The sequence below is a fragment of the Maniola hyperantus genome, chromosome 27 (assembly GCF_902806685.2).
Source record: "Maniola hyperantus chromosome 27, iAphHyp1.2, whole genome shotgun sequence".
NCBI lineage: Eukaryota > Metazoa > Arthropoda > Insecta > Lepidoptera > Nymphalidae > Maniola > Maniola hyperantus.
The window spans coordinates 2,207,591-2,259,946 of NC_048562.1; the positions used below are offsets into that span (position 1 = coordinate 2,207,591).

The 52,356-nt window shown below is 36.2% G+C and overlaps 5 protein-coding genes and 2 long non-coding RNA genes across 8 annotated transcripts; 3 read left to right on the forward strand and 4 right to left on the reverse strand.

The window, feature by feature from the left end:
- Window positions 1-241: 241 nt before the first annotated feature.
- LOC117994639 (uncharacterized) lies at window positions 242-1,828 on the reverse strand. Its single transcript, XR_011238309.1, has 2 exons — window positions 1,607-1,828; window positions 242-721 (listed from the first exon to the last, which is right to left on the reverse strand). It is a non-coding gene; the product is annotated as an uncharacterized lncRNA (long non-coding RNA).
- A 94-nt stretch (window positions 1,829-1,922) lies between these two features.
- On the forward strand, window positions 1,923-7,866 carry LOC117994736 (uncharacterized). The gene is made up of 2 exons (XM_069507867.1): window positions 1,923-2,464; window positions 3,557-7,866. Exons 1-2 carry the CDS (start codon window positions 2,417-2,419, stop codon window positions 7,133-7,135), a joined length of 3,627 nt encoding a protein of 1,208 aa, XP_069363968.1. The 5' UTR covers window positions 1,923-2,416; the 3' UTR covers window positions 7,136-7,866.
- Window positions 7,851-11,603, reverse strand: LOC117994580 (probable serine/threonine-protein kinase clkA). Its single transcript, XM_034982514.2, has 2 exons — window positions 11,459-11,603; window positions 7,851-10,162 (listed from the first exon to the last, which is right to left on the reverse strand). The coding sequence occupies exons 1-2, from the start codon at window positions 11,501-11,503 to the stop codon at window positions 7,991-7,993; spliced, it is 2,217 nt and encodes a 738-aa protein (XP_034838405.2). The 5' UTR covers window positions 11,504-11,603; the 3' UTR covers window positions 7,851-7,990.
- Window positions 11,604-13,847: 2,244 nt separating this feature from the next.
- LOC117994581 (uncharacterized) lies at window positions 13,848-17,830 on the reverse strand. Its single transcript, XM_069508067.1, has 3 exons — window positions 17,676-17,830; window positions 16,830-17,053; window positions 13,848-16,092 (listed from the first exon to the last, which is right to left on the reverse strand). The coding sequence occupies exons 1-3, from the start codon at window positions 17,727-17,729 to the stop codon at window positions 15,888-15,890; spliced, it is 483 nt and encodes a 160-aa protein (XP_069364168.1). The 5' UTR covers window positions 17,730-17,830; the 3' UTR covers window positions 13,848-15,887.
- An 835-nt stretch (window positions 17,831-18,665) lies between these two features.
- Window positions 18,666-20,354, forward strand: LOC117994637 (uncharacterized). The gene is made up of 2 exons (XM_034982594.2): window positions 18,666-18,823; window positions 19,842-20,354. Exons 1-2 carry the CDS (start codon window positions 18,782-18,784, stop codon window positions 20,292-20,294), a joined length of 495 nt encoding a protein of 164 aa, XP_034838485.1. The 5' UTR covers window positions 18,666-18,781; the 3' UTR covers window positions 20,295-20,354.
- A 3,066-nt stretch (window positions 20,355-23,420) lies between these two features.
- spab (space blanket) lies at window positions 23,421-41,686 on the forward strand. Of its 2 annotated transcripts, XM_034982673.2 has the most exons (6): window positions 23,421-23,541; window positions 26,704-26,851; window positions 28,887-29,022; window positions 34,858-34,965; window positions 36,440-36,576; window positions 39,368-41,686. In XM_034982673.2, the coding sequence occupies exons 1-6, from the start codon at window positions 23,462-23,464 to the stop codon at window positions 39,485-39,487; spliced, it is 729 nt and encodes a 242-aa protein (XP_034838564.2). In that variant the 5' UTR covers window positions 23,421-23,461; the 3' UTR covers window positions 39,488-41,686. The 2 variants fall into 2 exon arrangements, with proteins under 2 accessions (XP_034838564.2, XP_069364098.1); XM_069507997.1 differs by lacking the exons at window positions 23,421-23,541; window positions 26,704-26,851 and adding an exon at window positions 27,011-27,157.
- Window positions 41,368-43,186, reverse strand: LOC138404314 (uncharacterized). The gene is made up of 2 exons (XR_011238315.1): window positions 43,054-43,186; window positions 41,368-42,447 (listed from the first exon to the last, which is right to left on the reverse strand). It is a non-coding gene; the product is annotated as an uncharacterized lncRNA (long non-coding RNA).
- Between the last annotated feature and the right edge of the window lie 9,170 nt (window positions 43,187-52,356).

Genomic DNA, 52,356 nt, shown 5'->3' on the forward strand with positions numbered 1-52,356 from the left:
ACGCTACTATCTTGGATAATAATTTATCTTGGGTGACCCAATTTACCATAGGCGCAGAGAAATTTTACATTGCTGAGACGGTGCCTAGACATAACATTATAAAATGATTGTAAGGATTTTTAGTCGTTACTATATGTAATACGCTTTCTTAATGTAGTACTTATTCAATATAGAAATTAAAATAATATGTCCTTTAGTTTCAAAATGATGTAAAAGGTGGAAGTAAGTCAAAAATAGCAACTTTCGACTGTAAATTACACTTTTTTAATTAGAAACGATAACAAACAGTAAACAAAGTAAAAAACAACAATATTTTGTCAATAAATATCACAAGTCACTAACAAAAGGCATTTCAGTAGATATAGTTATATGAAGGCATTCCCATAATCTCGTACGGGTAAACAGGCATCTCGCACGGGAGGGGCGGGAGGGTAGAACTCAACAAATTACTAACTACTAGCAACTGTAAGGCATTAGCCAAACTGTCCGCTACGCTACTATCTTGGATAATTGTTGGGTACCCTAATTCTGATATCACTGGCCCGATAGGCCCAGAGATTATTGGGTTCTGACAAAGGGGGGGCAGGATTTGTCCTGCACATGGGGAAGGGAGGATTGGTAAACCAGGTTCTCTGTAGAGGACTTGGTTCGGAAGGATGGTTTCCAAGACATTTGGTCCGATGTTTGGTACAACTCGGTTGATGCATTGGCTGTAGACACTCTGTGGGAAAGAAAATAAGTTGTAAGTATAGAAAAATAATAATTAGAGCAGATTAAACTGACCTTAACTCTGAATTGGGCATTTGACTCCAATTTTTATATTACTTTATTATAAACTAGGATAAAAATAATGACGTAAACTAAAAAAACTAATTAAATCGATCAAATAATAAAAAAGTTATATTTCTGATTAGACAGAGATAGCAATATAGAATTATGACGTCATTTTGACAAATGCCATAGTAGCAAAACAGTAGCTTCGTGCGGTTCCATACAAATTTTCGTTTTGCGAGAAAGGGATAGAAGACCCTCCCACTCCAAAATTAAAATGTAACTGTAACTTTGTAAATCTTTGTTGGATTTTAAATACAAAATAACATCTTTGCACCCTTGCATAACAAATAACTATTGTTGGATTTTAATATTTTTTTCAGCGTAGTACTACTAGGTACGTCATTATTTTCATCCTAGTTTATAATAAAGTAATAATATTTATCAAATTCAAAAGTAGTAAAATACCCAATTCTGGCCATTTCTAATAGTCCATAGTCTAATCCATATCCATACTTATAAACTTATTACTTACTAGATGATGCCCGCAACTTCGTTCACATGGATTTAGGATTTTTAAAATCCCGTGGGATCTTTTTAATTTTCCGGGATCAAAAGTAGCCCATGTCCTTTCTCGGGATGCGAGCTATCCCTGTACCGAATTTCATTTAAATCGGTTAAACGGGTGGGACGTGAAAAGCTAGCACACACTATTAAACTTTGACACAGAAAGTTACTAAACTTTGAATTTCTAAAAAGCTCTCTAGAACTTCGTCAAGCCAGGTAGAAAGTATTTACTTATCCATTGGTTTTAAAGTGAGAACTTTTTCATTACCTGGAGAAGAATTCCTTGGATGGCGATAAATGCGATTATTCTGGACGCCATTTTGAATTTTGTTTTTTAAACCAAACAGAAGACCTAAAAGTATAAATTGAATGAATTTTTACTGTAATTAACAGTATTTATAATTAAATTTTATCACAATATTGCAAAATAGATTTTTTATGTAACATTTTTTCAATGGAACTTTTTTGAAATGTTGAAAGTTTTTTTATCAAGTTTATTCCTTATCTAGGTAGGTACTTATTATAAAATTGATAGATTATAACTATTATAATATTATATTACATAACTTTACATAAATATAATATTGAAAGATAAGATTTAACTAAGTATTTTGTAACCATTCATAAAATAACTATCGAAGTTCCCATAGTTGATCTATCAACTTTACCTACAACTAACATCAATTTCGATAATTATTACTTTATTTTGAAAATTTATTAAAGTTTAGGGGTGTCTAGCAAGGTGTTGCCACGACATTAACACTGGAATTCATAGTCAACATAGGGGCTCCTTTAGGGGACCATTCATATGACACGTCACAAAGGACATGTCATCCTTTTCACATGTCCTTTCCAAAACATCTTGACTATGAATTCCAGTGTAAGTGTTTGGAAATGCATGACGGATTTCTAAAACCGAGACCCTATTAGAGTAACGTAGATACCTATTGCAAATAGGCAATAGAGTAGTTGCGTATCTAATAATAATCATGATAACTATTTTTTTAAATAGATATGTTATACTTTATATAAATTAGTTATGTCAAAATAGAAATCAGTCGCGCGAAACTCGTCAGTTATGGGGCTGGGTTTTATGATTGATATTTTGCTGCTTTTTCTGTGTCAGGTGAGAAAATAATGTTTGCTTTCCTTTCCGCGAAAATCCGTAACAGTAAGGGAGCCAAAGATGCTAAATAGGGATTTACTCGAGCGTCGTGGAGGCCTATTGGATTGTGAAGATTAGGTGCTAAAAAGAAAAAAAGGTTATATGATGTAACCCCTTTCACTGGTGGGGAGAGCACGTACAGGTTTTCAAAAATGTAAAAAAAATATAGTCACAAAGAAATACTCGAGCACTTTAGATAATAATAATGTATAGTGTTTTTTTTATTGCAAAAATATTTATCTGCCGGTTTGCATGGTGGGAGTGGTCGTACGAAGGGGTAGAAGGGCTCCATGTTAGGCTGCATCATCACTCCCCACCAGGGTTGAATTGCAGCCAAGCACGAGTCCATGAATAAAAAAAGAGAAAATAGAACCAAAAATATTTATCGTGCGCGTCAGATATTGAGAAGGGATGTTAAGTGAACACTCAACTAGCTGCTATTCAAAAAAACTGACAATTTGGACGCAACCAAAAGACATGGCTGATTTTAAAATTTTGTGACTCTCCCATTTCCTTGTCACGCTCAAATTGTCAGATCAATGAAATGCACACTTTTCTGCATCTAATTAACTTGTCTTATCTTTAATCTGACGCGCTCGAGTAAATCCCAAAATCCCCTCTTGGGCTCCCCAACCATAAGCAATATTCGTCGAAGGAGACTTGTTATAGTTTTATTAATTTCATATTATATCATTTTAATTTTGCCTTTTCTACGCAGCAATCCGAAAAAAAAACTTGTTGTTGAACGTTATTTATAATATCAAGAACAAAATATTATCACTATTCATACCTATTATAAAATGCGAAAGTGTGTTTGTTTGTTGGTATGTAGGTTTATCCTTCAATCAATTCACCCGCAACGGAGCAACGGATCGATGTCATTTTTTGCTTGGATAACTACCTGGAGAGTGACATAGGCGAAATCAAAGTTTCCGCGGGATTTAAAAATGAAATGCATCCAGACGAAGTCGCGGGCATCAGCCAGTCTTGAATAGTAAAGTTTACCAGCTCATTTTATCATCATAGTTTAATTAAATCTGTATTTTTTTTTAGGTCAGCATTATTCAATCAGCAACAGCACCTATATCTTGCTGGAATTCTAAATCATCCCACTCAGAATCCGAATTGATATCATCATTACTAAAAAACGAAAATCCAGAGTTATTGTCATCGATCAAAACAAAAAAAGACGTCAATAAATTTGAAATTGATAATATACGAAAAAGAATACAAGGAAATGATGTTGTACAAGAACCTCCAAAAATTAAAGATCCAGATCAGTCGCCATTCACTAGAAGAAATCTAGATATCGATATAATCAAATCACCTGATATTACGAGGAGTTCTACTCTAGGAAATAATATTAACCTAGATCTACTCAAACATGAAAATTTTAATGTTCCTAAAGCTTTAACAGAGGAACCTGACCTTATGGAAAGACTACTGAGATATGACAACTATAAGGTATCACCAACTAAAACTGAAAATGAAATCAGTCCGATCGAATTTGGTGATAGTGTTACAAATTTTAAGCAAGAAAATACTAATTTACGTAAGCTACTATCAACCACAACCAAAGTTGATGAAAATCTGAAACAATTTGATGATATTAAAACTATTTTAAATAATCCTGGACAAAAAGTATCAAATCGAGTGCAAACAACTGGAGTAAGACCCCCTTTAAACGTAGTGAAAACATCTCCAACTTCAAATACGGGTTTTCTTACTCAGCCTAATTTACAAGCTGGTCAATCTTTTATAAAACAGGCGCCAAAACTCAATGATAAGCCTTTGCAAGAATCACTGTTGCCGATAACGAAAGGATTTGATTTTGAAACCAATACTAAACACACACACATACACAGATCCAGTCCTCCTGGGTTACAAATAGAAAATTTAAATAATTTTTCTGCTTCATCAACTGATTACAGCCATGGTTCGTCTAAAACTCCTGAAACTACACCAGCAATCAAATCACCATTCCTCATTAATGAAGGTGGCTTTCCTATAAATAATGAGATCAATTCCATTATTCCTGTAGACAAGTATGGTAACTCTATATTAATTGAACCTACCATAACACCATGTATGCCAACCTTACCAACTAGAATGTTTGCAGCAAAAAATAATATAGAAGATAACAGTATATTAGATCCAATTTGTAACCGAAAAGTTGAAGTCTGTGCACCAACTATTTCGCCAACAATATTAGAAGACAAGCAAATATTAGAACCAACTGTTTCTCTAAAGTCTCTTCCAAAATGGGAATCTTCACAGAAAGTAAACGATGCATATAAAGCTAATATGGAAGTTATAACTTCATTAATGTCTCGTGCAAATATTGTAAAGGATAACTCCACAAGTACTCTACCAACAACTGAAGTTAATGCTAGGGAGATAGCTACACCACTTGCAGCTTCATCGAATACCGTTACAGAACAAAACGCAAACAACAACGTTATGCTGCCAAAACCAATAACAAGTATTCCTAACATTGTGATACCTAGTAATCCAATGGGTAACCCATTTGATGGTACTAGCATCCAAATGTCACCACCCAATAATATGGGCCCAAGCATTGCTATAACTCCTCAATCAAAAAATCCATTTTCGATGTCAGTAGATCATAATATCGTTAACATTCAACCTCCAGCAATACCGAATTTTTCACCTAACGTTCCATGTAAATCGGGAAATTCAAATGATTTTTCTGCTTTACCAACTGATTACAGTGTTTTAAACCATGGTTCGTCAAAAGCTCCTGAAATTACACCAGTAATCAAGTCACCATTCCTCATTAATGAAAGTGGCTTTCCTATAAATAATGATAATAATCCCATTATTCCTGTGAACAAGTATGGTAACTCTTTATTAATGGAACCTACCATAACACCACGTGTGCCAAGCTTACCAACTAGAATGCTTGCAGCAAAAAATAATGTAGAACATAACAGTATATTTGATCCAATTTGTAACCGAAAAATTGAAGTCTGTGCACCTACTATTTCGCCAACAATATTAGAAGACAAGGAAATATTAGAACCAACTATTCCTCTAAAATCCCTTCCAAAATGGGAATCTTCACAGAAAGTAAATGATGCATATGAAGCTAATATGGAAGTTATAACTTCATTAATGTCTCGTGCAAATGTTATAAAGGATAACTCGGCAAGTACTCTACCAACAACTGAAGTTAAGGCTAGGGAGAGAACTACACCACTTGCAGCTTCATTAAATACAGTGACAGAACAAAATACAAAGAACAACGCTATTATGCTACCAAAACCAATAACAAGTATTCCTGACATCGTAATACCTAGTTATCCATTGGGTAACCCTTTTGATGGTACTAGCATCCAAACGTCACAACCCAATAATATGGGCCCAAACATGGCAGTAACTCCTCAATCTAATAATCCATTTCCGATGGCAGTAGATCATAATATCGCTAACATCCAACCTCTAGGATTACCGAATTTTTCACCTAACGTTCCATGTGAATCAATTTCACCTCGAGTTCTAAATCAACAAAAATTACCTACCTCTAAACCTATAAATAGTTTACCTCAATCAAATAATTCACCCATGAGTGCCAATTCTTTAAATGAACTTTCAATGCATGCAATGCCGACTCCAAATATAGTGATTCCTGAAAATCAAATGACCAATGCAATTGATAGTGGTAGATTGATTCCAGTAGCAAATAGGCCTATTAACACAGCCATAACTCCTCAACCTAGTATGTGCTTTAAATACAAGAAATCTGAAGACAGGATAGAACCTCTAGAAATACCCAATTCTCTAGATAACGGTCCATGTTCATTAGTTTTATCTGAAACAAGTGCAGTTAATAGTGATTCCTTAATTACAGAAGGAAATAAGGGTAGCATAGCTATAACAGCTCAACAAAGTAAGCGTTTTAACGCGGGGGGATCTGTCGATATTAAACAACCTCTAGCAATACCTAATTCTCTACCTCACCATGTTCACCAATGTTCATTAGTTACATCTGAAACTCCAGCTCAGCAGAGAGGAGTGAACCAAGTTTTTCCTCAATCAAGTAATGCACCCATAAGTACCAATAATTTAAATGAATATTCAGCGTATACTAGACCAATAATCGCACCATCAAATTCTGTATTGAAATCTATCAATGAATATTACACGGACTACTTAAGCAATTCTTTAAATAAATTAGTACCAGAACTAACTTCAAATATTATTGCAGCTCTTCTAGCAAATTCCCAGAAGAAACCAACTAATTCAGTTCCGCCTTCATTAATAAGTGCATCCGCAAAAACAGTGACGGGTTACTCTCCAACACCTCAGAAATCATTAGATTATTTTACTTATCCTATAATAAATCCAAGGAGCACATCATCAACTGCTCATTCTGAAAGAATAGTGAATCTTAGCAATACTGCTTATTATGAAACACCTATTATGTCGTCTATACCTTTATATTCACCAACTCCTTCCGTAGAAACTCTATCACATTTACATGATCCAAGATTTACAGAGACAGCACCAAATATGTCAGACAAAAGTTCATCAGTGCCATACATAGCATCGATTACTATTAATGTAATGCCACCAAAGGAGCCGAAAAATAATATTGTAATAGTAATTTGAAAAGGGAATGGATACACTGGCACTGGCCGGAGCGGCCGTGGCGGCTACTAAGGCGGAACGGGCCAAGAGGCGCAAATATAAAAAATAGTTTCATATTTGTGCCTTATGGTGGAGACTGGAGACCATAGGATCGTGGGGCGAGGATGCTAGATCCTTTTTTGAGGACCTGCCATTCCGTCTTGCGGAATGTACAGGGGACTGGAGGGCTCGGTCAGCATAATATTAGTCTGCCCATTCAACGAGGTAACGCAGCCAGTGTTCTGGGCGTCCTGCATCGTTACGGTGGTTTAGATAATATTTGTAATTTCGTTAATTGTATTGATTTGCAATCTTCATATTTAATTTTTATATACTATGGAATAAAAGAGAGTTGTAATAACTATTTATTGAACTGAAAACTTCTTTAGGTGTGTTAGGCTGTTATGGGATGGCTAATTTCAAGGTTGCGTCACCAACATGCTTATGTTAATAGTGCTCGGAGTGCCAATAGATGTGACAACTAAACAAATGTTTATGAAATTCTAATTTTTGGTACGTCAATTAATTAAAAAAAAACACTGTTCATAATTTTAAGTTTTCACTTGTTGACAGTTCGCACTGACAGCCATTTTTTTCTCAAAAAGTGTTCGTAAAATAAATGTTTTCTTTGTTAACTTATAAATTTGTTATTTAGTATTTAAGGTATCGTTGTTAAGTATTGAAAATAAAACAAAACTTATTTCAACAATCAAGACGTTTTCTTTTATTATTGAGATGCATGCTTCTCAAACACCTGTATTTTTTAAATAAATAAGTAAAATAAATTTTACAAATATTACATTAGCTACTGATAAATATTATTATTTAGTTAAATTTTTATATTGGATAAGGTAAGGATTTAGCTATTACAATAGTAGTTTTCTCAGCATTAGGATGATGGAAATTATTTTCTTCATCGCCATAATTGGAAGCATTAATAACATCCATACATAAGTCTCCATTGTTCGTTGGTGCACCATATATGACTACTTTAGAATGTCCAAAAACTGTTTCAACTTCATTTTGATCGACTACTTTGTTACTTTTCTCATTCGATGCGGCTTTTTTCGTATCAGAATACGAAGACATTTTACTATTTTCATATTTATTGATTGCTTCATTATTTGGCTGGTAATTTATTTCAATTTTCGGAATAACATTTTCTTTGTTGATCATTTCTGTTTTGAAATCCGGAAAGTCTAGTGCAGGTGGTGTTTTGAATTGTATTTCTTCACTTGATGTTTTCAGTTTTATGTCATCATTTTCTTCTTTGCTGTTTACTTTTGTTTCAAATGGTTCATTTTCATTATTTTCGTTATCTTCGTAATTAATGTAAATAAAAGGGTTTATATCATTAGGCTTACTAATATTATCTTGTTGAGTTATTGGTCCATCGTCTGTGCTGTCGTACTTCTTCCTTTCTTTGTCTTGCTCAATAATATCGCTAGATGTATAATAATGTCTGTCATTAAAGTTATTCCAGTCAAATTCTTCTTCACTTGTGTAACCATTATCTGAATGGAACACTGGATAGTAATCATTATAAACAGGTGAATGATCTTCATGATCCCAATCAAAACAATCGTGTGGAGCAATTTCTTTCAAATATTCATGATTATTTAATAGTATGTCTATTTCTTCTCTGTTTGTATCCGGGACATCCTGATAAGTTTTTTCAATTATTATTTCATCAATGTTCACTGTTTTTGTTGAATCACATTCATGATCTGTTGCAACGTCTGTTGGTTGGTTGGGGTTGGACTCTAAATTTTTTTCACAAATACCATTTTGTTTATTTCGATCGCAGTTCTTATTTCCTTTCTTCTGTTTTTTTCTTCTACCCGTTCGTCTATTGATTTTTGGTTTTTTCTGTGATGGAATTAAATTTTCATTTGCAAATTGCTGCATATTGTATAAGTAGTCAAAATTATAGGGAAAATATCCATTTGTATTAAATGATTGCTGATTAAACATCATATTATAAGGTGACATATTACTATAAAAATCACTGGGTAGGTAATATTGTTGCTGATATTTTTGAAAAATGTCTTCTCTGTTATTACGAGTGCAACGGTTATCAAGTTCAGTACAATCTTCGTTTATATTAAAATAATCATCTAGTTCTCGTATTCTATCAAAATCATAAGAATCATCATTTTTAACTTTTCTACAGTTATTAGATTTATTTTTTACTCTTTTACTTATTTCCTGTGTATCATCTTCACTATTGATTGATTTTGAGGCTTTCTCAATTGTATTTAAATTTTTCTTAGCACAATATTGATCATTTCCTGATTTTAAATTTGAGTTCTCATTTTTTCTCTGTTTTTCATGTTCTTCAGATCTGGTTTTTTCTCCCTTTGTATCTGATTTTTGAGATTTATTTCTAGATTTGTTTTTTCTACACACTTTCGTATCTCGATTTTTAGACTGCTTATTAATCTCACTATCTTTCTCACGGCCGTTCCTTTTTTTATCGAGTGAACATTTTTCTATGTTCTCATGACCTTTTTCAGTTGTAGTTTTACCTGTATTCTTTCTTTTTCTGCATTTCCTACTCTTTTTTTGGTCATGGTTTTTCTTATTTTCATTTATGGTAGATGATATTCCATCAACTCTAGTCTTAGTTCTTGGTCTTCTATGACAATCTTTAGTACTATTTTTAGGATTAGTTTCAACTGGTACTATAATATAATTGTTAATAACATTAGGTTCAAGAATAGTAGGGTTTACATACCGTCGAATTTGATCACCATTTTGAACGCAATTTGCATTAACACCTGATCTTATGCCATTTTGAAGAATACTATTCAAATATATTTGTTGAACATAGTCGTTATTTGAAATAGGAATATTCTGGTATGGTGTTAATTGATTTTGAATCAAATGTAGTTGTGGATAAGCGTTAAAATCGCTTGGCTGTACGAGGATTGGTAGCTGATTCCTGTAATCTCCCTGGTATTGGATTACGGGGTATGAAGGAAGTCCTTGTAAAGGATTAGACTTTACCTGAAATGAGAAATGTGTATTTGAGTCATTTATTTGAATATCAAAACGTAATCTACACTAATATTACAAAGAAGTAAAATTTGAAAGTTTTTGGGTTTGTTTGTAGGAAGTAATCTCTGGAACTACCGAACCGATTTTGAAAATTCTTTCATCAGTAGAAAGCTCCATTATTCTAGAGTGACAGAGGCTATATTTCATTTTCAAAAAAATTAGAGTTCCCTACGAAAATTGTAATAAGCTACCCATGTATATTAATTATCACCACTACATCATTATATTACACATTCAAAAAATATGACAAATAGGTGACTAACTGACTGACTGACTGACTGATCTATCAACGCACATCTCAAACTACTGGGTGGATCGGGCTGAAATTTGGCATGCAAATAGCTATTATGACGTAGGCATCCGCTAAGAAAGGATTTTTGAAAATTCAACCCCTAAAGGGGTGAAATAAAGATTTGAAATTTATGTAGTCCACGCGGATGAAGTCGCGAGCATAAGCTAGTCAAAAAATATACAATAAGAGCCATTATAAATGATTTGACTTTGACTTTGATATGCGAAGCCGGGGCGGGTTACTAGTATCTTTATAAAGGCCGTGATAGCTTAGTAGCTAAGACGTCGATATCGGGGCTACAGGGTTCGATTCCGGGCACGCATCTCTAACTTTTCAGAGCTATGTGCATTAAATTTAACGGTGAAGGAAAACATGGTGAGGAAACCCGCATATCTGAGAGTTCTTCAAAATGTTTTTAAAGGTGTGTGAAGTCTGCCAATCCGTTCTTGGCTAACGTGACAGACTATGGCCTTAACCCTTCCCATAGTGAGAGGAGACCCGGTAGTCTATTAACTTCTGAATATATAAAAGAAAATGCTGACTGACTGACTAATCTATCAATGCACAGCTCAAACTACTGGACGGATCGGGCTGAAATTTGGCATGCAAATAGATATAGCTATTATGACGTATCATCGTGAGGAAACCTGCATGCCTGAGAGTTCTCCATAATGTTCTCAAAGGTGTGTGAAGTCTACCAATTCGCACATGGCCAGCGTGGTAGACTATGGCCAAAACCCTTCTCACTCTGAGATGAGACCCGTCCTCTGTATTGAGCCGGTGATGGGTTGATCATGATGATGATGATGATGATTATGACGTAGACATCCGCTAACGAAGGAGTTTTGAAAATTCAAGCCCTAGTGTGGTAAAAAGTAGGAGTTTGAAATTTGTGGAGTCTACGTGGACAAAGTCGCGAGCATAAGCTAGTTTGAATATTAAAAAAGTCTTACCAAAATAAAAATAAAGCTATGAACTATTAATATAGTTTTAAACATTATTATAAAACATTCTTAAATGAAATTTAAAAAAAAAATGAGATGAATTAAAATGAGATGAATTAAAATCAGAATCTGTGTTATAAATACGTGATTATACATATTCTAATGTCTTTTATAAACGTTCACGTTCAGATTGATTACATGATATTATATTATTAGATAATATCAGCAGATGATTAGGTAGGTACATTTGTTAAAGATTGGGCACGGATGTTGGAATCATTGCATAATGCACTTGCTATCAGAAAAAAACCAACCATGTGCGAGTCAGGCTGGCGCACCGAGGGTTCCGTACCACAGTCGACATTTTTTCGACATTTTGGACGATAATTCCGCATGTAACCACAAATTAAGAGTTTTCGGATCATTAACTTATACATATTATATTACTTCGTATGGACAGGGTCATTGAACAAACAAAATGGCACCGACTCTTTGGTGCTTTAGCACCAATGCAACCTCAGTGACGTCTGGATTTCAAACGGGTCGTTCATTAGTATCTAAGAGGTGGCGCTGATTTATTTGGTTCCTAAACCGTAAAAAATTTTGTTCGCTTGACCATATCTTGTCATTTATATCGATGTTTCGGATTTATTCCTTTGCTTGTACTATAAGACCTACATATTATCTAGAAAATTTCATGATTCTAGGTCAACGGGAAGTACCTACCCTATAGATTTTCTTGACAGGCACGACGGACAGACGGGCACACTTACTATAGTTGGGTCTATGCAACCTAAAAATTTGCTTGTAGGTTCTTCATAAAATGAAAATCGATAATTCGCGTGCGCTTTTCTGTTTTAATTTTGTAATTTTTTTAACATTTGTTTATATTTTTTTTCTTGTATTGTCTTTTGACGACCTCCCTGGCACAGTCGTGAGCGCTGTGGTCTTATTAGTGGGAGGTCCCGGGTTCGATTCCTGGCAGGGGTTTGGAATTTTATAATTTCTAAATTTCTGGTCTGGTCTGGTGGGAGGCTTCGGCCGTGGCTAGTTACCACCCTACCGGCAAAGCCGTGCCGCCAAGCGATTTAGCGTTCCGGTACGATGCCGTGTAGAAACCAAAGGGGTACGGGTTTAATAAAAACTGGCATACCCCTTTCAGGTTGGCCCGCTATCATCTTAGACTGCATCATCACTTACCATCAGGTGAGATTGCAGTCAAGGGCTAACTTGTATCTGAATAAAAAAAAAAGATTTGAATAGACTTTCATTTATTTATTTATTTTTCCGTCAACTATTTTTCGCTTTATGTGTGCATTGCCTTAGTTGCAAAACTCTGAAGTAGCTGTATTGAGGAAGTTGTAAAACTGTGTTTATTTTATATGTTCCGACATAAAACTGCTAGGGAACTAAAAACACTCGTTTTGAAGCGTATTTAAAGTTAACAGCAAAAGTTTTCAGTACTGTTGGTGCAGAGCTAACTTTGTTTATCCCCAGAGACATTGTTTTTATAATAAAAATAGCGAGAAAACGAGCAGACGGGTCACCTGATGTTAAGTGATTACCGCCGCCCATGTACATTACGTGATTTTTGCATGAAATGTAGATAAAGACCTGGAGAGTGACAAAGGCTACTTTTTATCCCGGAAAATCAAAGAATTCCCCCGGGTTTTTTAAAAACAACGCGTACGAAGTACTCCTTCGCCAACTGAATACAGTGAAGTTAATATAGTTATAAGCTGTGATAGCCTAGTGGTTTGGACGTCCGCCTTCTAATCGGAGGTCGGGGGTTCGATCCCGGGATGTAATTAAATATCAATTGCTTTAACGGTGAAGGAAAACATCGTGAGGAAACCTGCATGCCTGAGAGTTTTCCATAATGTTCTCATAGGTGTGTAAAGTCTACCAATCCGCACATGGCCAGCGTGGTAGACTATGGCCAAAACCCTTCTCTCTGAGAGGAGACCTGTGCTCTTTAGTGAGCCGGTGATGGGTTGATCATGATTATGATGAGTTATAAATAATAATAGTTAATCAACTATAAGCGCAAACTCGCCGCTAAACTGATGCGCAGTTTGGCGAGATAGAAATTGTTAAATTACATATGCATTATCCATACTATACTTAATATTATAAATGCGAAAGTGTGTCTGTCTGTCTGTCTGCTAGCTTTTCACGGCCCAACCGTTCAACCGACTTGGATGAAATTTGGTGCAGAGTTAGCTTATATCCCGGGGAAGGACATCGGCTACTTTTTATCCCGGAAAATTTAAGAGTTCCCACTGGATTTTTAAGAACCTATATCCACGCGTACGAAGTCGCGGGCATCAGCTAGTATTAAATAAAAATAAATAAAAAAGTCGCGGGCATCAGCTAGTAAATTATAAAAAAACCAATGTAACAATAAAACGATAATTTTATTAAATAAAACATTCAACTTACTTATAACATATTATTGTATCAAACATCTGTGACAAACAAATGACAAGTATCAATAGAACTGCAGTAAAGGGCTACTGAGATGGTCAAGCATAGAGAAAGTAATGTACATCGGCGTTCAGAAGGAGATAGCAGATTTGTAGAGCGTTGTCTCTGTCGTTGAGACCGACAAAACGTCATATAGGTAGGTATGAGTGACAGAGACAATCGCTCCAGCAATGCACGGGGCTGCAATGGCTTGTATAGTATGGTATAATAACATTATAAATTGAAAAATTAAAAAGAGCAACCGCCGAGTTTCTTGCTGGTTCTTCTCGGTAGGAACAGCATTCCGAACCAGTGGTAAATTAAAACTACCTGACGATTCAAAAGCACTTGTAAAAAGTTTACATGATTAAAACAAATTCTATTCTATTCTAATTTATATTCAACAAAGCCGCAATGTTACATTACTTTCTGCCGCTTACTGTAGCTTTGTTTTGCTTAATCAAGCAGCTTGATGCGAGCCCGTCAAGCAGTTTGATCAAGCCATCGGCACTTTTCTCATATCATCTTCGCGTACGAAACGCTTTGCGTCATCATTCCTTATACACATGGCTATAGGGTCTGGAATACTCTTCCGAGATCAGCGTTTCCTGCGAATTATAATCCGGGTATCTTTAAAACAAGAGTGAATAGGCACCTTCTAGGCAAACGCGTCCCATCTTAGGCCACATCATCACTTCCCATCAGGTGTGATCGTGGTCAAGCGTGCGCCTATAACGAATTTAAAAAAAAATCGAACACTATCCGAACGTCTAAAAATATAAAAGCGCATCAATCACCGTATATCTATATGCCCAAATTTAAATTCAAGCTAATTAAATCACTTGATGCCTCAGTAGAATAATTATTATGTCAGGCCCTAGTTGTTAGGATATTGTATATCTTCTTCTTTCTAAATATATAAAAGAGAAATATCACTCACTCACTCACTGACTGACTGACTAATCATGAAATCTCAGGAACTATAAAGCATACAAACTTGAAATTTGGAAGGTAGGTTCTTTCTAGGACGTAGGTGTCAGCTAAGAAACGGTTTTGAAAAATTCCCCCCTAAGGGTGCGAAAGGGGGGGTCGAAGGTTGTATGAAAGTCCTATGTTTTTGGAGTTAGAGACGTGAAAATCGACATTTAAGTTATTAGCCTTAAATAATCAAAATTTGTATTTGTAATTCAATTTGGGAAATTACCCCCTAAGGGTGGTAAAATAGGGGGGCAATGTTTTTATAGAAAAATTTTAACAATTGTTATTTTTACTTCAAATTTGAAATGTAGGCTATTTCTAGGTGGTAGGTATCAGATAAGAAAGGATCTAACTAAATTCCCCCCCTAAGGGAGTAAAATGGGGGTGGAAGGGTTATATGAAAATCCTACGTTTTTGAAGTTAGAGATATGAAAATTGGCATTTAGGTATTCTGGGTTCCGTGTCTTAAGGTGAGACTGAGTGAGTAGGTAAGTGAGGCCTTTTGCAGCGGGAAAATTTCAGATCTCATGTGAAACCAGAACGCGGACGAAGTCGCGGGCATCTGCTAGTAATATTATATAATTTAACTTAGTACCTATTGATTTAATTATAATATTCATTTTGTATTTTATAACTTAGGTATTTTATTCATGTTTAGGTTAGGTTATTTTAATGTACGACTTGTTTTATTTAATGCTCGTTGTAACGGCCCGTAATTAGAGTTACACGGGGCCTGTAAAAGTCGATAACATTTTGTATAATTTTGAGTGTGTAATTCTGTGGGCTGTTCTTGGACGAATAAAATAAAAAAAATAAAAAAATGACGTTTTGTCGGTCTCAACGACAGAGACAATGCTCTACAAATCCGCTATCTAAAGGTCGATGTACATTATTTTCTGCCGCGTACTGAAATGCTTGACTCAAGCATCAAGCAATCTTTCTAAACGGTCAAAATGCTTAGCTCAAGCAAAAATCTACGTGCTTGGTGTCAAGCTCAAATGAGCAAGTTGAGCAGCGCTTGCACAACACAAAGGACCAGTTTCAGTAGAGCAGGTAGAAGACCACCACCGATGCCAATGAGAAGGTCCTCGGCCAGCTCTGTGATGGCTGTGACCAGGGAACTCAGCAGACCCTGGAGACTGGAGACGCTGGTGCATGATGACTTGGGGTTCGCACCTATTTCATATTCTGGCAGGGACCTTGAAAATAAAAATGAATCATTAAATAGCTAATTATTCTCGCGACTCGTCCGCGTGAACTACACAAATTACAACCCCCTATTTCACCCCATTAGGGGTAGAATTTTCAAAAACACTTTCTAAGCGGATGTCTTCGTTATAATAGCTAACTGCATGTTAAATTTCAGCCCGATCTGTCCAGTAGTTTGAGCTGTGCGTTGATAGATCAGTCAATCAGTCAGTCACCTTTTCCTTTTATATATTTAGATAAAATGATGGCTAACTATGGGCCTCATAAGAAAGCTCATAGTCAGCGGGCGATGGAGAGAGCTATGCTTGGAGTTTCTTTACGTGATCAAATCAGAAATGAGGAGATCCGTAGGAGAACTAGAGTAACCGACATAGATCTACGGGTTGCGAAGCTGTAGTGGCAATGGGTAGGGCACATAGTTTGACGTTGATAGATTATAGACGTTGGGGTCCCAAGGTGTTAGAATGGTGACCTCGCACCGGAAAGCGCAGCGTTTTAGGCAGTTTTTTAATAAACCCATGCCCTTTAGGTATCTACACGGCATCGTACCGGAACGCTAAATCGCTTGGCGGCACGGCTTTGCCGGTAGGGTGGTAACTAGCCACGGCATTCACCAGACCAGACCAGAAATTTAGAAACCATAAAATTCCAAATCCCTGCCAGGAATCGAACCACTTACCACTGCCTCAGGAAGGTCGTCAGAGAGTGTTCCTACAAAACAACTTACCTTAGGAAGTTGACGATGGCTAAAGCTTGAGAGTACAGCTTCAATAAGGATGTCTCCAGAGCCCCCAAGTCAACTGGTATCACAGAACTGATGGCGGGAGGCAAGGTGTCGAATATTGATAGAAGAGAGAGAAGGAGGTTGTATACGTTGTTCAGAAGTGGGAGTAAGATGTTCACTAGTGGGTAGACCGCTGGGAGCTGGACGCCGGTGGCTGATACTGGATTCTGGAAACATTTAAATAGGGTAACGGTTCTTTGTTTAACCAGCACGATATGGTGAAAAAAACCGGCCGACTGCGAGTCAGACTTGCGCACCGCGTATTTTTTTCGACATTTTCGACGACAAAAACTATTTATGCATAAAAATGAATGTTTTGCAATGTATAAGTAAAAGCCCTTTCATAATATGATACCCCACTTGGTATAGTAATCTTTCTTTAAAAGTTGAAAACACATATTTTTTTCGTGATGTGACCACATATTCACGGTTCTCAGATTTTTTCCCTAATGTCAGCTATAAGACCTACCTACCTGCCAAGTTTCATGATTCTAGGTCAACGGAAAGTACCTACCCTGTAAGTTTCTTGACAGACAGACAGACATACAACAGAGTGATCCTATAAGGGTTCCGTACCTCAAAAGGAAAAACGGCCCATTGCCACTTCAGCTTCGCAACCCGTTGAGCTATGTCGATTACTCTAGTTCTCCTACGGATCTCCTCATTTCCTCATTGATCACGTAGAGAAACTCCGCAGTCCGCACATAGCTCTCTCCATCGCCCGCTGAGTGACTCTGAGGCCCATAGTTAGCGACCATTTTGAACGGACTATACGAACTATTCACTCACCGTAAATGTAACAACTGCTACTAAAACTAACGCAAATGAGATCTTTTTTGACATTTTTGAAAATAAAGTTTACGCTAAACGCGTATTTTTGTGTAAAATTTAAAAGTTTATCTGAAATATAAATAACTTTTCACGTTATATATTAAAAAACATTGCGTTATTTATAGCTAACAGTTAGTTTTGTTTAGATAAGTAATTATCAAAAGTTATGGTTACCTAATTATTAGTTACAATTTTATAATCGATTATTATCAGTTACTTACATACATATATAGCCTCGCAATATATTTATAATAACATAATTTTTATAAGACAAAATATTCTTAGTTACAAGAAAATTGGTGATCTACACAATAGGCTAACTAGAAACAGAGACAAACTTGCAGCTCCTACCTTCCGCCTCAGGAAAGTCCAAAAGTCATTTGTGGGTATAGGTATAACCTAGTATTACAAAATCCCGCAAACTATTTTGGACTTGCCTTTACACAAGTTTAAAAAATATATTAAAAGTATGCTCCTAAAAAAGCAAAATATTACACAATAATGAAGATTATCTAAATGATAAAAGAGCGTGAAAGAACGGCATTCCGAACCAGTGGTAAATTAAACCTGACTATTCATAAGCACTTTTAAAAAGTTTACATGAATAAAAAAACATTCTATTCTATTCTATTCTATTCTATTCTATTCGTGGATTTGACCTGCAGCTCGTTCAAGCAACGCGCAGGACTGCAAATACTTTTTTTATACATGGCATAATATTGTATATTATCAAATCTTTGAAAAGAGCAACTCTTTTCTTCGTTTCTTCTTTACATAAAGTATATTTTAGCAATAGAAATTATTTTCCTATCTTATCTATTTAAAATAAAATACTTGGTAAAATCTTATACATTGTATAGATAAAAACAAAATGTTAACAAAAAAATTCACTTGTGTAACAAACATTTTCATAATTCTTGATAATAAATAATGTAGGTACTTACCTGTTAGTGTATATATAAGTTACATATTTATTTTTTGTACACATCGTACTGTAAAGTTTAATTAGGGACTGTGTTTTTCAATTTTATTTTAATAATTAATTTAGTTTATTTTTCGATAAAATGCATAAAATTGTGTTATCGTGTTTTGCAGTATTATGTTTGGTTAGTATAATTAAATTAAAATTATATTCAGTCGGTGATCATCTCATCATCATGATCAACCCATCGCTGGCTCATTACAGAGCACGGGTCTCCTCTCAGAGTGAGAAGGGTTTTGGCCATAGTCTACCACGCTAGCCATGTGCGGATTGGTAGACTTCACACACCTTTGAGAACATTATGGAGAACTCTCAGGCAGGTTTCCTCACGATGTTTTCCTTCAATATGGGTTTGAAATTTATGTAGTCCACACGGACAAAGTCGCTAGCATAAGCTAGTATTCTATAAGCCGTAAGTTTCGAATATACACTCCTCTAATGACATTAACGGAGACTAAATAGCGTTAATAAAGGGTCTAAAAAGCTTTTAGTGCCATAAATGTAACATTAAGGCTCTATAAAGGTAAAGAAAACGTGACATCTTAGTTAAGTGAACAAAAGTAGGTACAGAAGGCGGCAGTACACTGTGTAATGCTTGTGCTACAAGTAGGTACCTACAACAATAGCACACGAGTAGATATATAGACCAGAGGGGAAGCTTCATACTAGCGGCTGGCTGTAGGTTCACTCACTCTAGCGCAGCTCACGCACACCACGACGTGTCACGGACGCTCCGTTTGCCGCCAAACTGGGCGCACGGAGCGTCCGTGGCACGTAGTGGTGTGCGTGAGCTAGTGTGAAGCTTCCCCTCTGGTCCATAATATCTATTCGTGTGACAATAGTACGGATAAATGGGTCAAATTTGATCTGCCAACCTTTCGGAATTCAGCCCGCCTCTTTACTCGTTGAGCTATTGAAGCACTAACTTTTTAAGCTAGCTATGTACAGTGCGACAAGACTATCTTGGCGCGTGGCGAAAATCAGAACTAACGTTGCCGTCAAGTGTCCCCTTTGTTCTTGTTTGAATATTCTAAGCCTTAGTTCTCCAACAGCGCCCCCCTGTTAATGTCATTCAAGTGCCAAGAGAGCCTTGTCGCAGTGTATAAATAGTGATTTATTGAAATATCTTTTTTTTTTTTCAGGTAAAAAGCAGTCAAGCAATGATCCCAGCTTACTCAGTTTCAGCGCTACGTTGTGCATTTGACCAAATCGCTGAGGTGTTACCCGTCGCCAATCAGCTAGCTTGTCTTCTTATACCATTCCTTATAAACCTTATAAACAACCTCAACAACCTATCTAATATTGTTCAGAACCTTACGCCAGCCTTATTGCCATATTTCGGCTGTACATTACCTTTACTATATGCAACTTTGACTGATTTAGCATCAGTTCTGTTTCTTTATATAAGTGTACTGATATCTTTGTTTAGGTCAAATGTGTTAGCAGCTCCAGGTCTTTTAATAGGTCTAGTTTTACAAGTTTTGAAACTAGTTCTAGGTGTTTTAACTGGTTTGACTGATGGTGGTGGTTTATTGACTGCGTTGATTAAATTAATCAAGAATATACTAATTGAATTAGAGAAATTGTTGCTTTAAGTTGATTTTATTTACATGTATAATTGTTGTTTACTTATAAAATAAATGCTTTTATGTTCAGTTGTGTTAATCTTTCTATATTTATTTACCTGGTTAGTATCTTCCTGTAACTTATTAATTTCCTTGCCTATAGAATAGTTTCCTTATAAACCTTATATAAACAACCTCAACAACCTATCTAATATTGTTCAGAACCTTACGCCAGCCTTATTGCCATATTTCGGCTGTACATTACCTTTACTATATGCAACTTTGACTGATTTAGCATCAGTTCTGTTTCTTTATATAAGTGTACTGATATCTTTGTTTAGGTCAAATGTGTTAGCAGCTCCAGGTCTTTTAATAGGTCTAGTTTTACAAGTTTTGAAACTAGTAATTCTAGGTGTTTTAACTGGTTTGACTGATGGTGGTGGTTTATTGACTGCGTTGATTAAATTAATCAAGAATATACTGATTGAATTAGAGAAATTGTTGCTTTAAGTCTATTTTATTTACATGTGTAATTGGTGTTTACTTATAAAATATATGGTTTTATGTTCAGTTGTGTTAGTCTTTTATTTATTCATTAACTCATTATTTATTCACGAAGTTTTCGTTAGCTCTGTAGATAATTTAGGGTCTGAACCTACAACTTAATCAGAACTTTATACCGCTGATCTAATAAGGCTTCAAAACTAAATGCTAGAGAATCTATTTCCTGGAATAACTGTACAGTTTATACCGGTATTAAATATTGTAACTCCAGGAAATTGTTAGACGTGTTTCTATAGATAGGGGGTGGGTAAAGGCGCGCTTAGAGTGGGGTTGAGTTTGTAAAGACTTTTTGTAGCATTTTTAAGCATAATATTCATCATGGTTAACCCACCGCCATGCTCAATCGGAATACAACTTAGGGTGCCTGTCCACTGAAGCGGAGCGGAGCGGAGATGTGTATACTTGACCAATCAGAGTTTTATCAGATGGTGGAATCAAAATATATCACGTTATTTATTTGGTCTCAACACATCTCCGCTCCGCTTCAGTGGACAGGCACCCTTATTCTAGGACATAGATTCTCTAGCTTTAAGTTTTGAAGCTTTATTAGCTCAGCGATATTGAGTTCCGATTAAGGGTGCCTGTGCACTGAAGCGGAGCGTAGATGGGTTGAGCAGACTAACAATCGATAAATAACGTGATATATTTTGATTCCGCCATCTAATAAAACTCTGTTTGGTCAAGTATACACATCTCCGCTCCGCTCCGCTTCAGTGGACAGGCACCCTAACTTTACAGTTTACACTGATATTAAATATTATAACTCCAGGAAATTGTTTCCTACGTGTTTGTATAGAGGGTGGGTAAAGGCGCGTTTAGAGTGGGGTTGAGTTTGTAAAGACTTTTTGTAGCATTTTTAAACACTGCACTTCCGTCATCAGAGTTCTATCCGTCAGAATTCCTGCGATTATCTACGACATATTATGTCATATTATGTCATATTATGTACAAAACAATAAGTGCGTAATCGCCGATATTTGGCGAAAACGTGTGCAATTTCAGTAGGGTAGCATTTATGTCACTTCAAATTCAACTTAGGGCGAAAAGCTTAATCAAGTATGACAGCTACCTACGACAAAATGACGAGCTTAAAATCGCAAGCCCACGCGATATACGAATGACGTCACTAGGCACCCCCTGGCTGCCAATATAAACACTACCTAGCACCGACTAGAGGTGGACCACTGCGCAGGTAGCATGTGAAAAATCATATGATAAGCTTTTTCATACTATATGCTACTTTACTTAAAGTAGCCTGTGAAAAATCACTAATCTCTTATATTTCTCTCTATTATTACTTATATTATAATTATTATCTTTATGTTTTTTATAATTTTTTATAGTGTTTCACCTACACTTGAAGGAAATTTTCTAAATAATTTTAAATACACATCAAAAATTGCGAACCGGCAGGAATCGAACCCGCGTCTCCTGGGATAAAATTATTTAGAAAATATCTTTATGTTCCCTAACAACTTACGTACACCTTAAACCCAGTTTCACTAGCCTTTAAATCCTCTTCAACCTAGTTGCCTGGTAGAGATCGCTTCACGGCGACAAGGCCGCTAATTGTATGTTCTTCTTTTACATGTTTCTTTTTGTGTCTTTTCTTTTTGGTGTACAATAAAGAATATTAAACTTAAAAAAATCTCTTATTACATTTATTTCGCATCATTTTTAAAATTCGCGTGCGCATGGTCTTCACTCAATCTAAGACGCTATAGAGTGTGCGAGCGAGAACAATTGCACCACTGCATACTTCATCATCATCACGATCAACCCATCGCCAGTCCACAGTACTGAGCACGGGTTCTCAATTTTAGGGCGAAAAGCTAAATCAAGTATGACAGCTATGAGCTACCTGCGACAAAATGACGAGCTGAAAATCGCAAGCCCACGCGATGTACGAATGACGTCACTAGGCACCCCTCTGGCTGCCAATATAAAGACTACCTAGCACCTACTACAGGTGGAATATTGCGCAGGTTGCATGTGAAAAATCATATGATAAGCTTTTTCATAGTATAATATGCTACCTTAGATACTTTAAGTAGCCTGTGAAAAATCACGGAGCAAAATATGAAAATTATTACATTAATTAAATACCACTTTATTTTTATTTTCACACGCGCATGATAATCTGCCTAAGTCTAACGCTAAAGAGCGTGTGAGCGTGAACACTCTTCACATCAATTTCAATTTAAGGGCGAAAAGCCAACGAAAAGCTTAATTAAGTATAACAGCTACCTACGACAAAATGACGACGACGAATGACGGGGGGGGGGGGGGGGGGGGGACTGCGCAGGTAACATGTAAAAACTCACTTGAATTTTTTTTTTTTTTAAACTATGTGCTACTGCTATAATTCCTTTACCTACCAAATTTCATGATTCTATGTCAACGGGAAGTACCCTTAAGTTTTCTTGACAGACACGCCGGACAGACGGACAGACAGACAGATAGACAACAAATTGATCCTATATAAGGGTTCCTTTTTCTTTTGAGGTACCTTTTGAGGTTTTCGCCTGCGAAACCACTGTGAAGAAAAATTCATTGAAATGAAAATGTTTTAAAAGTAGCAATGACGCCCATCTCCAAACATCTCTTGCAATATAAACACTACCTACCCACCCATGCGCAATGGATATCCTGGTTATAGATCTGATGAGAGCCAGTCGAACCCCGGCCGTCCAGGAGACCAGACGTGTAACAGGTAAGGAATAGTTCATGTTTATTCTATTTTTAATCCACTCCAGCTATTTTTTTAACTAGACATCTCGCCCCGGTTTTGCTCGTGTGCATTTCTGAACATTCTTTCTTAGGTCGGTTAAAGAGGGAATATAATAAGCAAATTTTTGACTTTTTGGACTTAAGTTTTCACTATAAGTACGTTGATTTATCAATCAGCTCCTTTTAAATAATACTTATTGAGATTTTTAAGTGAATACAGACCGCCTTCACATATTCATTTTCTAACATTTATGTTTATGATCTTATCAATTTCTATTTCATAGAATACAAAGCTTGTTTTTTGCTTTTCACTTACGCACCAGTTTTTTTTTAATCTTTATTTTTGCCGGGGCTTTATCGCAAAAGTGGACGGGTACAGGTGTACGGGTTTGAAATTTGTGTAATCCACGCGGACTATTGTAATAATTTAAAAAAAATCGTGATATTTATTTATTTTTAAAATAATTAGATAATTTTTTTTATTTTATTATTACAATAAAACTTAAAGCTAGCCTTATCTAATTACTATATAAATCATGACCGCGTGGAATGGTGCCAAGAATACTGGCTGCATTTCCGCGCTGGACAGCCAGGCTGATCCGTTGCGCAAAAAATGAGCCAGCCCTTCTGTCACCAGATGATTATTAACGTCACGCTGTACCAAAAGCGATTAATGACGTCACAAGGCGTAAACGACAAATATTTTTCAAATTTTAGGGTTCCGTACCTCAAAAGGAAGAATTCTTATAGGATCACTTTGTTGTCTGTCTGTCTGTCTGTCGGTCTGTCAAGAAACCTACAGGGTACTTCCCGTTGACCTAGAATCATGAAATTTTGCAGGTAGGTAGGTCTCAAAGCAGATATTCGGGGAAAAATCTGAAAACCGTGAATTTTTTGTTACATCAGACAAAAAAATTAAATTGTTGGCATAAACGAATAATTAGTATTTTCAATTTTTTGAAGTAAGATAACAATATCAAGTGGGGTATCATATGAAAGGTTTTCACCTGTGCATTCTAAAACAGGTTTTTATTTATTTTTATGTCGAAAAAATACGACTGTAGTACGGAACCCTCGTTGCACGAGCCTGACTCGCACTTGGCCGGTTTTTATAATAAAAGAAAACAGATCCAATTTTCATACACAAACACAATAGGTATTCGATTATAAAAGAAACATTTAGCATAAAAATTAAGTGTGTCGGATTGAAACACGCAACCCGTGCCTAAAAAATACAATTTTCATTTCGAAAATTGCTTCAAATAACTTAATTGCTTTTTGAGAGCTTTCATTTATGTAGGCTTGGCTACCCAATTAATCTGTTGGAGTGAACCTTTTTTAATATTTTGTATGAAGTTCTGAAACAGTGATTAAATTTTTGATTGAAAACAATTTTTCCATCCTTTACCTAACTAAAAGTTAGGTAGGTCAGCGCAAAAAAAAAATTAACAAAAAATATTTTTAAGTTTTTGCCAAAAAAGAAAATAAATTCAGAATCTGGCCAAATTGGAGTTGGACTCACACACAAAGGGTTCCGTACCATCGTACAAGAAATAACACTTTTTTTTAATTTGTGGCATCCATTACTATTAATTTATATTATCAACACTCTACCTAACATGATTCACGAGATACAGCCCGCTGACAGACAGACGGACGGACGGATGGACGGACGGACGTCGGACAGCGGAGGCTTAGGATGGTACGCCTACGGAACCCAAAAATTCCACTATATTAGGGTTACCCTTTCCTTAAGTGAAGCCCTGTCGATGGAATCAAATCATAATCGGAGTCCCTGATAAAGAAATTTTCATGAATTTTTCACAACCCTTAGAAATATGTTTCATTTCAGCGTATTTAAACTTTTCGAGCGCCTAAAGTTTTTCGTGAGCAAAAATGATTAATTACACTTTTCCTGGAAAATTTACTCAGTAGGTACCTAACTTAACTTTTGTAAAACATAAATTGAACGCGATAAATTAAATTTTAAATAGCTTGTAAAAAAATATTAAAGTTGTTAACAATTTTCGAATTTTCATCATAAAATCTTATATGCTTGTAGTTAAAGTTTGAAAGATTATACTAAATATAGGTAATTTATTAAAATCTTTTCAATACAAAATTTTATATAATTATGTTGCCTAAAAATAAAATAAATACTCATCTATATTTCAGTTATGTTATACTTCGATTCGTTACCTATGTGAATAAGGGTTTCGATTTTTCATCTGAACATACGGAACCCTAACAAACTTTAAACAAAAAGTTCTGGCAAATTACCTAAAAAGATTAATTTGGCTTCACAATTAGTTTTTCTGAACTTTTGTTTCTCTGATTAATTTCGTCTTTTTGACAGAATTCAAGACGAAATCTGTTGGTTTCTTCTAATGACTATACTTTTGCCATCAGAACTTTATCATGTAAACATTAAGTTTTTCTGTAATTACTTATCTGTTTTCAAGAAAAGCTAAAATTCAAAGAGAATTATTAGGAAAGGAATTATTATTTTTATTATGTTTAGGGTTCCGTACCTCAAAAGGAAAAACGGAACCCTTATAGGATCACTTCGTTGTCTGTCTATCTGTCCGTATGTCCGTCTGTCTGTCGTGTCTGTCAAGAAAACCTATAGGGTACTTCCCGTTGACCTAGAATCATGAAATTTGGCAGGTAGATAGGACTTATAGCAGACATTCAGGGAAAAATGTGAAAACCGTGAATTTGTTATTACATTAAATAAAAAAAATTAAATTGTTGTCATGAACTAATAATTAGTATTTCCAATTCTCAAAGTAAAATAACTATATCAAGTGGGGTATCATATAATAGGGCTTCACCTGTGGATTCTAAAACAGATTTCTACTTATTTTTATGAATCATAGTTTTTGATTTATCGTGCAAAATGTCGAAAAAAATTCCCGAGTAAGGAACCCTCGGCGCACCAGTCTGAGCCGCTAGATGGCGCAGCGCCACAACGTCGCGTCGCGTGTGGACTGTGGAAATCCCTACAAGAAACCTGTCCAGCTGTCGGTTGATAATGATGATGATAGTCTAGTAGATACCTGTAAAAATTATGTAGCTACTACCCTGAATTCTTTTCAAATATCTTTTTTTTTTCGCATATATTAAAAGTGATATATTTCCCCAGCACCACCATGGCCGCCAGCGCATTACTGTTCATCGTGTGCCTGGGGTCCGCCCACGCGTGGGGCGGGCTGTTCAACCGCTTCAGCTCCGACATGCTCGCCAACATGGGCTACGGGCGATCCCCTTATCGCCACTACGCCTATGGACAGGTAAGATACCACCATGGCTGCCAGCGCATTACTGTTCATCGTGTGCCCAGTCCGCCCACGCGTGGGGCGGGCTGTTCAACCGCTTCAGCTCCGACATGCTCGCCAACATGGGCTACGGGCGATCCCCTTATCGCCACTACGCTTATGGACAGGTAAGATACCACCATGGCCGCCAGCGCATTACTGTTCATCGTGTGCCTGGGGTCCGCCCACGCGTGGGGCGGGCTGTTCAACCGCTTCAGCTCCGACATGCTCGCCAACATGGGCTATGGGCGATCCCCTTATCGCCACTACGCCTATGGACAGGTAAGATGGCTACTTGACCTAGTTTCCTACTCTCCGTTTTATTACCGGACCACGGGGAATCGTAAAAATCTGCACACTTTATCATCATCAACTGATATACGTTTACTGTTGGACAATGGACATACATAGGGGTCTCTTGTAGGGATTTATTTGACCCCTTTGTTTATTTGACTCCCCAGGGTCTTGCAACAAGCGATGGGGTGACCATGACGATCCTTTTTGTATTTTACTTCGTCCGTGTGGATTTAGGTTTTTTAAAATCCCGGGAATTTATTTTCCGGGATAAAAAGTAGCCCATATATCCGTAATTTCAACTATCTCTATGCCAAAAATCAAGTCGATTGGTTGATTAGTTAGGGCGTGAAGGAAGAACAAACATACAAACACACTTTCGCGTTAATATAATTAGTATAATTGAGTATAGATTTTCCGGCAATTGTCAGTCCTTTTTGAAACAAAAACAAATATTATTTTAGGGCCGCTCGATCGTTTGACGTCAAAGGTCGACGTTTAACGTTGGTAGGTCTACATAACGGCCCCTGTGGCGTGCAGATCATAGAAGCATAAAAGCACTGCTTACCCTAATTGAAGTATTGCAATAAACATTCTTCAACATGACTTGTGTGCATATCATACATGCACCATAGCACTGTTTACCCTAGGTGAAATAGCAAATATGTAAAAGGAACAGTTGTCTTACTGAGTGATTGACTGACTGAATGACTAACTGACGGATCTATAACGCACAGCTCAAAGTACTGGACGGATAGGTGAAATAGCAAATATGTAAAAGGAACAGTTGTCTTACTGAGTGATTGACTGACTGAATGACTAACTGACGGATCTATAACGCACAGCTCAAAGTACTGGACGGATAGGTGAAATAGCAAATATGTAAAAGGAAAAGTTGTCTGACTGATTGATTGACTGACTGAATGACTAACTGACGGATCTATAACGCACAGCTCAAAGTACTGGACGGATAGGGCTGAAATTTGACATGCAGAATAGCTATTATGACTATTTTAGGGCCGCTCGATCGTTTGACGTCAAAGGTCACCGCACAAGTCAAACGAACCGTAAGTGTGACCTTCTGGGGGAAGTGGCGTCCAATGGATTGTTGAAGATCACTTGAAAATTGAACCTTTAGGTGCCTTTAGTTTATATTTAGCGACGCGGCACTTTTAGTACCTCCCATAAGAAAATCTACAGAATTGTGTGGTATTTTTAGGGTTCCGTACATCAAAAGGAAAAAAGGAACCCGTATTGGATCACTTTGTTGTCTGTCCGTCTGTCTGTCAAGAAACCTATAGGGTACTTCCAGTTGACCTAGAATCATGAAATTTGTCAGGCAGGTAAGTCTTATAACACCGTGAATTTGTGGTTTCATCACAAAAAACATTAAAATATTGTGTTCATGAACAAATAATTTTAAATTTCAACATAATATGTATTAATTTACCAAGTGGGATATCATATTATGAAAGGGCTTTACCTGTACATTTTAAAATAGATTTTTATTTCTTTTTATGCATAACAGTTTTTGATTTGTCGTGCAAAATGTAGAAAAAATACGACTGTAGTACGGAACCCTCGGTGCGCGAGTCTGACTCGCACTTGGCCGTTTTTTTAACAAATAACGTTGGTAAGTAACTTATCGAAGGATTACAGATAGATAAATAATTAGATTAATTTCAGGCATAAATAATATATAAGTCCTTGTTACCAGGTTGAACCTGAAGAAATCTATGCCGCCGAGGCACTAGAAGGCAACCGTATAGAGGACGCAGATGACACCCACTGTTTCAGCGCACCCTGTATCAGCAACGGTGACTGCTGCCGCAGACTGATGTGCTTGGAGACAGGTATGTATTTACAGACTGCAATGTAGTAAGACAATCGCATATAGGGTGCAGATGACACCCACTGTTTCAGCGCACCCTGTATCAGCAACGGTGACTGCTGCCGCGGACTGATGTGCTTGGAGACAGGTATGTATTTACAGACTGCAATGTAGTAAGACAATCGCATATAGGGTGCAGATGACACCCACTGTTTCAGCGCACCCTGTATCAGCAACGGTGACTGCTGCCGCGGACTGATGTGCTTGGAGACAGGTATGTATTTACAGACTGCAATGTAGTAAGACAATCGCATATAGGGTGCAGATGACACCCACTGCTTCAGCGCACCCTGTATCAGCAACGGTGACTGCTGCCGCGGACTGATGTGCTTGGAGACAGGTATGTATTTACAGACTGCAATGTAGTAAGACAATCGCATATAGGGTGCAGATGACACCCACTGTTTCAGCGCATCCTGTATCGGCAACGGTTATTGCTGCTGCGGGCTGATATGCTTAGAGACAGGTATGTATGTACAAAGTGTAGCGAGGCAACTGTATAGAAGGTGCAGATGACACCCACTGTTTCAGGGCACCCTGTATCAGCAACGGTTACTGCTGCCACTGACTCATGTGTTTAGAAACCCGTATGTATTATACAGAGTGATAGGGAGGAAACCGCATATAGGGTGCAGATGACACCCACTCTTTCAGCGCACACCCTGTATCAGCAACGGCGGTTGCTACCACGCTTATTTTAAAATAATAGAAATAAAAATAATCTAAACTTGATGTCAAAAGTATGTACCCTAATACCAATAAGTATTATATAATACGATTAAATAATATAAATGCTTTTTATGGAGAAATTATGCTAATTCTGAGATCTGAGCTAAGTTAACTAAGGGTATGCCCGCACTGCGAATTTTTACCGCGCGATTTTATCCGCCGAATTTTGTGACATGATACCTAATATCCGGGTCACAGCTGAAATTCAGCGTCCTGCATTTTATGCGTGTTAACGAATATGATGCAAAACATTATACTGAGATGTGTAGTGTACTTACACTACACCTATTTGGGGTGGTGTCACAGATGAAAACTTTAACTACATTAAGTATGCTTTGTTTTCATCTGTAACACCAATAACAAATAAATTCATTTTCTTTATTTCTTTCTTTGTTTCTAATATGGAAATTGTATGGAACATCACGCACTAACGAAAATAATACGCACAAACTACTTCATATTATAACTAGCTTATGCTCGCGACTTCGTCCGCGTGGACTACACAAATTTCAAACCCCTATTTCACCCCCTTAGGAGTTGAATTTTCAAAAATCCTTTCTTAGCGGATGCCTACGTCATAATAGCTATCTGCATGCCAAATTTCAGCTCGATCCGTCCAGTAGTTTTAGGTGTGCGTTGATAGATCAGTCAGTCAGTCAGTCACCTTTTCATTTTATATATTTAGACTAGCTTATGCTCGCGACTTCGTCCGCGTGGACTACACAAATTTCAGACCCCTATTTCCCTCTTTAGGGTTTGAATTTCCCAAAATCCTTTCTTAGGGGATGCCTACGTCATAATAGCTATCTGCATGCCAAATTTCAGCCCGATCCGTCCAGTAGTTTGAGCTGTGCGTTGATAGATCAGTCAGTCAGTCAGTCAGTCACCTTTTCCTTTTATATATTTAGATGATTTCCATGTCAGGGATTTCTGCGAGAAAAATCGCGCGGTGAATTTTCGCAGTGCGGACATACCCTTAAGCATTTGTAATACTAAGAAATAAAAATAAAGAATGTAAACTTGACGTCAGCAGAATGTATAATAGTTTGTGATTGAAAAATAAAAATGCTTAGAATGAAGAAATTATGCTAATCCTGTTGCCTTGGCATTTCTTGTTAAGAACATAACCTTTGGGAAAGCACGCAAAAATGTAGCTTATTTATAGCTTACTATAAAGCTGTGATAGCCTAGTGGTTAGGACGTCCGACTTCTAATCGCCTCTAACTTTTCGGAGTTATGTGCGTTTTAAGTAATTAAATGTCACAAACATCGTGAGGAAACCCTGAGAGTTCTCCAAAAAGTTCCCAAAGAAGTGTGAAGTCTGCCAACCAGCACATGGCCAGCGTGAAAGACTATGGCCAAAACCCTTCTCACTCTGAGAGGAGACCCGTGCTCTGTAGTGAGCCGGTGATGGGTTGATCCAATTCACAGAGTACTTTTTACATATGGAAATCCAATTTCATCCACTATGTATGTTTTAAAAATCCCGTAAGAACTTCTTCCGGAATAAAATTTAGCCTATGTGTGAATTCAGGGTATAAGCTAGGTACGGTACCCTAATAAATCTAAATATATAAAAGGAAAAGGTGACTGACTGACTGACTGACTGACTGACTGATCTATCAACGCACAGCTCAAACTACTGGACGGATCGAGCTGAAATTTGGCATGCAGCTAGCTATTATGACGTAGGCATCCGCTAAGAAAGGATTTTTGAAAATTCAACCCCTAAAGGGGTGAAATAGAGGTTCGAAATTTGTGTAGTCCACGCGGACGAAGTCGCGGGCATAAGCTAGTAATAATAATAATAATAATAAATAAATAAATAAATTCTTTATTAAGGCAACCAGAGCCATATTTTGTTAGTATAGACAATTCTTAAAAACTATGTTAGTATAATCATTTTATTATCATTTTATTTATACAACTATCATACTATAATAAATACAGTCACAATAAGGGCGCAAACAACAAGATTTTGTGATCACTTTCAAGCCCTCATAAAGGCCGCACAAAACCTTGTAATTCGAGTAGCACAAATAAAGGTGCGCCATTTTGAATCTTTGACCATTAACCTTAATTAAACTACGAAGCAAACTCATGGTGAATTTCATGGTGAGGAAATTACGATTACATGATCTATACTAATATTATAAAGAGGTAATGTCGTTAAGTTTGTTTGTAGGGGGTAATCTCTGTAACTACAGAACCGATTTTGAAAATTTTTTCACCAATAGTAAACTACATTATTCCTGAGTGACATAGGCTATATTATATACACGTGGGCGAAGCCGCGGGGATCAGATAGTCTAAATATATAAAAGGAAAAGGTGACTGACTGACTGACTGACTGATCTATCAACGCACAGCTCAAACTACTGGACGGATCTGGCTGAAATTTGGCATGCAGATAGCTATTGTGACGTAAGCATCCGCTAAGCAAGGATTTTTGAAAATTCAACCCTTAGGGGGGTGAAAAAGAGGTTTGAAATTAGTGTAGTCCACGCGGACGAAGTCGCGAGCATGAGCTAGTTACTTATAATTTTGTTGAGTAAACAATTTTTCACCATTCAAACACCTTTGGGTGAGACCTTATCTGAGGCACAGAGGAAAAACGGAATTTTCCTCTGTGTCTGAGGGCTACAATATGTAGGTATACCAGGTCTATTTAATTGTTGATATTTGTTCTTTATCTGTATTATTAATATTTTTCTGTGTTCCTTATATAATTTATGTCAGCACTCAACAACTTAACGGCAATAAAATTTATGATTTGATTTGATTTGACTTGCCGGAGGAAACTTCTGCAAGTTTTATTGTCAGTAAATAACTAAGTACTTGACCTATATATACTACTTAGCATACTTAATATTGTATCTAAGTTATTGTGACTAACCCATGATAACCTGCGACTTGAATAGATAATAACAAATTGACTTCAATCGGTCATTTCAAAAAACGCATAAGTCACTCAATTGGAATTTTTCGGAAATCAATAAAAAACCGGGCCAAGTGCGAGTCAGGCTGCGCTCTTATAGGTTTTTTTATTCAGATACAAGTTAGCCCTTGACCGCAATCTCACCTGGTGGTACCTAAGTATTAAAAAAAAAAAAAAAAAATTCAAATAAACTTTTACAAGTACTTCCGAATAGTCGGATGCATCTACCACTGGTTCGGAATGCCTTTCCTACCGAGAAGAACCAGCAAGAAACTCGGCGGTTGCTCTTTTTAAATATTTGATATAGGTACAAGATTAGTGATGATGCAGTCTAAGATGGAGGCTGGTTAATCTGGAAGGGATATGGTATGGCTTTTGGTTTCTACACGGCACGGTTTTGGTTACAGCTTAAAAACTACTTGTTTTTGGATTTAAGTTTCTTTGTTTTTGTCTTGTTTATTTCATGTTTTGTGTGCAGTAAAGTTACGAGTATGTGAAGTGAAAAAACTGGCCAAGTGCGAGTCAGGCTCGCACCAAGAAGGCTCCGTACTACAGTCGTATTTTTTCGTCATTTTGCACGATAATTCGAAAACTATGATGCATAAAAATAAATAAAAATCTGTTTTAGAATTCACAGATGAAGCCCTTTCATATTATATCCCACTTGATATAGTTATCTTACTTTGAAAATTGAAAATACTAATTATTAGTTCATGATCACAATTTAATTTTTTTTATGTGTTGTAACCACAAATTCACGGGTTTCAGATTTTTCCCCTATAAGACCTACCTACCTGCCAAATTTCATGATTCCAGGTCAACGGGAAGTACCTTGTAGGTTTCTTGACAGACCGACAGACAGACAACAAAGTGATACTATAAGGGTTCCGTTTTTCTTTTTAAGGTACGGAACCCTAAAAAGTATTTTTTTGAAAAATTGGACTTATGCAGTTTTTGAAATGACTTAGTTATAGTTCAGAATTTTAGCGAGCAAGCGATTTCAACGTTTCTGTAGACAAGACAGTCAAATATTAAATAACAAATTGTGTATTCATCAAATTAAATTATAAATGTGCAGTGATGGCAATTATTAATATTTTATCAAGTGTTATTTTGCTGATAAGTGCATCTGCAAAATCTGTTGACGAGAAAGATTACTATGTAATCGATTTAGGCACCGATATAATACATAATGGTGAACATATTAATGCTGGAATTAAACTAACAGCTGAAATCTACATATTATATAAAATTCAAAGTCCTGATTGTTATCAGCTAGTTATTATAATAATACTAGAGCTAATGCCGCGATTTCATACGCGTGGATTTGTTTTTAAAAATCCCGTGGGAACTCTTTGATTTCCTGGGATAAAAAGTAGCCTATGTGTTAATCCAGGGTATAATCTATCTCCATTATAAATTTCAGCCAAATCCGTTCTGTAGTTTTTGCGTGATTGAGTAACAAACATCCAAACATCAACACTTTCACAATTATAATATTACTAACTGATGCCCGCGACTTCGATCGCGTGGACTTAAGTTTTTTTTTAAATCCCACGAGAACTGTTGGGCCGGGAAAAGCTAGCAGACAGACAGACACACTTTCGCATTTATAATATTAAGTACTAGTTGATGCCCGCGACTTCATCCGCTTGAAATTAGGTTTTTAAAAATCCCGTGGGAACCCTTTGATTTTTCGGGATAAAAAGTAGCCTATGTCCTTCCCCGGGATGCAATACCAAGTTTCGTCAAAATCGGTTGAACGGATGGGCCGTGACCTTTCACAGCCGAAGACAGACCGAGCAGACAGACAGACAGACGGACAGACAGACAGACACACTTTCGCATATATAATAGGTATTAAGTATGGATTAGGATATTAGGATTAGGATTATATTATTATTTTAATATTACAATAAAACTTAAAGCTAGCCTTATCTAATTACTATATAAATCATGACCGCGTGGAATGGTGCCAAGAATACTGGCTGCATTTCCGCGCTGGACAGCCAGGCTGATCCGTTGCGCAAAAAATGAGCCAGCCCTTCTGTCACCAGATGAGGCTATTAATCGCGGTATTATAATTAGTGTAGATAGAGATAATATAAAGTGAAAGTTTTTCTTACGTAGAAGACGGAGGGCGCTGCCTCCCCGCCTTCACTGGCCGCAAGATGGGGGAAATGTGCAACAGGGAGAACCAGTGTGATGCTGGACTGGTCTGCGAGGAGGTGGTTCCAGGTGAGACAACAACTATTTTTAGGCTTTCGTACCTCTACGTGATCAAAACAGAAATGAGGAGATCCGTAGAAGAACTGGAGTAACCGACATAGCTCAGCGGGTTGCGAAGCTGAAGTGGCAATGGGCAGGGCACATAGTTCGTACAACCGATAGACGTTGGGGTCCCAAGGTGCTGGAATGGCAACCACGCACCGGAAGACGCAGCGTTGGAAGCCCCCCCCCCCCACTAGGTGGACGGACGACATCAGATGAGTCGCAGGGAGTCGCTGGATGGCGGCGGCGCAAGACCGTAGCGTGTGGAAGTCCCTACAAGAGACCTATGTCCAGCAGTGGACGTCTATTGATTTGTATTTGTATTGTGTTAGGTTCACTTTGTTATCCGTCGTATATAGGCATACAGACATCAAAGTGATCCTATAAGGGTACTTTTTTTCCTTTTCATGTACGGAACCCTAAAAATGTTTTTTTTATATTTGTCGTAATCATCCCTTTACTCGTGGCAGGAGTAAAGGGATGATTTATGCTAACATGTGGCGGGCGCGAGCGTGCCACGTACGAGGCGCGGACGAGGCGCGGATTCAATACATCATGAACATTTTATATGAAACAGTTTATGCTTCACCGTGTGCCGTCCGTGTTGACGGACGCATCAAGGGCACAGGTTTTCAAAAAGGAGATGAAATTGTATGGGCGTGTGCCCCAGAATGTACAGAGATGATATGTGTGCCATTTAATAGTAAACATCTTCTATTTTAAGAAAAAAAAGTTGCATGCTATTTTGCAGTCGTGACATTGTCGGCTTGATAGAGCCTCAATAGCTCAACTGATAAAGGAGTGGACTGAAAACCGAAAGGTCGACGGTTCAAACCCCGCCCGTTGCACTATTGTCGTACCTATCCTAGCACAAGCCTGACGCTTAGTTGGAGAGGAAAGGGGAATATTAGTCATTCAACATGGCTCATATTTAAAAAAAAAAAGTTTTAAGTTGACAGGCATAAAAAGACTTCCATCCAGGGCCGTGAAGTAAAAAAAGGGAAAATCTTAGACAAAATCGATTTAAATTCTTATTTTTTTCAATTATTTTCAGCGACTGCTTTTGAATGTAAATAGTTATTCAAAATTTATTGTATACTAGATAATGCCCGCGACTTCGTTCGCGTGGATTTAGGTTTTTAAAAATCCCGTGGGAACTCTTTGATTTTCCAGGATAAAAAATAGCCTATGTCCTTCCCCGGGATGCAAGCTATCCCTATACCAAATTTTGTCAAAATCGGTTGAACGGATACGCCGTGAAAGGCTAGCAGAAAGACAGGCAGACAGACGGACAGACAGACACACTTTCTCATTTATAATATTAAGTATGGATTTTATCTAAATTTATTATAGTACCTTTATATTTGTTCAGCCTGGGGCAAATTTTGTCCACCTCATTTCCACGGTCCACGGTTCACGGACAACATTTTTTTTTTCTTAGGGGAGATGCATGTTTGCCGCCCACCCACCATCGGACATAAGCAATACAATGATGACTGCACGGCGTCTAGTGAGTGTGACATCACCCGAGGACTATGCTGCATCATGCAACGCAGGCACCGCCAAAAGCCTAGGAAGGTAGGAACCTAATTTTTTTAAATTTTAATAATCTAGCATAATAAATAACATACTAATAACCGACAATCAGCTTATGACTCCACACAGCCGCACGGTATACTATGATAAAACTCTTTCACCACTAACTGTGTCAAGCTCTGGAATTCTCTCCCAGCTGAAAAACGTCAGGCGAAATCCTTAAACACCTACAAAAAATTTGAAGAACTATTATTTATCTATGTAAACAGAATTATGTAGTATATTATAGAGATATGTATATTGGTGTATATACAGGAAGATTTTTTTGGTTTTGCACAAATTTTTTTTGGTGGTTCTGTATCGTTAATAGAACACATTTCCATTCACAATTTTGTACCTTTTTTGAAATATTTTTTTAACCTTAAAATAAGCAAATCATGGTCATACTATTCGTAACCAAAGCACGCTACAAGCACGCTAGCTGACTCTGACGTTTTCCCTTAAAAAAAAGTACTAAGTTCGCATCTTAGACGATATTAAAGCGCGCAGAGGTCAACGGCCGCCGCGCGCGTCATCGGGTCACTTTGGATATGGAATATGTATGTACCTAAAATGCTAAAAAAACCTTTTCCTCAGCTTATTCTCAACATCCAATTACCCGGCAATCTTTCTGTAATATACATAAAATAGGTACTATTATGTAAAATGAAATTGATACAGAATATTATATACTTAATATACGATCTCTTTTTCTTATTTTTATACTTAGGGCTGTCGCTTAACGGCTTTGTATTTTTTTCCAACAAATATTTACTTAAATAATTTTAAATAGGTACATAATCAAAAATTGCGGAACCGGCAGAATTCGAATCTGCGTCTCCTCGGATCGCGCCCGACGCTCTGACTGTTAAGCCACGGTTCGCTTGCTGCCTGTGATGAGTGATATGTATGTTCACTCAGTACTGAAGCGACTGTTAGTGCCATCTAGTAGACATCACATATTTGCTTTTTACTATATTTCAGTCGATTCAGTACTGAGTGAACATACATATCACAAATTTCATCACTGGCAGCAAGCGAACCGTGGCTTAGCGGACAGAGCGTCACCGCGATCCCAGGAGACACAGGTTCGAATCCTGCCGGTTCCGCAATTTTTGTAATGTATTTAAAATTATTTAGAAATTTCCTTGAAGTGTAGGTAAAACACTATAAAAATTATAAAAATATTTACTTGAATTTATATTTAAAAAGTAATTTTTAGTTGCGAGATTCTATGAAGTAACAGTATGTGACGTCACCTCATAATGACGCCCTGTTTTAGTTTAATCGATCAATTAAAATGCTTATTATACTACACTTAAAAAACAAAGGGATTTTACGTATTTTGGAAGACAATACTTAAACTCTATTTAATAATTACTGAGAAATAATTTATTTTTGATATAGGCAAATCTAGCAATCCACACATGGCCAATGTGGTAGACTATGGCCAAACCCTTCTCACTCCGAGAGGAGACCCGTGCTTTGTAGTGAGCCGGTGATGGGTTGATCATGATGATGATGATAATGATAGGCAAATACTCAGTTAGAGCCAACCCTAGCATACCTCGCCTAAGTTATTGGATAACGTCGCTTTTATTCAATTTCTCACAAAGTATACCCACCAGCCGTGAAAGCTTTTTCATCCCTCGTGAATAAATTACGAAAACGCTACCTTTACGTGGGAAAATTGTTTCGGAAAAATTTAAACATGCCTATCATTCTCTATTTTAATTACTCATGTTTTTCAGGAATTTAGATTTATTAGGCACTGTTTTTCTATATATAAAAGGAAAAGCTGTGTATTTACTGGACGTATTTCTATTGACATTGTTCTGAGGAGGTTTTAAGTGTTCTGATTGATTTATGTATTATTTAATTTATTACTGTGACAAGGTTTTATATATATACATATTTTTTTGTAAAATAAGCAAATTTAAAATAATAATTAAAAATTACATAAAATCATTCTAACATAATATTGCATGCCTTAGTATATAAGGTATTTGGCTGTACTTACCACAATGTATGACTAAGAACCATTGTTAACCCAAATAAGCAATAAATAATTTGATTTGATTTGATTTGATTTGACGGATCGGGCTGAAATTTGGCATACAGATACTCGTAGCAGTTATGACGTAGACATCTGCTACGAAAGGATTTTTGAAAATTCAACCAAGGGGTATGAAATTTGTGTAGTCCACGCGGATAAAGTCGCGGGAATAAGCTTCTTTAATAAAAATGCCTATCATCTCTGTTTTAATTATACCTTTTCATGTTTTTTTTTTTTAATTTGGTTTGATTGATATGAGGTAAATTATGATGTTTTTCTCTTAACTAAATTTTGAATATCTGTATCCTTTTTTTAAATATTTCTAGAAAGGACGGAACATTAAATTTCAATTAAATATTCGAAATTTTGGTCGTTTAGCGTGAACTATGGCTCAAGTTGTTTTCATTCTGAGAGGGCACCCGTGCTCAGTAGTGGGCCAGTACGCAGCGATGGGGTTTTTTTTAAATAAAAATAGCGAGCAAACGTGCAGGCGGGCACTTATGCTAAGGGAATACAACAACTGACAATCAAAAAGAGTAATTTGTTACCTACTTTGAATAAATCATTTGAATTTATGAATTTTGAATTTTGATTACAACCGCCCATGAACATTATTTGCAGCACTAGAGGAACCGCCAATGCGTTGCCGGCCTCTCAGAATTTGTTAGTCCACCCCTTGAATAACCCCATGTTGTAATCTAGTGGGTTGATGAGACTAAATACGTTCTTTAATTTCAGAGCTGTGGTTACTTCAAAGAGCCGCTCGTCTGCATCGGCCCCGTCGCAACAGACCAGATCAGAGAAATCGTCCAACACACGGCCGGAGAGAAGAGGATCGGAGTGTATAGGATGCATTAAACCTCCTACAAAATATGGCTAGAGCAGACTTGCGATTTTTAGTCGAGCGACACAACGACTTCTGTCTTCAACTTACTTTGAGTTCTTTAAAAAAAAATTGGAGGACAACTTACTTATGATATTGTTAACAACAACTGGATTGAAAGGCTTACTTACTTATAAGGAGTACAGCTTGTAAAAACTTGGCAGTTACTATTTCAATAGAAACCATACCAATGGACTTTGACTTTGAAAGGTGTCAAACTTGAAAAAATAGAATGAAAAATCATTTATAGACAATAATATCAAAAAATAACATTTTTGTTGTTTGATTATGTAATTGATCTATTAAATTATATAAACAAATATTCAACTACAAATTTTATGGCTTGGAAGAAAAACATTGAATGAGTGGGAAAAGTGAAAAGGATTATTATCTGGATTGGATTGGATCATATTGGATATACCCAATAACGAAACTCACTTACGTTTAGAACGTTCTAGTCTTCATAATTTATAACCTATCTGGTCTACTATAAACTTGTCAAAATAAAAAAGTAACTTTGTATCGTAAGTCGCATGTCTGCTCTGGGATTAATTTTTTTATTTAATTTTACAGAGAGTAAAGTAAGACTGTGATTTGTCTGTAACTTGATTCTTGCCTTATTCCTGCTTCATGCCTTCAAGATTTGTTCTTAAGTCTTACTTTACTCAAAGTAAAATGCGGCATTTTAAATCGTTTATGAATTTAAAAAATCCAAACTGAAAAATTATACTAATTAGAAAAAAATTTAAGTAAAGGCATTTATGCTTCTCCTATATATTTTTTTCTAAATTAAGCTCATACATCAAGAATAAACTAAAAAGTATTTTTTTTATTTATAAACGGTTTAAATATAAATTGAGGATATACAATAATAAAATTATGGAAAATGTCAGAATTATAATTCTGCAATTATTTTCTTCAAACTATTATAATTAGTATAAAAAGTCATTATTGTATTTCCTCAATATACAGAAAATTATTTGAAAATACGACCTTTGACTTAAAACGATTGAAAGGAATTCTGTCAAGGAATTGAATTTTATTGCAATACTCTACTATTATTTAAAAAAAAGTTACCTATATCTACGAAAAACCTCTTAACAAAGCACAAAATACTATATTTTTATATTCCATAACTATGACTATAGATTTATTTTCCATAAAAATGCAATTTTTAATAGAAAAAGTTTAAAAAAAACTTTCAATTTTTACATTAACGATCGTATTTTCAATTTACGATTTTGAAAAATAAAAAAACCAGTTCAAACGCTTTGAAATACGGCCACCGATTTGCCCTTTAATTTTGAATTTTAGAAGCTTTGAGAAAAATCCAAAAAAGTGTAGAGAGACGTGATTTTTTTTTAAAAATTTTATTACTTATTAAAATTATTATTGAAATTACAATGTGAGTAGTTGTTAGTATAAAAAAATAACCTTATTAAACTAATAAATGTTATAACTATTCTTATGAATGTTAAATCACCGTGTTATTATTATTATTACTTATAGTAAATTTTAACATGTTTAACCTTTAATATTAAAACTAGGTTAACTTAATTAAAGTCTTCATTATCGAAACTTAAACATATCAGTATCGCTGGCTGAGGCATTTATATAAAAAAATAGTTATAAAAAATAATTGATGTGTAAAAGTGTCGTTTTACTGAATTATAGAATACAATACCATTTAGAATACATAAGAGTAACCTTTCGCTTAGATTATTCTAAAAAAGATAATGTTAAGTGACTCGATTAATCTAGGTGCCTAGGTAAAACATATCATTATAAATGTAACTTTTTTTTAAATATATTCCTAGTTATATAGAAAAAATATAAGCATATCACATTTTTCTTAAAAAAACTATAGTTAAGCGTATGGTGTCTAAGTATTTTCTTAAAGTTGTATAGCGAAAAAAAAGATATTTTTCTGCCAAAAAAATATGTAACCACTGTTAAAGATATGAGATATCTTATTTGTTTCCGGTTAAAAATTATACAGTTTTACTAAAAATGGCCTAAAATGCTTATATTTTAGAAAAAAATAGATCGTTTCCGGTTGATGATACTCAAAATGTTTACATAGTTTAAAAATTATTATGAAAAAGTTGTTTATGCTAAGAAACTTAACTTGTGTATTTAATATATGTGTTATATTATACAAATCATGTCGGCAATGTTTTTTATTACTCTACTTTTTATTCGCACGACGAGGCACAACCCTACTCGATTTTAAATAATAAATAGTTAACCGAAGGGATAACCATTACAACTGGATACAAAATTTAATTGTTCAATATTAAAGACCATAATATTTTTACATTAGAATATTATATGAATAGAAAATTCCAGAAGATTTAGAGCTTATAAATGATTATTTTTATAGGTGAACGTTTAAAAACAATCAGTTATTTATTTTTATATGGGATTTTTTATGGGGTAAGTTGTAACTTCAAATATAATAATATTATAGTGATCTCTTTTCAATTTTCTATGGGTAGTAATAATAATAACATAGAGTTACAAGGGTAACAATCAGTAGGTAGTCATTCTTAACTTAGGAAGAAAAGAAACAGACCTAAACGTTGCATTATTTAACAAAAATAAATATCACAATTATTTTTAAAATAAGTAGGTACCTATAGTGTATACAGTTTTTTCAATTTTAATATTTTATTTTATTTTTCGATAACCTGTAAGTTCTGATGAATAAAGTCCAATTTATTAAGGCGGTTGAAAAATTTACACTATGGAGAAAAATCTGTTTTATATGAATTCAACCAAAGAAAGGCGGACGTCCGAAAAAGGGCGGTCTATAGAAGCCCCCGAAGCCACCGTACCCTATGAAAGGACGTGGGAAGCCATAGCCGTACCCACCGTACCCACCGTACCCACCGAACCCGCGTCCGTATCCTCCATACCAGTGGCAGCTGATAGTCTGGAAAACAAGTCGCATTGATATAATAATTGATAGTAGGTATAGTTGACAGATCACAAAAAAAGGCATCGCTCAAGTGGCCAGGTTTTTGTAAAATGAGACCAAAAATATTTATTCTGAAACTAGCTGAACCGCCCCGGCTTCGCTCGGGTGGAGTTTAGAAAATTGAGGGGGAGGTTGAATTAAATTTTTCTCTCCGTAAAAACCATCTCCGTACTTCAAGGAATATTATAAAAAAAGAATTAGTGAAATCGGTTCAGCGGTTCTCGAGATTTGCGATGAGTTCATTTTTATATTATAGACAAAACTCAATATCTTAAAGACTTATTTGAAACTAGGTTATGCTCGCTACTTCGTCCGCGTGGACTACACAAATTTGAACCCCCTATTTCACCCCCTTGGTGCTTGAATTTTGAAAAATACTTTCTCAGCGGATGCCTGCGTCATAATAGCTATCTACATGCTAAAGTTCAGCCCGATCCGTCCTGCAGTTTGAACTGTGCGTTGATAGATCAGTCAGTCAGTCAGTCACATTTTCCTTTTATATATTTATAGATATATATACGAAGCCTACCACAACAAAAAATAAAAACACTTAAGGCTCACCTGAATTAATAAAACGATCGTGAAAAATAAAATTAGAGATTTAGCGAAAGACATTTTTATAAAAATTACACAATATTACACAATATTACACAATATTACGACCGTAATCTGTAATACTCCTTCAACAATTACATGAAATGGAAAATGCGCTCTTTTATAAAACGTCTTTTAGAATTAAGTAAAAACAAATTGACTTCGATACTACAGATTTAACAGGCAGTTCTTATACTCTCAGAAATAAGGTTGAAAATGACTCTATTTTGAGTTTAGTAAGCGCAAATAAATTACCATGCTCATGGTTTTTCTATTTACTTTGACAAGTGTATGAGAAAATGGAATAAGACATCAACCTTTTGGTATCCATACTAATATTATGCGAAAGAGTGTCTGTCTGTTTGTCTGTTACGTGTTTCACGGCTCAACTATTACCTTGTACCCTGGAAAAGGACATCACATAGGATACTTTTTATCCCGGAAAATCAAAAAAAATCCGCCGCCTATGAACATTTGCATCACCAGACGAACCGCCAATGCGTTGCCGGCTTTTCAAGAATTTAATGAGTGATGCAACAACAGTGGTTGTTGATTGTGTAGACTACTTACGTCTGGAAGTTTTTTAACTGGCTTTACGGCTCTGGGTTCTAGCCCTTTTGAGCTTCGTTTGGAAGTGCGAAAAAAAGAAAAATGTTTATTCAAAGCATTAAGTACAACAGTGCAACACCTCCAACAGGTAGGCCCCTCAGTTTGTGTTAAGACGCCAGATTCCTCAGATACAAACCTCTATGGCAAACATCTGAGGTACTCTACCAGATGTCCCAACGCTGATTTTCAGTGGTTTGTATGTTTGTTCCTCCTTAACGCCACAATGAGTGAACCGATTTGGCTGAAATTTGGAATACGCCTAGCTTATACCCTGAATTTACACATTGGCAAAATTTTATCCCGGAAAATTAAACAGTTCCCACGGGATTTTACTCAGTATTACTTTATTACTTACTAGCTGACACTCCCCGGCTTCGCTCGGGTGGAGTTTAGAAAATTGAGGGGGAGGTTGAATTAAATTTTTCTCTCCGTAAGAACCATCTCATCATCATACTTCAAGGAATATTATTACAAAAAAAGAATTAGCGAAATCGGTTCAGCGGTTCTCGAGATTTGCGATGAGCAACACATTTAGTGGTTTATTTTTATATTATAGAAGATTACTATTATCTAAAAGCGGTAGATATACATACGTTGTTTGTCAGTCAGTAGGGTAGGTAACAATTTTATAGGTACCTACTTACTAAGTACCACCGAACCGCAAGACGTCGGGCGAGTTTCCATCCTTATGTCGTCCACATCCCATCTACACGCACGAAACGTTTTGCGTCATCATTCCTCATACGTATGGCTAAGGTTTGGAATACTCTTCCGCGATATGTGTTTCCTACCAATTACAACCCGGGTATCTTTAAAACACGAGTGAATAGGCATCTTCTAGGTAAACGCGTCCCATCTTAGGCCACATCATCACTTCCCATCAGGTGTGATTGTGGTCAAGCGTACACCTATAATGAATAAAAAAAATAAAAATAAAAGATATATACAATATCCATGTAAGTACCAAGGTGAATAATTAGCGATCAGTTGCTAATATTCTATTTATACTAAGAGTGACCAAGAACAAATAAAAACACTAGGTACCTACCTACCAGCTTGTAAATTAGATCGTGTGACATCAACATGGGAAAGTCCTCAGAATATGTATATAGATAGGTAGGTTTTCTGATTTTCCCTTGAATGAAATTTAATGTAGAGACTCAAAGCCCAAGATTTCGACTATATCCTTCAATAGACTAAAGTGAACATTAAATAATACCGATTCCGTTGTCTTTCTTTAAACTAAATTTAGAGTACCTGCATCCTTTTCTTTTTAACAATGCTAAAAAGGGACAGAACATGAACTTTACATTTAAAGACTCTAAATTTTAGTGCACGCTACAAATTTTAACAGTAGGCTCGCGACTGTGCGCTAAAATGACGGGTTTTACCATCTAAAAATTAAATTTAAAACTGTCAAACTGCGTCTGTCCTTTTCATATTACATTAGTAAGAAGAGGATGCGAATACTCTAAAATTAGGTTGTGCTCAGAATCAGTATATATTCGTGTTCCGACATTTTACGCTGTATATTTAGTTTACGAAAAATATCAGAATCAGCGCCAGCAGGATTAATTTTATTTATGTGTTGTATTAATCTATAGCAAAAGTACTGAACGTGTTTTGAGTAAAAATAATTATTATCCATATTGATAACATTAATGCATAAGTGTGTCTGTCTGTTTGACAGTCTGCAAGCTTTTCACGGCTCATCCGTGTTTACTCTTTAACAGATTTTTAGCATCACCTAGTAACTAGGTAGGTACTTAATAATATAGTCAGATTTTGGATAGATTTTGAAACATTATTTTACGTTATGGTATAGAAAAGGAAAAAAATAAATCGTAATTTTTTAATTACCTACTGTAATATTTATTTTTACCATTATAAATAATATTTTCTTATACAAAATTGTTTTAACTGTTAAACTTAAACAAAGTATGTAGAACACAAAACAAAACCTAAGTATAGCTGGTATCCTAATTTACATAGGTACCATTTTGCATTTAGTAAAAAATGGGATTATACTCCCATTATAATGTATAATCCCATTTAATTTAATTTAATACTTACTTGAAACTTAACTGAGTAAGTAATTGAATAATTTAAAGAAAAGCTTTAAGAGATCTATTCCTAAGAAAGTTTACTTGGCGATTAAAAAATCAATTTTTAAGAGGAACTGTACGTATTTTCGAAAGGAGACCGCCCATCTCCCATACATCATTGGGTCCAGAAACTGAGGAACCGTTACAAGTTCCAAATTGGTGTGATTTGTTAGATAAAAATATCTTAGACTGCTTTAGAGTCAGTTTGAATGACAATTGCACATCAAAATAATATATGGGCTCAAATCCATTTTTAGGCTGTGTTAGATAATGCGTAATTTGAACAATATTTTTGCAATTATCAATCAAATAATAATAATTAGACGACCAGAACTGTTTAAATTGGTTTCCTTTAAAAATAAAATTCCTGTAAAAAATTAGCATAAAATAATACAACTTCATACTGTACACCTTCCCACTATATATACAATTACAGTAACAATTTCGACAAAAACACAGACATTTCCGTTAATATTTTTCTATATTTAGCAACTGTAAATTCGAATTATTTTTTGTGATTTTGGTTAAAGTATCATAAAATATAGGATTTTTTCCAAAAACATTTTTTTCTGTAACAGATTATGCCCAAGACAGGACCCAAAACTGGTCGGTCTCCTTTATTTATTTAGCCATAGAAAAACGGTGGTGGCGGTGGCGGTGGCAGCGGATGGTAGAAGAAGGGTGGTGGAATCGGCCTCACGATGCCCACCTCAATGATTGGTGGCGGAGGATGGAATCCGTAACCTCCGATCCAGTGGCAGCTTACTGTCTGGAAAAATGAACTTAGATTTAGTAGGTATAACTACTATACACAAGGGAACGGGCCTCTTTTGTGGCGTCGTGTCAAGTAGCCTTTGAGTACCGATGTGATACACACTCTTTTTCTCATCGCTCTCAAAATAATCTACGCCTGAAAGTTCCTACACACTCCTCTTTTTATTATCTTTCTTTTCATGCCATCATCCGTAAAAAGATGGCCTCCCTCCTACAGCGTCTTCGTAGCAGTTCCAACAGCATTCTGGGTGCAATTAAAGATAGGATAGGCTGTCCAATAACTAAGCACTGGGTGGCAGTGGCCACCGGGCGCCTAGAGCTGCCACGTTAGGCCACTTTATTTAATCTCTAAGCACTAACATTACTAACATAACTATAAGGAAATATTGTTACTAACACACTAACTCTAGTACATATATATAGTTGTAAATTTAAATATGGACTAAGACTGTTCTGAAATAAAAGATTATTTATTTTATTACTAGCTTACGCTCGCGACTTCGTCCGCGTGAACTACACAAATTTGAAACCCCTATTTTGAATTTTCAAAAATCCTTTCTTAGCGGATGCCTACGTCATAATAGCTATCTGCATGCCAAATTTCAGCCCGATCCGTCCAGTAGTTTGAGCTGTGCGTTGATAGATCAGTCAGTCAGTCAGTCAGTCAGTCACCTTTTCCTTTTATATATTAAGATTATGCTAAATCATTTACTGTTACTGCTATACTGCTATGAAACTCTCTCCCCTTGGATATCAAACAGTCTCAATCACTATCAATTTTCAAAACGAAATTGAAGCTATTTTATTTATCCCCCATTTGATGTATATTTATTTATTTTTACTTTTTATTACACTTATCTGTCGTCTATTCCTCTCTTATTTACTGTTGTATTTTTATTTATATATATATATATATATATATATATATATATCAGTGTATATTTATATATATATAGTCAGTATATATTTATATACGTATATTATGTGTATTTACTTTATTTAATTAGTACACCCCTTCCGCTTTCTTTACTTTTTATAATATCCTCTACCTTAAGGTTGCCTGTAAGAGATCGCTATTTTAGCGATAAGGCCGCCTATTGTACATGCTATCTTTGTTATATGTCTATTGTTTTGGTTATGGTGTACCATAAAGCATATTTTACTTTACTTTACTTTACTATGTCATTCCGCGGGATGCAAGCTATCGCTGTACCAAATTTCGTCAAAATCGGTTGAACGGATGGGCCGTGAAAGGCTAGCACACAGACAGACAGACACACTTTAGCATTTATAATATTAGTATGGATAATAGAAACGATTAAACGTGTGTTAGTGAGACATCCAGTATGTAGAAAACCAAAAGAAGATAAGTAATAAAATAAAAACTTACTTGAACCAAAAGAGCGAGTAACCATAAAAAGATGACTGACTTAAATGAACTCATATTAAAAACAATGCAACTGCAACTAGAACCAAATTTAAACTATTTCCTTTTTCGCTTGTAACTCCAAATCCAATATTATCACACAGTATAACGTGACATAATAAATGGGCTCCCTTTTATACAGCATTTATAAACGCACTAAATTTCAAATCGTTATGCACAAAAATGGACTTTATTCCGAAAATTTTACGGTCACAAATACAATGAAGATTAAAGTAAACAAAGTAATTTAGTTTGTTTTAACTAACATGCGAAAAACGACTGCACGGCGTTAAAATTTACATATTTGATTTAAAAAATATACCAAATAAAAGAATGGGTTTTTTGGCTAAAAATAAATGGATTCATTGAAACAAGTTCAAACTTTTCATAAAACGTAAACTTATTGAAAAACCCTAATATACAATGTAAATGATTATTTAAATGATAAGAAAGCTTGGGAATGAGTTGCTTAACAGCTTTTGATAGTTAATTTTGTGAGGTGGTGATAATCTAAATATATAAAAGGAAAAGGTGACTGACTGACTGATCTATCACGCACAGCGCAAACTACTTGACGGATCGGGCTGAAATTTGGCATGCGGATAACTATTATAACGTAGGCATCCGCTAATAAAGGATTTTTGAAAATTCAATCCCTGAGGGGGTGAAATAGGGTTTTGAAATTTGTGTAGTCCACGCGGACGAAGTTTTGACACTGTTTTGAACTAAGCATAATATCTTGTTTGTGGAGATAACCACATCGGTACGTTTTACGTGCCGTAAGTGATAAGTAGGTACCTACGTACCTATCTGGAATTCCATTGTTTAACATAGTGTTAAATGTTATGTGGACTGCCAAGCGCACAAACGTGTTTATCCTTTCGCAACTCGGAATCACTGCACGACTCTGCTCCATATGTTACCAACGATTGCTCTCATATTTCGGCCACATCATACGGCGGGGGGACGACAGCTTAGAAAAGCTCATAGTGACGGGCAACACTGAGGGCAAAAGACCGAGAGGCCGCTCACCAACTAGGTGGTCCGACCAGCTAAAGGAGTCCAGCAGGTGTGGATTTCATCACATTGTAAAAATGGCCACCGACAGAAGCCGATGGAAACAGATAAGCCATTCGAGGGCAGTTTGCCAGGACCACGATCTTCAGCAATGAAGGAACGACCGGAGAGAGAGAGAAATGTTATGTCTACTAGGTAAAGTACCGTCTTTGTTGATACTTAAGATACAGGGTGTAACCAGAACGCTAGCAAAAACTTTTTTGTTATATACTACCTAAACACAATCCAATACCTAGCAACTCTGGGTCAATGGGAAGCAGGTACCCTATAGGTTTTCTTGACAGACACCACAGATAGACGGACAGACGGACAGACAGACAATGAAGTGATCCTATAAGGGCACCTTTTTTCCTTTTGAAGTACGGAACCCTAAAAACTAAAAATGTAACAAAAATAGACACAATCAAAGTCATGTAAATATTACATTGCAAAAGAATTCCTGAAAAGAAACACAGGCTTTTCCTTTGTCCTTGTCGTTTTTTCCTTAACAAATCTCTTTATGAATATCAAATCGAGGGACTGAAAAGAAAATGTCTTAAAGGTCACAGAATAATGTTTTTTTACACGTTTTATAATATTATCATTACTACCGCCTAACAGTCGATTCTTTTTCAGGTTTTTTTCAAAAAAAAGCTCTCCGTAAGAACCATCCCCGTACTTCAAGGAATATTATGAAAAAGGAATTAGCGAAATCGGTTCAGCGGTTCTCGAGATTTGCGATCAGCAACACATTTAGAACACCTCAAAAGGAAAAACGGAACCCTTATAGGATCACTTTGTTGTCTGTCTGTCTGTCTGTCTGTCTGTCTGTCTGTCTGTCTGTCTGTCCGTCTGTCTGTCAAGAAACCTACAGGGTACTTCCCGTTGACCTAGAATCATGAAATTTGGCAGGTAGGTAGATCTTAAAGCTGACATTTGGGGAAAAATCTGAAAACCGTGAATTTAGGGTTAGATCACACAAAAAAAAATTGTGGTCATGAACTAATAATTAGTATTTTCAACTTTAGAAGTGAGTGACTATATCAAGTGGGGTATCATATGAAAGGTCTTCACCTGTACATTCTAAAACAGATTTTTATTTATTTTTATGCATCATAGTTTTTGAATTATCGTGCAAAATGTCGAAAAAATACGACTGTAGTACGGAACCCTCATTGCGCGAACCTGACTCGCACTTGGCCGGTTTTTATATTATAGATATATTTATATTAATAGCTTAAAAAAGCGGTGATAGCCTAGTAGTGGTAGCGTGTGGAAGTCCCTACAAGAGACCTATGCCCAGCAGTGGAGTCTATCTGTTGATGATGATGATCTATAAGTACGCAACAGGTCGAGATGGCAATCAGGGAGAGAACGGCCCGCACACCAGTACAGCCCCTCCGTGCGGGCGAGTGCGGGTGACGTGAGGGTGTGTGGGGCGTCCCCCCGCCTCATACCCCGGTTGACATTTCGACCTGTCGCGGACTATACCTAGGTAGTCTGATTAATCAATCTAGGTCTAAACATACCCTGTGACCTTTGGCCCGGGCTAGGATGAGACGCAAATATCACCCCAGGCAGGGCTCGATCGACCGTGCAATTGCATAATACCCCTACGTATGCGCCGTGCACGTTTCTACCTACCTATCTGTATCTAAATATATATATAAAAGCAAAAGGTGACTGACTGACTGACTTATATCTCAACGCACAACTCAAACCACTGCCACCACTGGACGGATCGGGCTGTTTGCCATGCAGGTAGCTATTACGACGTAGGCATCCGCTAAGAAAGGATTTTTGAAAATTCAACTCCTAACAGGGTGAAATAAGGTTTCGAAATTTGTGTACTCTATTTGTGTAAGCTAGTAAAAATATAAGTAGGTAACTAAACTAAATAAGAAAGAAAGAAAGAAAATGTATTTGTTTATTGTTTTTGTCACAGATAAAGACAAAGCATAAAAATGTAACGTTTGTATGTATGTATGTAGGTATATTTTATTGCACCACAGAAACACAAATGACAGGTTACAAAAAGAAATCTTAATAAGTAGGTACAAAAAGGCGAGCTTATCGCTAAATAGCGATCTCTTCCAGATAGTGTTGCCAGGCGTCCGGATAAAGCCAGACACAGTCAGGCTTTTTGGTTGCATGTACGGCCAAATTAGACGGTGTCCGGCCCGTCCGGCTCTTGTTAGGCTTTTTAAATTTGACCATTTTTTACATTTTGCAATAATAGTAGGTGTGAAAAATGATGATTTTTCAAATAGGACTGGTTCATTCATTAGGTTTGTTTAATTTTGTTTAATTTAAATACTAAAAGCGTAAGTCAGAGAAGCAGGTTAAATTTAACTAATTTTATAAGTTATTAAAATGTTCCCTCATATAAAGCTTGCACGTGGATATAGATCACAACGCGTAGAGGCTAATCGAGAGATTTAATCTTTATTATAACCTAACTGCAATATTAACTTGATTAGGGCACAATTGCTATTGTAACCACTTAATCAAAATATCGACCTAAACACAAAAGTATTTAATAGTCGTTGAGTCTCGAGTCGGAACGAGACTGGCTTAAAAACCTTCAAACACTGGTATTTATACAAATCGATTCAAGATGGCTTCCCCGCCACAGATCGCGTGACATCGGATGAGTCAAATATTGTCTAATTCATTAAACTAACTTCAATAAGCTAACAGTCGGCCTTTCCTGATCGTCTTCACGTCTCGTGAAATAACCGACTACCCGTTGCGTGACCCCTTCATGTTCACAACAACTAAACTGTTTGTTGCGTGACCCCGTAATGTTCACAACAACTAAAACAGAAGGTATTCGCCCATTAGCAATTAAAACATGTAAACATTCCTTGAACTGCCCACTGTCAGTCTTAATCACACGACAATCAATTTAAACATTTGCCTCTCATTCGATGTACACAAAATCTGCATCATCTACTGTACAAAATTACTTGATTCTAAAGCGATTCTACCACTGGTTTGGATTGCCACGACCTAGCGAGAAGAACCAGCAAGAAACTCGGTGGCGTCTAACTGTTCAAATTTAACAAAAAATTTGCGGGTACTTTATAAAAAAATATCTGCGGGTATATTTTTAATTTTACTTTAAATTACTAGCGTTTTCAAAAATACAACTGTTTAGATGGCAAAGCAAAATTAAGGCAACGTAAGTTAGTTCCCGCTTCTGAACTAAAAGCGTAAGTCAGAGAAGCAGGTTAAATTTAACTAATTTTATAAGTTATTAAAATGTTCCCTCATATAAAGCTTGCACGTGGATATAGA

Excerpts from the sequence above, each read along its gene's own strand:
- LOC117994736 (XM_069507867.1), top strand. The coding sequence starts at position 2,417 with ATGGGGCTGGGTTTTATGATTGATATTTTGCTGCTTTTTCTGTGTCAG. Across the intron at positions 2,465-3,556 it reads TGCTGCTTTTTCTGTGTCAG|GTCAGCATTATTCAATCAGC; the intron begins GTGAGAAAATAA and ends ATTTTTTTTTAG.
- LOC117994580 (XM_034982514.2), bottom strand. The coding sequence starts at position 11,503 with ATGTTTAAAACTATATTAATAGTTCATAGCTTTATTTTTATTTTG. Across the intron at positions 10,163-11,458 it reads ATAGCTTTATTTTTATTTTG|GTAAAGTCTAATCCTTTACA; the intron begins GTAAGACTTTTT and ends TTCTCATTTCAG.
- LOC117994581 (XM_069508067.1), bottom strand. The coding sequence starts at position 17,729 with ATGTCAAAAAAGATCTCATTTGCGTTAGTTTTAGTAGCAGTTGTTACA. Across the intron at positions 17,054-17,675 it reads TAGCAGTTGTTACATTTACG|AATCCAGTATCAGCCACCGG; the intron begins GTGAGTGAATAG and ends AAATGTTTCCAG. Across the intron at positions 16,093-16,829 it reads GCCATCGTCAACTTCCTAAG|GTCCCTGCCAGAATATGAAA; the intron begins GTAAGTTGTTTT and ends TTTATTTTCAAG.
- LOC117994637 (XM_034982594.2), top strand. The coding sequence starts at position 18,782 with ATGCATAAAATTGTGTTATCGTGTTTTGCAGTATTATGTTTG. Across the intron at positions 18,824-19,841 it reads GTTTTGCAGTATTATGTTTG|GTAAAAAGCAGTCAAGCAAT; the intron begins GTTAGTATAATT and ends TTTTTTTTTCAG.
- spab (XM_034982673.2), top strand. The coding sequence starts at position 23,462 with ATGCGCAATGGATATCCTGGTTATAGATCTGATGAGAGCCAGTCGAAC. Across the intron at positions 29,023-34,857 it reads ACTGATGTGCTTGGAGACAG|AAGACGGAGGGCGCTGCCTC; the intron begins GTATGTATTTAC and ends TTTCTTACGTAG. Across the intron at positions 36,577-39,367 it reads ACCGCCAAAAGCCTAGGAAG|AGCTGTGGTTACTTCAAAGA; the intron begins GTAGGAACCTAA and ends CTTTAATTTCAG.